The sequence below is a fragment of the Ictalurus furcatus genome, chromosome 2 (assembly GCF_023375685.1).
Source record: "Ictalurus furcatus strain D&B chromosome 2, Billie_1.0, whole genome shotgun sequence".
Taxonomy (NCBI): Eukaryota; Metazoa; Chordata; class Actinopteri; order Siluriformes; family Ictaluridae; genus Ictalurus; species Ictalurus furcatus.
The window spans coordinates 25,754,260-25,826,348 of NC_071256.1; the positions used below are offsets into that span (position 1 = coordinate 25,754,260).

At 37.8% G+C, this 72,089-nt stretch overlaps 3 protein-coding genes across 3 annotated transcripts; 2 read left to right on the forward strand and 1 right to left on the reverse strand.

Moving 5' to 3' along the window:
• Positions 1 to 746: 746 nt before the first annotated feature.
• Positions 747 to 11,463, forward strand: tspan34b (tetraspanin 34b). Its single transcript, XM_053610958.1, has 8 exons — positions 747 to 839; positions 5,187 to 5,263; positions 6,943 to 7,158; positions 9,954 to 10,028; positions 10,121 to 10,228; positions 10,532 to 10,657; positions 11,028 to 11,120; positions 11,295 to 11,463. The coding sequence occupies exons 2-8, from the start codon at positions 5,207 to 5,209 to the stop codon at positions 11,352 to 11,354; spliced, it is 735 nt and encodes a 244-aa protein (XP_053466933.1). The 5' UTR covers positions 747 to 839; positions 5,187 to 5,206; the 3' UTR covers positions 11,355 to 11,463.
• Positions 11,464 to 24,758: 13,295 nt separating this feature from the next.
• zgc:158403 (tetratricopeptide repeat protein 39A) lies at positions 24,759 to 49,512 on the forward strand. The gene is made up of 18 exons (XM_053610971.1): positions 24,759 to 24,988; positions 27,203 to 27,307; positions 31,034 to 31,165; positions 31,741 to 31,799; positions 32,014 to 32,081; positions 32,507 to 32,571; positions 35,237 to 35,336; positions 35,433 to 35,498; positions 36,863 to 36,971; positions 38,688 to 38,755; positions 38,967 to 39,026; positions 39,533 to 39,694; positions 40,029 to 40,120; positions 42,272 to 42,392; positions 42,657 to 42,768; positions 45,057 to 45,171; positions 48,574 to 48,690; positions 48,891 to 49,512. Exons 1-18 carry the CDS (start codon positions 24,954 to 24,956, stop codon positions 49,000 to 49,002), a joined length of 1,698 nt encoding a protein of 565 aa, XP_053466946.1. The 5' UTR covers positions 24,759 to 24,953; the 3' UTR covers positions 49,003 to 49,512.
• A 221-nt stretch (positions 49,513 to 49,733) lies between these two features.
• gadd45gip1 (growth arrest and DNA-damage-inducible, gamma interacting protein 1) lies at positions 49,734 to 57,351 on the reverse strand. Its single transcript, XM_053610982.1, has 2 exons — positions 56,010 to 57,351; positions 49,734 to 51,766 (listed from the first exon to the last, which is right to left on the reverse strand). The coding sequence occupies exons 1-2, from the start codon at positions 56,396 to 56,398 to the stop codon at positions 51,472 to 51,474; spliced, it is 684 nt and encodes a 227-aa protein (XP_053466957.1). The 5' UTR covers positions 56,399 to 57,351; the 3' UTR covers positions 49,734 to 51,471.
• Positions 57,352 to 72,089: the final 14,738 nt, after the last annotated feature.

Here is a 72,089-nt window from a genome sequence, read left to right on the forward strand (position 1 = left end):
CATGCTGATGAGTATCAACAACTCTTTTTCTGAGTTTTAAAGGGTGTACCCTCTCTCTATTTAAATAATGAGCCATGATACACTTCCACAAACATGTTGTGAAGATCAGACTCTGATAGATCCTTGTTCTTTAATTAAAACACATTACTCAAATTTCCCCTTCAAATTAAACTGATAATCCTAGAGGTTCACATTCTTTTGCCACTCACAGATATGTAATATTGGATCATTTTCCTCAATAAATAATTGACTGGGTATAATAATTTTGTATCATTTGTTTAACTGGGTTTTCTTTGTCTACTTTTAGGACTTATGTGAAAATCCGATTATGTTTTAGGTCATATTTATGCAGATACATAGAAAATTCACAAACTTTCAAACATCACTATATAGCCCTTTTAAATAGAATCTCTTTGTAGTTTTTTTCCCCTGTACCTCAACAGTGGTCACATGCCCTGCAGTGACATCATACTGTTTTGCTTTGCTTCCTTTAATAAAATTCTACTGTGTGCCAGTAAACATGAGACATATGATGTGTATACATGCAAACCTGTCTATCGTCATGGCCACCACCGAGATGCACCCCCTCCCTTTTCAGGTGGGACTTTCTCCACAGGGAACACAGAACCGGCACTCCCACTCACTTCTTTCATCTCTTCTCTCCTCCCTCTCTCTGCCAACTGTAAATCTGTTGCAGTTGTGCCAGAATGATAGAGGCAGAAGTATAGCAAAGACTAGCCAGTGATTTGTATTTTCAGCCCTGTTTTCTGTGGACATTCAGAAATTCAAAGCTCCTGTGATTTTACATTCTCTTCAATCTCTTCAAGTCTTCAATAAAGGTAAGATTCTCTTTCTCTCACTCTGTATTGCATGAATTTTCCTGGAGCAAGCTCATTCATTCTTGCACAAAGCTTCTTCGCTGGACTTCAACCACAAACTACTCCAAATAGACATTATGTGGGGTTTTTGTTTCTTTTTTTTTTTTTTTTGACTTTGAAGCATATTTCTACATTTCGCATGAACATTGGACACTGATGTGATTGGACACTACATATATTGGACACTATATACATATATATATATATATATATATATATATATATATATATATATATATATATATATATATATATATATATATATATATATATATATATATACATAAAATGGAGGTGTCTTTATCAAACACTTAAACATTGCCATGTAATTGGCTTAGCGTTTCCATCTCTGGGCTCTCAAGGGTTCTCAATAGGTTTAGCCATCTCCAGGAAACATCCGTCACCAGGTGTGTCCAGAACTTCCAGCTCATTGCTCCTCAGAAAGAAAGAGCAAAAACAATGACAAAAAAGATAGGGGCAACAGCGAAGAAATTTTACAAATGTAATTAAAAAAGAGAGCCTTGTTAGCATGTCTTCTCAGTGGCATTGAATAATGTGTGTTCTATTGCAATTATACATCCAGCTCCTGAATTGTCATTTAAGAGAGGATAGGATGTCCACTGCTGTTGACTTTTATACAAACCAGTTACTCACTAATTTAAATGTTCATGCAAAACTCCAGAGACCATTTACAAAGCAAATCAAATGCTGTTCATGAAGCAAAACTCCCCTCCCCAGCTTCTGGTTTCACAGAGTGGTTTGATATTCAGGCTAGTTACATGTGACTGGGTATTTAATAAATCACTGAAGTAACTCTGAACTGGGTACTTAATAAATCACTGAAGTAAGTAACAAGTGTGATGCCAAAATCGACCATGGGCACTGGTTTCCTGTTTCTATCCCTTGTTAAGGAGACTGATGGGGAAAAAAGACTGTGCAAACTAAAAGCTCCTGAGATTTCAGTGTTGCCCTGATTAGTCTAACACTAGATAAACATTGACATAACCAGAACAAGCCTGTACAAGTCACTCTTTCTTTTCTGAGGGAAAGTACAAATAAATGCATTATTCTGCAACTGACATTTGACCTGTGGCATACACAAATTATGATCAGATATCATCAGTTATGATGGAGAGGGTTGTGACTCAGAGAAGAACATGTTTGAGCTGGTAGCTGATAATAACTGCTGACTATAATGAAGGTGACAACGTTAACGCCTCAAATTCAGAATATTCAACACAAACTGTCGGTGACATTTATTGGAAATGAGATGGGAGTGGAAGCTCTTCATCATAACTTTATCTTTTGATTCGCACGTAATATGTCTTCATGGTTCACCACAATCCCAGCCTGAAAGCAGACAAGCAAATAAAATCCCTGTCTTGTTGAACATAAAGTTTTATCGCCTTTGGTCAAACAGCAAATGTACGTCTACTTAAAGTTGTTGGCTGAAATATTAGAGCATTATGATTCTGATGCGGTTTGTGAATGATTAACCTGATAGAATGTGTAGCTATCATTTCTTTGGTGATAATAATGCTTATGAACACATTAATTGTTTACAAATCAGTACATTGCATTATCACTGCCATTACGTTCTAGAGGCACCTAAATGAAACCGTTTTCAATAAATAAATATGTAGACCTTATTTAATAGAAGGAGCATAAGTAAAAAAAAAACATATCAATTCGTAAAATGATTTTATGGAACACTTAAGTTCCACTTAAAATCAGATTATTAGATTAACAATTGTGGAAAAGGGATGATTAACAGACATTTTAAAGGCTAAATGCACTGGCAGTTTGCGTGCTTTAAATGTATCTGCGGTGTCTGGTAGGCATTTAAATGCAAGGGTTTTTAAAACCACCTCTTTGTATGATGTATGGAAAACCGTGAACGTAAACATCAGACAAGGCAGCATAACCTAACATATTTTAGGGTGAGGCAGAATACTTTGAAAATAATAACATTATATTTAAAAATATATATATATATTATTTACAATTTAGAATACATATACAGAATCTGTTATATTGGCATAAATAAATTTCATTTATTAATTAAAATATTAACTGTGTTGTTTTTGTCTGCCAATTTTACCTTCGAGCACAAGATGTAGCTGAAAAATCCAATTTAGCCAGACCAGATCCTGCTGCCTGAACACAGGCCAAACTGGTAGACTATCTTTTCATTTGTTTGATCAATACATGTTTGAATGTTGGATTTCTAATAGCCTTACTGTTATGTTATTTTCTTTAAAAAAAAAATAAAAATAAATAACTTGTCTATGATTTAGCATTAGTAGCAGTAACTCAGAAACTCTTTCCATCCGACACTAACCTGCTGGCAAAGATGGTCTACCAGTTTGATCAGCTCGGTTACTGTTCTGGTAGCTGGTCAGACTAAACAGTGTACTAGAGTCTAAAAAAATCTAGAGACCCTCTGGAAGTTTATCACCGTCATACACAAATTAATTGCTTAAATGTCTGAAAATTGTCAAGTCAAGTCAAGTGGCTTATATTGTCATTTCAACAATATACAGCTGGTACAGTACACAGTGAAACAAAAAAACATTCCTCCAAGACCATGGTGCTACATAAAACAACACACCAACCACATGAGATGACACAGAACTAAATAAGATCTACACGTTCTATATAAAGTGCACATGCAAACCTGTGCAAATAACACAAGACACTACAGTAACTACTAAAACATGACAATGGGCCCAGTAAGTGACAGCATAACGCCAACCAGTACACAGTTCTAGTGTGAAATTGTCAGATAGTGACACTGGTGACAAGTGGTGCTGGTGGTGGTGGGAGGTGGGGTTAATAAGAAAAAATGTATGGAAATGTAAAGGCTTCATTCATACCTCCCATCGAGGTTATGAGAAGATGGCCTACGGACATCTATAGGCTAAAATGTCCTTTTTTTGCTTTACACCAATCCTGCTCTCTGTCACTTCTTATACTTTAATGAATTGTCACAAAAGATGAACTTTATATATAGAGCTCAAGACTACCTGAAACTTACAAACCATTAATTTGGCCTATAAAGATCTCCATTTTATATTTAGACTGTTAGGTTAGTCGATTTAGAAATACTTCACTATGCAAATTAGTAAACACAGTTACTGAATAAACCTGCATTGTCATCCATGTTGTGAGACACTTATTTCCTTGTTTTCTGACCCTTATTCATGTTAGGGATTTGTTTCTTTGTTTTCTGACATTTATCCATGCGTGCAAACGGATCAGTTTCACAATTCCACAGCTCCAGGGGACAAATAGGGTTAACTGCATTCCTCCTTCTTATAATCCTTGTCAGTGTAATTTACTTTTTAATAAAAATACTGAATGTCCTCTCTTTAACAAATTCCACCAAAAGGTGAACACTGACTACACAAGCTGATCGTCTGAAGTTCCTACCATTGTTACGCCATGTCACTCCTAGTTCCATGACATCATCTTTTTCTTCTTTCCATTTTATGTGTGTAATATCTCAAAGTTCCCACAACAATTACAGTAATTGCTTAAAGGGTTGACAAAGCTCTTTGTGTTGTCAGAAAGGTTCAATTTACATTGATTATGTCCAAGTGTGATAAATAATAATCTTAGTAACTAAATGGTTTACATGTGAACAAACAATTAGAGGCTTTGTCTGAATCTCCTGTAAGGCAAGACCCTAAGAATAAAATGGTTAGTGATTTCTATATGGTTTACCAATTGTAGATATTCGCTGTAGATATTCGCAAATTAAAGCTGCCATTGTCCAGTTACTAACAGACTTATAATGAAACTGCTAACTTGGTAACTGAGGATATTTTTTTATATTTAAGTGTATTTGGCTTAAAGAAATTGATTTATCAACTTAAAAATTTTGAGGTAATTAGTTTCCTCAAATTTTTGAGTTAAATGATCTATCCGGTTTTACAGTGTAGATACTGAACAGGAAGATCAAATTAGTGGTGTATGTTTGGCAGAGAAGGATTCTCTGATGTTAATTCAGTTAATTATGACAGTAATCTATAACAGTTGTTTCTTTCTTCAGTGCTCTTTGGAGATTCTTAAAACCAAGAACCTCATCCTATTTAATAATACAGTAAACACATAGACTAAACAGTAGGATATGTGCTGCATTGACAAATTTCCCACTATCAGTGTAAATTCTTCATGAAAGAGATCTTTTTTTTTAACCTTAAGTCTTGTATTATATTAGGAAAACTGTGACCAATAGAACACACTTGGCCTTGAGTGCTGACTTGATTTTAAATTCATTCATGTCTTTATGTATGTCTGTTTCAGGTATATCAGACACTGTGAAGATGGGCTGCTTTGGATTTTTGAAAACAATGATGTTTTTTTTCAATGGCATTATCTTTGTAAGTACGATGGAATTCTAAATAACAGCAGGATGTTTTTGAGTAGCTTTGTGAAGGTTCTGTTCTAGTGAACAAAACAGGTATTGTATTTTGTCTCGCTTGCAGATCCTGTTGGAGAAAAGCGTCTGCCAAATGCACTTAAATGTATAGTCAGATTTTGAAACTCAGAATCCAACCAAATATAGCTCCCCTTCATTTTCTCTCCAAAGCCCAGCCCCTTAAAACACACCCACTCAATGCCTAGACCAGAATGCCTGAGTGCTAGCACAGGAGCGGCGCTTTCTGAATTGACAAGTCACATGATTGATAGGCAGGTGATTGACTGACTATTGATTGACGCCCACTTGTTCTGATTGGATGCTGGTTGTCCACCTCATTTGTTTGTTTTTTTCCATCATTTACAGCAGGGGTTTCCAAAGTCACATTTAGTCATAAGATTTAGACATGGCTACAGACAAAAAGTGCAAAGTTAACCATTCTCATCATAACATTCATCCAACGAAACGGGAAGGGGATGATGTTATTTTAATAACAAATGATGCATGTCTGTTGTTAACATGGAATGATTATGACCTCTAATTTTTGTACTTACACAGACAATCCCTTGTACCTTAAAGGTGATATTGAACTGAATTTACAAATCCATTTTTCATGCCACAGAAATGGAATTTCCACCTGTTTTGGGGTGCCAAGTGGACACTCAGGGCTTTAAGAATTTGTAGTTTTTAATAAGTATTACTTTTTTTCTGCTAGAAAGGGTTATAGCTTTAAATATCCCCATTTTGGTTTAACTATGTGAGGGTTTTTGCGCTTAGAAATGCATCACTGCACAAATTAGTAACCAAACTAACTGAATTAACCTGCACTGTCATCAGTGCTGTGAGATTTGTTTCCTTGTTTTCTGACCTTTATTCATGAATGCAAATGGATCAGTCTCTCAGTTCCACATCTCAGTGTACAGACAAGGTTAATGACATTCATTCTTATTATTATTCTCATGATGGTTGTCAACGAACATATTTCACTAAAAGGAAATGCAAAAAAAGTGTCTTAAATGCACCTCATTTAACAATCTTTTAATAAAGTTGTGTGTTGTAGGCCAAACCTGAAAAAAACAAAATAAAAACAGAATTATAAAACTGTTTGTATCTCTGATTTTCTTCATACAAATGTGTTTTTGATTAATGCCAATGACCTGTAAATTACTAATTAAAGTAATTAAAGTGTGTTCACAGCTAATTGACAGTTTGTACCTCCATGACACCTGGAGCGCACAAAACTCTTTAAAAAAAAAAAAAAAAAAAAAAAAAAAAAAAAGTTCACAGAGAACTGAAAATGGCAATGAAACTATAATCATATTATTAGGTCTCCATCTATGGAAATTTACCCAAACTCATGGGCTCTCATTGGAGATCAACGATTTTCAGAACTAACCGGTTTTTCATGAATACCAAAGCTGCTGTTTGAATTCTCTTGAGAACAATATATGCATAATCTTATCTATCATTATCAGTAAGGTCCATTGTCTGGAGGCCACAAATAGTGTATAATGCAGAAATAAAGAGCCACATGATATATCAAGTAGTTGTGTGCATTTTAATAAAAGGAGAAATCTGATCTAGTGCCCTTGTTTCATGTACTCTTGCGTCTGTGTCTAATTCTGTTTCCCTTCTCCACAGCTGGCTGGAGCAGGTATCTTGGCTGTAGGTATATGGGTAAAGGTAGACAGTAACTCGATCATATCCATTCTACAAGGCCTGTCTGGGGCACCGCCTGAGCTGAGGCAGGTTCTGAATGTAGGCTACCTACTGATTGCTGTGGGCAGCGTGCTGCTGCTGCTTGGCTTTCTGGGCTGCTGTGGCGCTGTTCGTGAGAGCAGGTGCATGCTGCTTACGGTAGGTCTGCTGCCTTGGCTACAGTGTTCAACACAAAGATGAAAGTATGGATATTGTATTATAATCCTAAAGACATGTTCCCAATCTCAGTTCTAAAGTGAATTGAATGACTATAAATTATTAAACTGTTCATTATGGCTTCTTCTTAGTATGAATGAGAACTTTCATAAAACTACTGTCTTAGAAAAAAGGTTACCTCTAGCACTATTAAAAGCTCATCTGTTTGTCCGTCTTGTGGGGGAACACTTAAGCTCTGTGTAGTGTCGTACCACAGGGTATTTCCCTATCATGGAGGAACTAGGAAGTTGAGATCCAACTATCCAAAAAAACTTTGAGGAACACTTTTTTTTCCTAGGAGTGTAGTTATATTATTACTAGGTAATTGCACTAATACAGCACTATCAATAGTGTACTTAATGGTTGGGGTCAAGTTTTATTCTGTGTTTGCTTATCTTCAAGCTTGAAACTACATGATACTGTTTACATTCAGTCACATATCCAGACATGCATTACTCATTAAAGAAAGTACTCTTTTAACATGTAATGGCATTCAGAGAGCCTACTTTTCAACTGAGTACAGTGTGACTCATTCTCTACAGATGATATCACCTTTACCACAGACATTACATCCTGTTCACACAGACTTTAATCCTTACCAATGCTTATCTTTGTTCCTGTAAGAGGATTAAACAGTGACGGAAAGTATTACAAAGAATAATAATAGTGAATTAACAGTACAATAACAATTTTATATGATTTTAGAAGCACACACACACACTCATCCAAAACTTAAAGTTCACGCCATGGTTATAAAAATACAACACATACTTAACTGAGTAAAAGTATTGCTAATGTGGTAATAATTCACTAAAGTTAAAAAGCAAAAAAGTCATCAAAAAGAATATTACTCAAGTAAAAAGTAAATAATTGTCTGGTGAAAATTTACTTGAGTAATAACTTTACAAATTACTTGTTCATGTGTACAATTGACACAACTAATCTGAAAATGATCTATTTTCTATTTTGTTCTTATGTTAACTAACCACATGAGCTAAGCAGACAAAACATCTACGTAAAAAAGGGGGATATATTCAGAACTCTGTATTTTTAATGTGTTTTAAAGACATTTTGCAAAATGGTGGCCTCGGTCAAATGTTAATGCCATTTGGGGGGCCTTGCCCTGGAAAAGTTTGGGAACCCCTGAACTAACTTAGCAAAATGCTGCTGGAGACTCAGTAGCATGCTAGGTTTGTTAGCTCACTAGTTAACTAGTTTGTTAATTCATACATGTTTATATCTACTTAGTTAGCTACAGTGTGTGAATTATACATTGATGTGACATCACCAGTGTTAAATGAAATCTGAGTGCAAAAAAGGCCTGTTATTTATATTAATTTAAACATTAAGTTTGTATTTCTTACCAACTTAAACTATACACGGATAAAACAGACATTCGTGAGTCGTGACTAAAGGGTTACGTCTTACACAATGGTATTGTATTGGTATCGAAGAATTTAGAAAAGAACAGCAAAAAGAATATGTTTAAAAATGCCACTGTTTTTCTATGATGCACCATCTCAGTATGTCAAAATTAGTGATTAGTTATTCCTAACCATTTTACCACTGCATGGATGATCATGAGATAATCGCACACATGGCGTACTGTTACTATAGTAAAGGACGTAACTTCCACGCACGAGCATAGGCACCAGTTAAAATACATGCTGTGAGTACCATATATGGTCTAACTGACATTTTTGTGGTTGTATATTATTTGTTCAAATTCAGAGCCGACAATAGTTAAACTTCATTTTAATTATTTGACCATAAACATTTCAACTGTGCCGAAAGTTTATGATTGAGATACAACTATATTTAGATTTCGACATTTATTTTACAAGAAAAAGTGTTTTTCAAATACTTATGGTATCTCCCGTGCTATCTCCATTGCATTCGGCTGATTGAGTTCATGATTGTGTGCTATTTCCCGCATTTAGCCTAATGCATGGGGTTTTACACCCATTTTAGGGGTGGCCAAATTTATATTGACATTTTCTTTTCAGATAGAGTGAACACTGCATACTATCTTTCGCTATTAAAGCTTAGTAGTATGTGAAAATGTTAAGACCCCCCTACATCTAGTTTTGACGTATACCACCCCACCCCAAGTAATTCAGAGCGGTAATACTGTAAAGCTTCCAAAGATCTCTTCCAAGATCAGCTTACCTGCACATCTTTCCAGTTGGATGTTGAGCTATAAAATGTCAATAGTTCCAAGGTATTTGGCTCACATAAATTGCAGATCCTTAGTACCATGTTTCCTCTCATTTAAAACTGAAGATACCTGAGAAATTGGGCCAGGGAGGCTCATGTGTCTGCACTGTCTCAGACATTGCTGTTACTGAATAAGCATTTGGCACCTTTCAGCAGGAAAGGCTTTATTTTGATTGGGTCTCAAAATGTAATTATTTAAAAGAATTATATTAGTACTGCACCAGAGGGTTGCCCAAGAATAATGAAGCTCAAGCTGAGCTAACCCACTAGAGATATATTCCTGGAGGGGGCGATTTTCTCAGTTGTGGTCACAGAGGTTCAGATCACACTCTAGGCACATCTTTGCCCCATGAGCCACACAGAGATCACATAAAATATAATTGTACACACCAGTCTGCTGGATACTTTATAACCGGGGGGTGTATATGTGTTAAACAGTTGTAGAATTGGGCTGAGGTACACTGCCCTCACTTTGCGTTGCATTCTAACAATTTTTTTCTGCCTGGCCTTTTTCTCCTCAGTTCTTTGTCATTATCCTGATAGTCTTCATTGCTGAGGTTGCTGGAGCAATTGTGATTTTGGTCTTCAAGGGACTGGTAAGTAACACAAGCAGCATTTATGCATGCAGAAACCTGTTTTAGACAACCTGTTGCTTAATGATGTCTGCTGCACATTCTTTCTCTCTCAGATACAAACTATGATAAGTCAACTGGGAGTCACTGTAGTGAACAGTATTCAAAAAGAATACGGCTCTAATACAGATGTCACGGGTCTGTGGAACACCACTATGGACTTGGTTGGTAAACTTTGTCATTAATTGCAGACAATCTGGATACCATTTTTTGACTGCATTTCCTGTGTTGATAAGAATTAAAGACACATTTTCAGTAAACAAAGCCTTGCTTGATATATTTACATTCCAGTAATAGTTCAGTCAGTAATCAGTAGGTCAGTAATCTCTGTAATTAAAGGTTTGCTTTCTAGGATATAAAGTCCTGATGTAAAAAAAAATTAAATTAAAAATTAAAAACCTATTTAAATGCTAATATTTATGTCTTGTGTTTGTTTTTCACTCCTCTCTGTCTGTGTCCTCTTGTAGTTCAAGTGCTGTGGATTCAACAACTATTCAGATTTCACAGGTTCCCCTTTCGTCCAAAGCACCAATCTGTATCCATACCAGTGCTGTCAGCTTCAACCCTGTAAATACAGCAATGCTACAGTTGCGGTAAAGCCTGCTGATTTTTCTTTATTTCGGTTGGTAGAGACACGCTATTCTAGCAATCTGTTCGAGACATCTAGCTGCCAAAGTAACTGACATTGATGCAAGTACTGCAAGACTCAATTTCCACAAAGTGAACAATAACCACAGGGACTAGTTAGCTAGAGGAAGTGTGTGTTGTTATTTGTTTTTCTTTTTCCCGTATTTTCAAAGTTTATATCTGCATATTAACTCATCTTCATTTATTTAACTAAAAACACTAAATATTTCACAAAATTGTTACAAATCCTTTTGCTAGAATGTGAAAATGACTAATACCCCATTCTTTTTTTATTATTATTATTCATGATTATATGATTTTCTTTTTCTTTCACAGAATATTAATGGATGTTACCCTGCATTGGTAAAACTTTTTGACTCGAATACAGTTATCATCATAGCTGTGGCCTTGGGAATCGCAGCGCTTGAGGTAATTTAGCCACTCCCCTGTCTTTAAACTCCGCCTAGTACTAAATAATACAAAATCATAAGAATTCTTGTATCAATAATCAGAGTTAGAGTAAAGATAGAGCTATGTGTTATAGCATTTTGCCATTTTCCCAAAAATAATGGTTCTCCTTTTTGTTTTTTGTTTTACTATTAGCTCTTCGCCATGGTTGTCTCCATGACCTTGTATTGCAAAATAAAATCTACAGAAGCCTGAAACCTGACAAAAAGAACATCTCAACGTCTGAAAGTTACAAATGCATATTTACTGAAAACCATTTTAATTGAATTGATTTTTAGGATTTTTTAAAAATTTAATTGTGTTATTTAAAAAAAAAAAAATATATATATATATATATATATATATATATATATATATATATATATATATATATATATATATACATATACATATATATGAACACTTGAAATGTGCACAATAGAATGTTCATATTCTATAAACATTAATTCTGTTGATTAATGTTTAATTTTATTGTTGATTCAGAAAGGTATACCCACTTTGTATTAAAGACAACATAAAAATGAAAAATGCCCCTTTAGCCAATTTTGCAGTTAACGTATCTGCAATGAATATTATAGGAATTATATTTTGTGATAATTATATGTTTCTTAAAAATGCACCTTTACAAACATAGTTCTGTGCAAATAAAAAGCAAATAAAAGAACTAATCTATAAATATTTCAAATTAAGTGAATATTTGTAGCATGCCAATATAGAATGTACAGTATATCTTATGTCAATATGAAATTTCAAAGATGTTTATTTACTTGTTTATATGTGTTCATATGTACTTTTTTATTGAATTGCCTTTAAGATAAAAAACAACAACAGTCAATAAGTGCAGTAATACATACATTATAAAAATTATTCAATAATTTGTTAGTAAAAATAATGTCTTTTTTTAACCCTTAAAGTTAGAGCTTATTATCCTGTTGTTTATCTTAAAGTATATTATTCAGTATCTCCTGTGAATTATTCAGTACCTACTGTGAAAAACTAAATAGGAAATGTACTGTATGTACTTATTTACACAATAATACTGTTGCATTAATTTATTTCTTACAAAACTATTCAATCATTAAATCACTTGAATCAATTAAACAACCTTTTTCTGTTCCTTTTTTTAGGGGGAGGGGTTCATTTAGTGGGGGGAGTACTAACCTCTCCTCAGTCTCCACTCTTTTCTTTAGTCATCTCTACCTTTCTTTTTTCTCCTCTCCTCCTTCTCCTTCACCCACCGCCTTTTCTCTAGTGTTATATTCTCTTCACATCTTTCATCTCCACCTGAGTATCATGATAACATAGCGGCCATTTCATTTCACAGATGATCACTAACTTATTACGTGATCTAAGTTATATAGAGTTGCTCAAAATACACTGTATGGCCAAAAGTATATGGACACCCATATGTGGGCCTTCCCCAAACTGTTGCCACAAAGTTTGAAGTACACAATTGTCTAGAATGTCTTTCTATCCAGTAGCATTAAGAATTCCCCTTTACATTTATTCAGTTAGCAGATGCTTTTATCCAAAGCGACTTACAAATGAAGAAATACAGTATGTCAAGCGGAGAACAATACAAGTAGTGCTACCATGCAAGATGTGGAGAGTAGAGTAAGTTTTTTTTTTAGTTGTTTGTTTGTTTGTTTGTTTGTTTGTTTTTTAATAATGTGGGGTTGGCATTTTAGGGGTTAGTTAAGTGGGTCCCTTTAGTGGAACTAAGGAACCCAAACCTTTTCTAGCATGACAGTGCCCCTGTGCACAAAGCGAACTGCATGAAGACATGGTGCCAAGGTTAGAGTTGAAGAATTTGAGTGGTCCTTGCCAGAGCCCTGACCTCAACCCCACTGAACACTTTTGGGATGAACTGAAACACTGATTGTGTTCTGGGCCTTCTCACCCAACATCACTACCTGATCTTACCTGACACAAATTCCCACAGCTACATCCAAAATCTAGTGGAAAGCCATCCCAGAAGAATGGTGGTTATTATAACAGCAAAGGAGGACTAAATCTGGAATGGGATGTTCAACAAGCACTTATGGGTATGATTAGTCTGGTGTCCACAAACTTTTGGTAAAACAGTGTAAGTACCCGCTTGCAAAAATTAAAGTCAATCAAATAAATGTTGTTCATTTGATCAGGATTACATCATTCAAGAGGCACCAAACACTGAGTGGTCAGCTATATTATCTATACTGATCAGTGTCAAGTTTCGCAAAAGCATCGCAGCACAATGTTCATCATTAAATTTTAGAACGAGCATCACATTGAACACGCAGTTTCCCAGTTAAGTTGATCTTAATTTTGTGATGTATTTGGGAAACTGATCCTAGTTCATTTCAACACCATACAATAGATAACACCTAAACACCAACTAGACAAGTCAGCATGAAACTAATATAAATAATTATGCTATGATTGAATTATGTGATGATTACAGCCAAACTGAATTGTTGATTTATTTCATCAGAATAGTATATTTCTTCTGCATGTCTTGCTGAATTTGCATGAATGTAACCAAAAAAACTCAACTTAAAGTTTTAGTAACTGCACAGGCTTTATTGAAACAGATAATCACTGCACCGTTATTAGTTCCTCAATTTTTAGGTAGCATTAAGCAGGCAAAGTTAACTAACTAGCTTTAACCTAGCTTGAGCCCCCAATGAGCTCTATAAACTACCCCTCAACAATAAATTTGATAAGAAACAAATTCTGTATCACTGCAACTGACTAGTTAAATGTTACATATTTGGCTGAAAAACTTCAAAATATCCATCTTTCTAGTCTGATCTTCCATCTCTCTCCACTTCTGTTACTCAGACTCTGTCCTCTGAATGTAGGTGAGTGGTGATTGCTTTAATGACTTCCTGCTGATAATCATAACTAGGGTTGTAAGGGTGATGATGTGCATAATGGGAATGTGCAATTCATCTCATGGGAATCAGCATTCTATTAATTATTCATCTAATGATGTTGCACTTTTTGAACACCAGAGGTCCCAATCTGCACAACCCAGAGAGGTAAAATATTTAGAGATACGCTGTCCCTAACAGCCCTAGATCACAACGACCAACACACATTATAGGTTATACAGTTACATAACCACATTAAAACAGTTCAGAAATTTTCAGTACCTTTCAAATGACACCAGCCCAATCTACGGGCCCAAGAATGCTGTCACGGAACTCTGGCATTTTAGCCGACTTTGGAACTCTATTTCCAGATAATATGGCACCTCAGATGCAGCTGTAGAACTCATTATGTTTCAATTCATCATTTCCCTGGGTCAGAGACTTTTTGGGAGAATTTATATATACAGTGGTGTCTAAAAGTCTGAGACCACTAGTAAAAATACTTCTGTTTAGTATTCTTTTTCAATTTAACACAAAGGTTTTCATCACAAATGATACTGTCAGCAATAACTTGGGTCAAAAGTAGAATCTTAGAAATATTTAAGCACAAAACAATGACTGATGGGTGTATGTTTCAGGTTTTTACTCTTATGCTTGCTGGACAGCTTGATGAGAGGATGGATATGGATGAGGATGAGTAGCATAGTGACCAAAAAAGGCTTTGGTCTGTTTTCCAGTAATTCTTCAATAAGGCTACAAATAGCACTTGACTTTCAAAGATAGGGTTAGATTAATTTAATCTTAGTTTAGTTATTTTTATGTTTGTAAAAACCTATAGCACATATAGATCCATTTTCCTTCCAATAAAACATGTAATGCAAATTCATTCAACTTGTGCTGCCACCTCCTGGCAGAATTACAGCATGTAGTATAGCATATAGCACATAATATCATGTGGAAAGAGTTATCATTTACCATAAACTTTAAATATGATATGTGTGATTCCGTTTTGTATGGGGAAAAAGTAAAGGTGGCAAAATACAATTGTTTTTGCTAGAGCTCTCATTACATGTGTACTCATTTTGCCAGGAGAAAGTTTAAAGATACTTGAACGATTCCTCTCCCTATAAAACTTAACTGAGTCAAATTTAATATGCATCCAATTTCACAACACTGATGTGCACACACTAAAACTAATCTGAATTTAGTTTATGCAGAGTTTATTGTTATGTGTATACAACACTGTAACAAATTGGGTTCAGCCAAAAAATGATAAAACTATGATTCCTGGAATGATATTCTCAAGACACAAACAATTAAAAAATAAAAATACTTTCTGAATAAGGTGTTTACATACTCCAGGATTGGGAATCAGAATATTGTCTTATGTATTATCTGAATAGGGCAATCAGATCTGTCTTATCTGGGTCTTTAGCATTCCACAAATGCTGAAAGAACTCAGATCACAGACATTTCTTCTTGTAGCTCAGATGGAGGCTAGAACTGTACATTTAAATGAGGAGATTTTAAAGCCTAAACTCAAAACTTGTTTGTTTCTTCCCACCACAGCCATTGTTCCGGCTCTTCACCTTGGGTTGAGGCTGCTGACATGCACCCTGTCCCAGCCCCCCCACATGTAGACGTAAGCAGCACTCAAGGGTCAGGCTTACGCCATCCTGTCTGTCCAGGTATAAGACCGTATTCATTCTAATTGTAGGACTGTATGTAACAAATCTCAAAACTAAATATTGTGATGTTTTATAGTGAGAAATGTCGTAGTATGATATTTTTAACATATTGGTCACCATTAGGTAAACAAATACTTTAAATCTCTTTTTATGTGTCTGATTTTGTAGATTAATGTCTTTAAATCCTCCTAAAATATTTCTGTCTTTTTTTCACATGCTTTATTATGATTTTAAATCCCTTCATTAAAGATTCCTGCAGAGGGAATAGATTTGTACTATTTATTTGTCTTATTTATTTGTCCTGTTGATTTGGCCTTTTAAGCATAAACCAAACTCTGTTTCTTCTCATCCTGCCACAGCCATATTACGCAAGCTGGGATTTGTCTAGCTCTGGACCGTGGGTTAAGGCTGATGACTTGCAACACCCTGTCCCACCAAGAGCAGCACTTCAGCCCAAGCACTCACAGCCATTTTTTATTCTAATTGTTGGACTGTTTGAGTTCAGAAATTATGTTTTTATGATATTATTGAAAGTGCATTTAATAACATCATTATTTGTCTTTTCTCTCGTACTGTATTGCAATATTACATCTGTTAATTGAACAGTTCTACAGATGGTTAATTGTCCTATTTTGGTCTCTTAAGCATAACCCAAACCCTTTTTATTTATGCCCGTCCTGCCACAGCCATATTACCCAAACTGGGACAATTTTCCTGCTCTGGACCATGGGTTGAGGCTGGTGAATTGCCACACCCTGCTGTCCTGCCCTCTCACATGTACCACCAAGAGAAGAAATTCTCTCCCAGCGCCCAGGGCCAGGCTTATGTCATTCTGCCTGGCCACGTATAACACCATTTGAGTCTTTGCACCCTGTAAGCTGAATAGAAATGTCATAAATAAAACACTCACACTGTCTTACAAAATTATATCACTTTATTATAAAGATTTGCAGAGGGAATGGACCACCTCAAGCAGCAGGGCTGCTGCATATGGCATCCCATCTGGCCAGGTATAGCAAGCGTATTTTGTTGTTAATTCCTACACTACCTACACTATACCACAGTTTATCAGATAGAGCATTTTGCAGGAATGACTGCACTGGCAGTAGACCACTATTACAGCTCTAGGCCTGATGAGGAGCATTTAATGGCATTTGGCAGACACCTGTATTCAGAATGACTTACTGAATTGCAGTGTAATCTCTATCAAAAACACATGGATTTGATTTGTAGAGGTATATGATTTATTAGTTGAGACAGGGCCATGCACTGGAAAAAATTTAGAGCTGCCACAACAAAAAAAGAATCTTAATACCAATTACCACTAGCTTTTTCTTGTTTTCTCAACTTCTGTAAATAATTAGTTATACTGACTGCCATTCTATTGGCAAAACTAAAAGAAATATTTACATAAGAATGATTGTTGTACTACAATGTGCAAGTAGTTTTGAGCAAATATATTTGAGTTGTATTAACATTTGTTTAGTGAATAAATATATCGAGTAGCCATAACATTAAAACCACCTGCTTGATATTGTGTAGGTCCCCCTTGTGCCACCAAAATAATACTGAGCTGTCAAGGCATGGACTCCACAACTCCTCTGAAGGTGTGCTGTGGCATCTGGCATCAAGAGATTAGCAGCAGATCCTTTAAGTCCTCTAAGTTATGAGGTGGGGCCTCCATGGATTGGACTTGTTTGTCCAGCACATCCCTCAGATACTCAATTGAGATTTGAGGAATTTGGAAGTCAATACGTTGAGCACTTTGTCATGTTCCTCAAACCAATGAACAATTTTTGCAGTGTGGCAGGGCGCATTATCCTGCTGAAAGAGGCCACTGCCGTTAGGGAATACTGTTGCCATGAAGGGGTGTACTTGGTCTGCAACAATGTTTAGGTAGGTGGTACATGTCAAAGTAACATCCACATGAATGCCAGAAACCAATATTTCCCAGCAGAACATTGCCCAGAGCATCAGACTTCCTCCTCCATGTGCTTTCTTCCCATAGTGCATCCTGGTGCCATCTCTTCCCTAGGTAAGCAACACACACATACCTGGCTGTCTACATAATGTAAAAGAAAACATTATTCATCAGACCAGGCCACCTTCTTTCATTGCTCCATGGTCCAGTTCTTATGCTATTATTTGTATAGCGCTTTTAACAATGGACATTGTCCCAAAGGAGCTTTACAGAAATATATAAATTCCAGAATATAGATTTTTAAATGTACGAATTTGTTCCTAATGAGCAAGCCAGAGGTGACTGTAGCAAGGAAAAACTCCCTGAGACGATATGAGAAAGAAACCATGAGAGGAACCAGACTCAAAAGGAAACCCATCCTCATCTGGGTGACACCGGATAATATAACTATAAATAATTATCCCTTCTATAAATGTGCTAATACTACATGGTCAAATAGTGCAGTTGTGTAACCAGGAAAATTCATTACAGTTTTTACATGAAGTCTGTTTTGTTGAACTTCTCCACTGTTCACTGATGGAGACTTATGTGCAAAACCATTTGTGGTAATTGCAGTGCTAAGGCTATAATAGCAATTGTAGTCCTAGTCATCATAGCATAACTGTTCATATGAATTGAGGTCCAAAGCCATCTTATGATTTTTAAGTGGTACCATCCTCAACCATCTCAATGATCTTTAGGCTGCACCACGTGGGGTCATCCTCAGCGGCAATATGTAACTTCCTAACTTCCAACTGATGAGAACTCCAACCAGAAGTAGGGTATCAGGATGGATCAGGCAGGTCTGGAAAGCAGAAGAGGTCAGGATCACTGGTATCTCAGGAGCATCATGTGTAGCTTGACACAAAGAGAGAGGGAGAAAGAGGGAAAGAGAGGGAGAGATTATTAGGTATGCTTATTGTCCCATAATGGTTAAGGACTTTGCACTTTGCGTGAGTGAAAACAGGGACTCCGGCAAGACTAGCTATGAGAGCATAACTAAAAGGGAGAGCCAGAAGGTAACACAGACATGAGGGCTCCCTGGGACATAAGGTGGCCAGCCACTCCACCATCAACAAACCTGGGTGTTTTGTTTGGTGTTTGTTTATGCATTTACTGGAACATCCAGACAGTAAGGCATTACAGTAATCCAGCCTAGAGGTGATGAAAGCATGAACTGTTTTTTCTGCATCGTGTAGTGACATTACATTTCTTATAATTCTGATATGAAAGAAAGCTATCCTAGTAATATTATCTACATGATCTTCAAATGAAAGACTGGGGTCAATAATCACACCAAGGTCTTTTACTGCTTCACATGCCGAAACAGAAAGGCCATCCAGATTTACTATGTAATCAGAAAGCTTACTTCTAGCTATTGTAGGCGTTTTCGGTGGTGGTGGTGGTCTGTTGCTATGCAACCGCAAATGCAGCAAACTCCGATGCCCAGTGTGTTCTGATGTGGTTCTATCATATCCAGCATTAAGTTTTTCAGCAGTTTGTCCTACAGTAGTTCTTCTGTGGGATTGGACCAGACAGGCTAGCCTTCACTCTCCATGTGCATCAGTAAGACTTGGGCCCCCATGACCCTGTCGCTGTTTGTCATTCCTTGAACCAGTTTTGGTAGGTACTAACCACTGCATACCAGGAACACCCCACAAGGTGTGCCATTTTGGAAATACTCTGATACAATTCTCTAGCGATAACAATTGGGCCCTTGTTAAAGTTGCTCAGATCCTTACTTACACTTGCCAATTTTTCCTGCATCCAACACATAAACTTATATATAATATTACATATATATATATATATATATATATATATATATATATATATATATATATATATAAAATATGGGGGGAGTTAGTATTGAACGTGTCAAAAACGAAAACATTTTCAGCTATTCACATGAAATTTTCACCAGACTTTGGTATTAACTCAAGAAATCTGCAAATATAAAGAAATTCAAACATTAAAGTCCATAAATAAAGTTATGTGTAATAAAGCGGAATGACACAGGAAAAAAGTATTGAACACGTTAACTGAAATTTATTTAATACTTAGTGGAGAAGCCTTTGTTTGTAATGACAGCTTCAAGACGCTTCCTGTATGAAGAAATTAATCGGCAGCAGAATCTTCTCAAGAATCTCCCGGTAGAGGGCTCCATTCATCGTTCCTTCAATTATATGAAGTCTGCCAGTACCATGTGATGGAAAAGCAGCCCAACACCATGATGCTTCCACCTCCAAACTTCCTTGTTGGTATAATCTTTTAAGGGTGATGTGCAGTGCTATTTCTTCTCCAAACATGGTGTGTGTATGACAGCTAAAAAGTAAAATTTTGCTCTCGTCTGACCAGACTACATTCTCCCAGTATTTCATAGGCTTGTCCAAATGAGTTGTGGCAAACTTTAAACGAGCTTCGACATGCCTTTTCTTTAGTAATGGAGTTTTGCAGGGTGAGCGTGAGCAGTGGAGTGCTTTGCCTATTGTTTTCTCTGTGACGATGGTACCTGCTGCCTCCAAGTGTTTCTGGAGCGCTTTCCGAGTGGTCCTTGGCTCTTGGGCTACTGTTTTGACTGTTCTTCTGACTCCCTGGTCAGAAATCTTCCGAGGAGCTCCTGTGCGTGGACAGTTGATGACGGAGTGATGTTGTGTCCATTTGCAGATAATGGCCCCAATGGCGCTTACTGGAAGATTCAGAAGTTTTGAAATACGTCTGTATCCGATTCCATCAATATATTTCGCAACAATAAGGTTGCGAAGGTCTTGGGAGAGCTCTTTGCTTTTACCAATCATGAGATGTTTCTTGTGTGACACCTTGGTAATGAAAAGTCTTTTCATAGACCATCAATTTACTAACCCAGCTGATATTAATTTGCACAGATAGGAGGTATAATTACTTACGGATTTCAGCTGGTTCCTTGCCTTATGTTGCCTTGGAGAACTGCTTTTCTTAGGTTTTTCAATACTTTTTTTCCTGTGTCATTCCACTTAATTACACATAACTTTATTTATGGACTTCAATGTTGTGAATTCTTTATATTTGAGGATTTCTTGAGTTAATACTGATGTCTGGTGAAAATTTCATGTGAATAGTGAATAACCTCATTGGAAATATATTTACTGAAAAAAATGTTGACGCATTCAATACTAATTTCCCCCACTGTGTGTGTATTTATTTATTTATTTATTTACTTACTTATTTATTTATAGAGGTGTTAGAGTGTTCCTGAGCAAGGTAACTTATCACTATGCAGACTTATTATTAGGCTGATTATTTTATTATTGCATGAATACTTAAGCTAAGGGTGACACATAGTTCGTACCATTCACGAACTGTGAACATATAAATCTCTAGGAACTGCATGTATTCTCTGGGTCAGAGGCTCAAATTGATAAGGCTCCTCAATGACTGTTTGCTTATTCTGTTCATTAGTGTTATCACACCAGTGGGAGTCTGGTGGAGAGAAGTGTGCCACTTCAAATGATCTCTGATGTGTTGCTATCTCCGCTTGTCCTTCCATTTAACTTTATTTTTTGGCATAAAGCTTTATTTGTGTAATTGCTAATGCTGACATCCCCTCCCTCTCCCCTGCCCCATTATTCATTTCACACACTTATGATTCACACACTAAAATTCATTGTTCAAATCTGAGGATGAGGACTACCCAAACTCAAGGGTTTAATTATTCTTTGAAGCTACTGGATGTAAAATTTGGCTGTTAAAATTCCTCTCTGGTAGAAAAATGCTATCAGTAATGTACTCTCAACAGAATATTTTCAGACATGGCTTTTGTTTCATGCATTAATCTGACACTGTAATTTCTTGTATCTTCTAAGAAATGCTGATGACTGCCCTGTGCTTATCCCAGGACTTCTATTCACAATATGCTCATAGTGAAAATCTTGTTAACATACTTAGTACTGTTTGCCTTTACTTTTCTACAACTGTACAATGCAATAATTTACAATCTCCCAGTCGGGCCTAATCCAGAAGAAGATTTTGAGTCTGGTTCTTCTCAAGGTTTTTTTCTCACCTCATAAGGGAGGTTTGATTGTTACTGTCATTAGGGATCTAAATCTACGTTTTGATATTTAAGTGATATTTAAAGCAGAAAGCCGATTTATGTTTGTGTACATTGTTAAATGTGCTGTATAAATAAAATGTAATTTAATTTAACTGAATTATATTTCTATACTACGGGTGTAACGATGCGTCGTGATGCAAAAAATGTGATGATGTGCGTTGTGGAATGTGCGATTCACACCATATCAGCATTCTATTAATTATGCATCTAATGCAATTGCACTGTTTGAACACCAGATGTCTCAATCTGTGTAACCCATAGAGTTAAAATACACTCTCTGAACGCTGTATTAGGAACAATATACAAATACTGGCTCCTCCCTTTGCTCTCAAAACAGCATAAATTGTTCTTCGTTTGTATCAGCTAGATGTTGGAAACATTTCTTTGAGATTCTGGTCCGTGTTGACATGACTGCATCACGCAAAGCCTGCAGATTTTTCATGTGTACTTTCATGCTGCAAATCTCCCATTCTACCACATCCCAAAGGATTTAGATCCAGTGACTGTGAAGGCCACTGAAGAACACTGAACTCATTGTCATGTTCATGAAACCAGTCTGAGACGACTTTTACTTTGAGACATGGTGCATTATCGTGGTGGAAGTAGCCATTAGAAGATGGGTAAATTGTGGCCATGAAGGGATTTACATGGTCAGCAACAGTACTCAATTAGGCTGTGGCATTCAAGAAATAATTGATTGGTATTAATGGGCCCAAAGTGTGCCAAGAAAACATTCCCTACAATATTACACCACCTCCAACCAGCCAGGACTGTTGACACAAGGCAGGTTGGGTCCATGGATTCATGCTGTTGGTGCCAAATTCTGACCCTACCATCTGTGTGCCTCAGTAGAAACCAAGATTCATCAGACCAGGTTTTTATCAGAAGTGGAACCTGACATTGTTTTGTGCTATTGTTGCTATTGCTGGTCACATGATCTCATTCTTATATGGAGAGCCAGCACTATTACCGGGAATCATCTGCATTTGTAAAGTGCCCAATATTTCTGGATCACATGAGCAACATGCATTATAGGTTATATGGTTACAGAACCACATTATAACCCTTAAAAAGAGCTCTTCGGTAGCTTTCAAACAACACCAGCACCAGTGAAATATACAGTGCCTGAGAAAGAGACTGAGGAAGCTGTCATTTTAGCTGTCTTTGGAGCTGTATTTCCTGGTAAAATGACACCTCAGACACTGCTATGGAGCTCATTATGTTTCAATCAGTCAGTTTCCCAGGGTCACAGACTTTGTTAATCAGTTTTTTGGGAGAATTTATAAATGTCTTTATTTATCTTTAAGTTATGATGTAGTACATTTTGTTTACAATATTAAAACTAGTAATTCCACCCAAGCTTAGTTTGGAGTCTTTTTTAGTCATCATTTTTCTACATTCAACTTTTTCTCAAAATATTCTGAGAATTGAAGCGAATCATGACTGGAGTGTATCATTACACCCCTATTATATACTGATGCTGATGTTAGTGTCCTAGTTGCCTAACTTCAGCTAACTTGTTAGAACACAGTGTGGAGAACCAAACTCTGTTCTGTGTGTATTTTACTTGATTGTTATATTTTGTCATTCAATCTGATTTGAGTTCTCCAACCATGCTTTTAACTGTCATTAGCCATCTAGAGGCTTAGACATACTGACTTGATGCATCTACTAAAGCTACTGGAAACTGTACATGAGCAGCTCTCACTGTGCATTACTAATATAGGCTTGGCAGGGTGACTCACAGCAGCTCAGTCACATTATGTTTTAGAGCAGGAACATTCAACTAAAATTTGTAGAGCCATCACCTTTTAATGTTTAACCCTTAATGACTAGTTTGTCACTATAAGTAAGACAATGCAAAGTGGTCATGGTTTTAGTGATGTGTAATGCTACCACTTTTGACTAGCACCACAGACTCTGAAAAGATGAGACACGTTTGAAATTTGATCTAGGGAAACGCATACTTCTTTGTCATTGTTTTCATCATCAACTTTTCTTTAAGCAAACCACGTTGCCAGGTCACTAATCAGACCAAAAAGGGTCAATAAAATGACAGTTTAGCCCTGTAGTTAGTCCCTGGTCTGATGAACTGTATTCAGCAAAATAATTCAAATAAATGCATGTGATTAAATAAAATACAATATAGGATCTACTACCGCTACAAACATTGGGCCGATTCACGTTTAGAAAACTAGTCACTGAACTCAACTAAAACATGTCAAGGAGTGATAAATGACAAAGGTGCAGAGGTTGAAAGAAGTCATAAGGGAACTGAGAGGAACTGTATGTTTGCTTTTGGGGATGATTTTTTCAGCTCTCTAACACATTTTAATATCACGCTAGACTTGGCCAGAATGAAGCTGTTAGAGTGAATAATGAATATTCCTGTAGAGCCATGGTTCTCAATGTGCTGTCCCAGAAACACAGGGATGATTTTTTTCTTCTTATTTTATTACAGTGGTGGAAATAACCACCCACCACTGAAACGGTATAATGCCTATACATAGTACATAATATACAAACTGTAATAATATATGTGAAATAAATAAACAAAAGGGTCCCTATAGCAAGGGAAATGGAAAGAGTGTTATTCATAGAAACCCAGAAGGAGTGAGAGAGTGATACAGGTAGATAGATGGAAAGAGTGTTATTCATAGAAAACCAGAAGGAGTGAGAGAGTGATACAGGTAGATAGATGGAAAGAGTGTTGTTCATAGAAAACCAGACAGAGTGAGAGAGTGATACAGGTAGATAGATGGAAAGAGTGTTGTTCATAGAAAACTAGAAGGAGTGAGAGAGTGATACAGGTAGATAGATTGAAGGAAATATTTCCCCCCCAAAAAAGGAAAGCAGCTGGCTTTATCAAGCCAACACATCTAGACTAGGTGGTGGTGATGTTGTCGACAATTCTTGCAGTCGTGGCATAACGCCAGAGCAGCGTTGACGAGGAGGAGCTAAGAAGCGGTGGTGTTCCCGGAGCTACAGCCCGCAGGAACAGCCTCTTTCACCCGAGTGAACACCGCTCCTGCTCAAGTCCTCAGGATTCCTCAACTCAATGCGACTCACTGCTTCTCCGCACGAATTGTCGGCTCTGTTCTCCGAAGTCATTGGCTGTTTGGAAGCGAACCGAGCCCGGAGCACTTTCTGACAGGTGTTGCGGTTATACCCAGGACTCAGAGGAGACTCGGAACTGAAATCATGTCCAGCGGGAAAGATGCACCTGTTAGCGCAAAGTAAGTAGCAGCAGCTGCTCTTGGGTTACACGCTCACGCGCTGCTGTTGTGAGAAAGCGATAATGGCTCAGTATGGTCAGCCTCTGGCGGCTTTTTTAATTAGCGCTCTTCTTCAGTGAGGTGATAATTATATTAAAGTAGTGGCTTTAATGCTTTCTACTGCTAAAACAACAACAACAACAAAAAAAAAGCATGATGCGACGCTTAACATTGGCAGCGTAGCAGCTCAGTGCCATTACAGCAGCCATGGAGGTGTTAGCGACTGTTTAAGTGTTGAGTTCTGTTTTGGCTGATTCAGTTAGTTTGTGGTGAGTTTTGCAGTTTGTTCAGAATTTCCTTTCCTACTTGGGTCGGTTTTCTCTCTCTCTCTCTCTCTCTCTCTCTCTCTCTCTCTCTCTCTCACACACACTCACACATACACTCAGTCCCCTTCCTCTTGACTCTTCCTTCCTCGTTGTGTAATTGCTTTTTGTGAGTGCGTGAGAGAAAGAGTGAGAGTCGACTCTTATGTGCCACTCAAGAGAAGTTCAGTGTATCGCCAATATTGTTATTTTTATTATTATTATTAGGGGGCAAGTACCTGATGTGCGTAGGCACCCTATTGTTTAATTGTTGTTGTTATTGTTGTTGTTATTATTATTATTATTATTATTAATAGTAGCAGCAGCAGCAGTAGTAGTAGTAGTAGTAGATGTAGTATTTTTCCCTATATAAGGGTCAAAGATTTGAACCTGAATAAGGCGGTACATGTACACAAATGTAATCTTAGTATACATAAATATACCAAATATATACACTTATTACGGACACGTGTACACCTGCTCATTCGTCTAATTATCCACTCAGCCTATCATGTGGCAGCAGCGCAATGTGTAAACTCATGCAGATACAGGTCAAAAGTTTCAGTTAATGTTCACATCAAACATCAGGATGGGGAAAATGTCATCTCGGTGACTTTGACCGTGGCATGGTTGTTGGTGCCAGATGGGCTGATTTGAGCATATCAGAACCGACCAGTTGAAGACTGCAGTTAAAACATTATTACCTGGTCTTTTTTGAGTCTTCAGCTAAGTTACAGTGAAGCCTCCGATTCCTGTTCTGCTGTTGTAGTTCACGTGTCTCAAGGGTCAACATTTTGTGTGTTCTGAGATGCTTTTCTGCTTACCACAATTGTAAAGTGTGTATATTTGAGTTACCGCAGCCTTCCTGTGAGCTCGAACCAGCCTGGCCATTTTCTTCTGCCCTCTCTCATCATAAAGGTGTTTCTACACACACAACTGCTGCTCACTGGATGTTTTTGTTTTGTTTTGTTTTGTTTTAATTTTCGCACCATCCTATGTAAACTCTGGACACTGTTGTGTGTGTGAAGAACACAGGAGATAGGCAGTTTCTCAAATGCTCAAACCAGCCTGTCTGGGACCAACAACCATGACCTGGTCAAAGATCACATTTATTTCCCCATTGTGATATTTGATGTGAACAGCATAGTGGGTGAAAACATCCGACCTGTATCTGCAAGTTCTAAATGACAACACAAAAAGTAAAAAAGGAAATATTGTCTTAATAATAATAATAATATTAATAATAAATAATAATAATATCACTTTTGACCCATAAGCACCTGAAAAGTAATTGCTGTAGGATACTTACTCAGTGCACATACGTGTGTTTGTTTTGCATGGTGTTTCACAAAGCTCTACATCTGACAAAATTCCCAGCACTTTCCAGCAACTGTCAGTGTGCATGTGTTTTGTAGAAATGGTGATATAGCCCAGGAAGGCAATTTCACCATGCTGAACCTATGATGAGATTGCTATTGGTCCCTTAGAGCAAGTGTACCTTTTTTATATATATATATATATATATATGATTGTACTGGCCTGATATTAGGTATAATCGCACTGGATCCTCTTACACATTAAATAAATCTTTGCTCTCTACAACTATTAGTGTTTTATTGAACCTCTTACACTAATCACCACCATTTGAATTTCTCCTATTACACTGGGGGCTTTTTATAGCCCCAGGTATACTGTGTCATAAGGCATCATTTATAATTAATAAAGGGCATGTTTCAAAGCGGAAGACATTGCTTATAAATTTGTTATCATCATCTTATGCTCAATGTTTTCATCAGGTGGCAAACCTTAATTCTGTCAAGAACTAAATTATTTGATCATTTGGTGCTGTTTTTATGTGCTTATCTCAACTCAGCTCCACACAGACGTCCTTAAAGGCATGTCTTGAAGAGTGTATGGAGGCCTTGGATCTGTTCCTCAACAACCACTTCAGCGAGAGTCTAGACAAACTGCAGCCAAGGTGAGAGCAAGTAGTTCTGCCTGCCTTCTTTCCAGTTCTGTCATTCTCACATGCACATGATAGTCCAGTTGATCTTGATACAAGAACCCATTGTGATCATGTCAATAGTGAAAGGGAGTTAGAGAAAAGTGTTCAAGTTTTGGATACAGTGGGAGTAAAGTGTGTTTAATCTTTTAAATGCTATATGCCATAATCTGTATGGATTAGGATTAAACGTGACATGGATTTCTGCTGAAACATTTCACTGTCTGTTTGATTATGTGTGTCATGCCAACTCCCTTGACCAGGATGTGAGGTGTTTGTCTTTGGGTGTGATCCTAGGTACACACAACTGCATTGAATAGAGTCTGCCTTGATCAGGAAGTGAGGAATGCTTCAATTCCATCCAGTTTGTATATTGATCTTGTGTTACGGCCCAGTCTAGGTTAGGTCGCACAGAGTAACCAGCTCGGGATTCAATGGAATTGACCTTTTAAAAATGAAGGAGACAGGAATAACACCACAAACAGGGTTGTTCAAAAGTTGTGGTATATTGTAACACACAGTTATATACATACAACTATACAAAGAACCAAACACCAAACGTAACTTCAGGGTGGGCCAAGGCCAAAATAATAAACAAAAGAATTCTATTGTTAGGTAGCTAGCTTACCTTAAAGGAAAACAACAAAGAAAATACAAATACTTCCCTAACTACCTAAGCCAAAAACAGAGACAAAAGGACCCCCTCCCAAAAGAAATCGCAGCCACACCCCTACTGCCGGTAAACCAAGTGCAAAATATATACAGTGGTGAAGAGTATACACGCAAACAGATACAGGGACAACCAAACACAATGTCAAAACCAGAACAGGAGTCAGAATACAGAATTTGATAGCCACAAGGGCAAGCAACACAAACCAAATACTCTCCTAACAGCAAATCACACATAACCACCTCCAACATCCCACGCTATTCTCACACCTCTTCCTCTTTAAATATGGTCGTCAATCAGTGATGTCATCCTGTGAGGCGGGAACAAGGCAGGCTAGGGCAGGCTGGAAACTCTGGGAGGGGGTTTGGACCTGCACACAAAATATGGCACAGCACGCAAAAAAAAAAACTTCCCATCCCAAAGATAGCGGGTTGTAACACTTGCTTATCAGCCACTGATTTGTGCAGGGAAAAATAGTTTTAACAGATGCATATAACTACTTCTCTTGAATAAATCCTGATTCAGATATAACTGGAGATGGCAGTGGGTTAGGCCACCTTTTCTTATTAAATTTCTAAATTTCTCTGCAAAAAAAATATTTGTGCATTTCAGTTTTTCTTTTTCTAAATGCAACGTGTGCTAAAGCAAAAGTTGTTATAAAACTTGCCTGGGACTATTTTACTGTTCTACACTAATCTGAATATTGTCAGATGTGCAATCACTTTCCACTGCAGCTGAGTATTTGAAGTTCAGCATGTACGCCCTGGAAAGTTGAGTATATACAGTCCAACTGGGTTCATTTTAGACAAACTATGCAGGGTCTCGTAGATTTCAAGACTAGAAAAAGACTGTGTGTACATGACTATGGCAGGATTAGGACCTAAAGGCTTAAACTGACAAGGATTGTGAGAAGCTGAAACCACTATTGCAAGCTTGCATACACTCTGCTCTCCTTGGGATGGTGGGCCTCGGGATGATGAGAACTTGTGGGCCTTTGGATGGTGGGAGCTTGTGGGCCTCGGGATGGTGGGAGCTGGTGGGCCTCGGGATGATGAGAACTTGTGGGCCTTTGGATGGTGGGAGCTGGTGGGCCTTTGGATGGTGGGAGCTCGTGGGCCTTTGGATGGTGGGAGCTCGTGGGCCTTTGGATGGTGGGAGCTGGTGGGCCTCGGGATGATGAGAACTTGTGGGCCTTTGGATGGTGGGAGCTGGTGGGCCTCGGGATGATGAGAACTTGTGGGCCTTTGGATGGTTAAAAAACGGTGTCCTAGCAAGGAGGTGTGATTCAGGTTAAGCAATTAAAAAGCAATTCTACCAAATAGTAACAAAGTAAGTGTATATAAACCTTTGACCCTCTGAAAATCTCATATAGTAAATAAAAGCTGAAATAAATACAGTGGTGCCTGAAAGTTTGTGAACCCTTTTGAATTCTCTACATTTCTGCATACATATGACCTAAAACATCAGATTTTCACACAAGTCCTAAAAGTAGATAAAGAGAACCCAATTAAACAAATGAAACAAAAATGTTATACTTGGTTATTTATTTATTGATAAATGATTTAATATTGCATATCTGTGATTTGCAAATCTGGTGTGATCCCGTTGTGCAGAAACTAAATGTTTCTGGTAACTGTTGATCAGTCCTGCACATCGGCTTGGAGGAATTTTATCCCATTCCTCAGTACAGAACAGCTTCAACTCTGGGATGTTGGTGGGTTTCGTCATATGAACTGCTTGCTTCAGGTCCTTTCACAAAATTTCTATTGGATTAAGGTCAGGACTTTGACTTGGCCATTCCAAAACACTTTTTGGTAGAATGACTTGTGTACTTAGGGTCGTTATCTTACTGCAAGCCCCACTTTCTCTTGTGATTTAGTTTATGAACAGATGTCCTGAAACTTTCCTTTAGAATTCGGTGATATTCAGAATTCACTGTTCCATCAATGATGGTGAGCTGTCCTGGCCCAGATGCAGCAAAATAGGCCCAATCCATGATACTATGACCACCACGTTTCACAGATGGGATAAGGTTCTAGTGTTGGAATGCAGTGTTTTCCTTCCTCCAAACATAACTTATCATGTAAACCAAAAATTTCTATTTTGGTCTCATCCATCCACAAAACATTTTTTGCCTTCTGGCTTGTCTGTGTGATCTTTGAACTGCAGATGGACAGCAATGTTCTTTTCGGAGAGTTCTTCTCAGTGTTCTCCTGACGGTGGACATGAACATTAACATTAGTCTCACATTAACATAATGTGAGAGAGGCCTTTAGTTGCTTGGTAGTTACCCTGGGTTCTATTGTGACCTTGCAGACTGTTACAAATCTTGCTTTTGGAGTAATCTTTGTTGGTTGACACTCCTGCTGAGGGTTACAGTGGCCTTGAATTTCCTCCATCTGTATACAGTCTGTCTGACTGTGGATTGGTGGAGCCCAAACTCTTTAGAGATGGTTTTGTAACCTTTTCCAGCCTGATGCGCACAAACAACGTCTCAGAAATCTCCATTATTCGTGCCATGATGCACGGCCACAAACGTGTTATGAAAATCAGACTCTAATAGATCCCTGTTCTTTAAATATAACAGGGCACTCTCTTACACCTGATTGATCCAATATTACAGATCGGTGAGTGGCAAAAGTATGTGAACCTCTAGTATTAGCAGTTCATTTGAAGGTGAAATTAGAGTCAAGTCTTTTCAATCAATGGGATGGCATTCTCCTCAATAAATAAATGACCAAGTATAAAATTTTGTTTACTTTTAGGACATGTGTGAAAATCTGATGATGTTTTAGGTTATATTTGTGCAGAAATATGGAAAATTCTAAAGGGTTCACAAACTTCCAAGCACCACAGTATGTCTCTTGGCTATTATTTTGAAATGACCTCATATGGAAATAAAGTAGATACCCTAATGTATGTAAACTTTGGCCTGAACTGTATATAACAGTAAGCAGTGTGGGACTAGGTTTGTTTAAGCTGGGTGTGGTTGTATGGGTTTATCTATAATACTATGTGATGTCATTTTGCAGATGTAAAGAGAGTATGTATCACGCTCTGATCTACGCTACAGTATTAGAGATGCAGGCTATGATGACCTTCCAACATGATGACATTGTCAACGCAGGAAACACAATGAAGAGTGCTCAAGAAGTTTGCCAGAGGTATACACTATTCTAAAATATGGAGTGTGTTGTCAAACTTTCATGTGTTGGCAGTTTCAAAAGCCCTTGATGTTCTGACCTGTAGGAAAACGGGTACAGTTTCATGAACTGAAATAGAACTGTTATTGGGTAGCAGTAGTGATTTGCCTGTGTTTGCATGTGGATAAAGCACAGCCCTGTCTCAATAGCTTTAAAATGGTCGACAGCTGATTATATCTGATAATTCCCAGCCTGCTATAATGAATGTTGCCCTGTGGTCATGTAGAGGCTCTTGATTAGAGTAGGGTCTGTGTTCTTCCAACAGATTCAGCTTCAGGAGAAAATGATATTCGTTCTGATCCAGTTTATTATATATGTTGCATGGTAAAATGATTTCAAAGCCTCTAAACAAGAGTGAGGATGATCCAGGATCAGATTTTTTTTCTGTCTCATACTGGGGTGTAATTATATGGCCACTGCTCCTTCATGAATCATTTTTCATGTCATTAAATACAAGCATGGGTCTATGTTAACATTTGTACATTACATCTAGAAATAATGATCAGTGTGAATGTCTGTGTTTGTGCCCCCTACAGGTTTCGTAAGAGGTCTGGCAGTCTGGCAGCCAGAGCAGCAGGAGATGTGCTGTCTGAAGGTAAGAAATATAAGCCTCTTTACATTTGTGAAAGTGTTTGGAAAATTGCACAAAAAAAGACTATAATAATACCCTGTTTAGTTGCACCTTTGATGCTGCATATTGTATGTGTGAAAAATCCTACATGTCTTTTACATTACAAGGAAAATGCTTTTGTAAGATACTTTCTACAATGCTTAAAGACAGTGTACTTTTTGTGCACGTGTGTTTAAAGAGGAGCTCCATGCTGAGGCGTGTTATGCCGAATGCTTGCTGCAAAGAGCTGCTCTCACATTTTTACAGGTTGGTAGAGAGATTTCAGGCAGTAACCTCCTTGTACACACAAGCAGCCACATAACTAACACACACACACGCAGTTCCACTGAAAACTACACCTACACTCATTCACCCACACATTCGCTGTCAAGCAACCTAATTGTAATTCATAAAAAGTACACCATAAACATTCTGCTCCTAGATTTTGGGTTTTATCTATATGTGCATTGTTTTTTTTTTTGATTATATTAAAGGTTCAGAAAACTGCCTTCCACACACATACCTACTAGTAAATCTTCTAGGATTTCCACTAATTATCAGTTTACAGGATGAACTGGTGATGCACATGCCCCAACCAGTCAGGCCTTTTTCTTTCTTTCTCAGGGTGATTTGTTTCATCATTGTCTGTCCTTTTTCCTCTAACTTTTCTGCTGTAATCCTTTTGCTGACAGGATGAGAACATGGTGAGTTTCATTAAAGGAGGAATCAAAGTACGCAATAGCTACCTCATATACAAGTAAGTAAGCTTTGTTTGCTTTTGACCTAATTATCATTAAAGAAATACTCCAGAGTTTTTCAGTCTAATCTTTGTCAGCCACATCTGCAGAACATGTGCAGTCAATTTTGGCACACTGGATTTTAGACAGGAATTTCATTTCGACACATTGACTTAAAACTCACATATAGCAGGGGTGGACAAATAAGTAGCCCAGGCACCTGGGATGAGCAGATTTCAGATCTTGGCTATTTAGTTTGTTCATAGTTGCATGCTGGAAAAGTAGGTTCAACAACCAGAGAAAGAAAGAAAAATCACACTGCTCATTGACTAACAAAACAGAAGTTTTTCATTTGGTGTGTATGTATCAAATTAATGCTCCACATGGTGTGCTGTCCCCTCTGAATGTTTTGAAGACCAATATTTTTGTTTGTGCTATGCAGTGAAGACATTTGGGTTTGAGATCAAAAGATGAACATTTGACAATAATTTCAGCTTTCATTTCCTGATGTTTACATCTAGATGTGTTAAACAACTTTTAGAAAATGGCACCTTTGCTGGCAGACCACCCAATTTTTAGGTGAGCAAAAGTATTGGAACAGATAGTCTCAAAGTAAATAACACTTAATTTTTTGTTGTATATCTCTTGCTTGCAAATAACTGCATCAATCTGGCGGCCCACTGACATCACCAAACTGTTGCATTCTTCTTTTGTGATGCTTTTCCAGGCTTGTGCTACAGCTGTTTTCAGTTGTTGTTTGTTTCAGGGTGTTTCTCCCTTAAGTCTTGTTTTCACTGAGGTAAAATGCATGCTCAATTGGGTTAAGGTCTGGTGATCAACTTGGCCAGTCTAAAACCTTCCACTTTTTTCCCCCCATGATGGTACTTTGTTGAGTTGGCAGTGTGTTTTGGGTTATTGTCTTGCTGCATGATGTTCCTCCCAATTAGATTAGATGCATTTCTCTGGCAGGCAGAATGTTTCAGTAGACTCCTGAGTTCATTCTGCTGCTACCATCATGAGTTTCATCATCAATAAATGTCAGTGAGACCGTTCCTGAAGCAGTCATGCAAGCCCAAGGCATGACCCTATCTCCACCATACCTGACAGATGAGCTTGTATGCTTTGGATCATTAGCAGATCCTTTCTTTCTTCACACTCTGGCCTTTCCATAACTTTGGTAGAGGTTAATCTTGGTTCCAGAACTTTTGTGGCTCATCTCTGTATTTCTTTGTGAATTCCAATCAGGCTTTCTGGTTCTTAATGCCGATGAGTGGTTTACATCTTGTCGTATGGCCTCTTTATTTCTGCTGTCGAAGTCTTCTTCAAACAGTGCATTGTGATGCCTTCACTCCTGTCCTGTGGAGGTCACAGACTGTTATTTTTGGGTTTTTCTTCACAGATCTCACAATGTTTCTCTCATCATATGCTCTTGTTTTCCTTGGCCGACCTGTTCCATGTCTTGTTGTTAGTACACCAGTAGTTTCTGTTTCAGGACATGTTTCAGGACCTGTTTCTGTTTCAGGACATTCCAAATTGTTGTTTTGGCTATGCCCAATGCTTGTGCAATGACTCAGATTGATTTTTTTTCCCTCTTTTCTCAGCTTCAAAAGTGGCTTGTTTTTCTCCCATAGACTACTCTCTGGTCTTTGTTGGTTTATCCTTTATGTTAGTCTATCCCTCAGTCTTCACAGGTGAAGCCCAGGGCTCAAACCAGGAATAGACATTCAGAGCTATTAATTGTTTAAACAATCAATCTAACAGGGTACACCTGGGCAATAAACACTTGTTGTTCACATGTTCTAATATTTTTGATCATTTGAAAAATGGGTGGGTTGAAACAAAAGGTGCCATGTTCTAAGTTGTTTAACACATATCGGTGTAAATATCAGGAAATGAAAGCTGAAAATCTGATCTATCGTCTAATATTCATCTTTTGATCTCAAACCCAAATCTCTTCAGTGTAAAGCAAAAAGAATAGGATTGGCCTTGCTGTTCCAGTAGCTTGGGGGGGGGGGGCAGACAGGTGACTTTATAAAGCAACTCCAAGTTGTAACTGTGCTTCCAAATCCCACCTCCTGGTGCACTAAATACATTGACCAACGTGAGATCTAGTTGACAGTAGAATTTTTATTAAGCGGATTAATTAGAACGCACAAATATCAGTTGATCTGATCTGATATATTGTTAGAGCAATACAGTAAGAAGTAATTTGCACCATCATCAGAAAACCACAAAATCTGGCGGCCCATATCTGACCGAACAGGAGCTCAATTTATAAATTTGTTATTTTTGTTGTATAGCGAAACATGTCAATTTTTGTTTATGGCATAGATGAAGGTTGGAAAACATGGAAGTATTCCTTAGAACCTTAAGATGTTCAATGTTTTCATTAGGGATGAATAAAATATGGCAAAGGGGGAAAGTAATATAATCTTACAAATCAATATATTGGTGAATGTGAGTTTTGTTTAAGGAAATGTAGGCAGAGGAACAGGTATTTAATTTCGGTAAAGAGGTTCACTTGTACATAAGGATTTGTCATTACTCTTATTGATGCATGGAAAACTGCTTAGAGTTTAAACATATCTATATCCTTCTATGAATTCCCATTCAGAAAAGCTTAAAGCACACTGATCAATCATAATTTCCTGAAACTGCACTATCGTGCTGTTGTTCCACCCACAGGGAGCTCCACTCCTTTATTGAGTCACATAGCTCCTTCAAAGGGCCAAATCACAAGCACCTGGAGGGAGGGGTGGCATTTGGAATCGGTGCGTTCAACTTGGTATGTTCCACAAGTCGCTTACTACTCTTCATAAATGATTACATGATGTACTATGTAAAACTGATTTTCTCAGTGGTTTGTCACTCATTATTTCAGACACTTTCCTTGTTCCCTGCGCGGATTCTCAAGGTTTTGGAGTTTGCTGGATTTTCTGGGGATAAGGTAACAAATTTATTTGTGTTAGTTTCTTCAAACGTGTGAATGAATAAAATAATACACACTCACCATCCACTTTATAAGGAACACCTGTATACCTGCACATTCATGCAGTTATCTAATCACAATGCATTAAATCATACCGATGCAGGTCATGAGCTTCAGTTAATGTTCAGTCAAACATCAGAATGATTGTGATTTCTGTGATTTTAACCGTGGCATGGTTGTTAGTACCAGATGGGCTGGTTTGAGTATTTCAGAAACTGCTGACCTCCTAGCATTTTTACACACAATAGTCTCTAGACTTTACACCGAATGGTGTGAAAAACAAAAAAACATCCTGTGAGTCGAGGGTCTGCATGCAAAAACACCTTGTTGATGCGAGAGATCAGAGGAGAATGACTAGACTATTCTAAGCTGGCAGGGAGGATATAGTAACTCAAATAAGCACTCTTTACAAATGTGGGGAGCAGAAATGCATTTCAGAATGCACAACACATCAAAGCTTGAAGACAGAAGCACAAGTCCACATCATGTTTTATTCCTGCCAGCCAAGAACAAGAATCTGAGGCTATCATGGGAAGAGTCACCCAAACTGGACAGTTGAAGACCAGTTGACCTTATTTATTTATTTATTTATTTTTTCTCCCCTAATCTTCAACTGTCTGTACCCATGATACGAGTGGAACCTGCTGTGGTCTTCTGCTGTTGTAGCCCATCCACCTCAAGGTTCAATGTTTTGTGCATGCTGAGATGCTTTTCTGCTCATTACGGTTGTAAAGAGTAATCATTTGAGTTACTATATCCTTCCTGGCAGCTTGAACCAACCTGGCCATTTTCCAAGACCTCTCTTTCAGCAAGATCAGCAAGGTGTTTCCACCCATAGAACTCCGTGTTCTCAGCTCAGCTCAGCTCACTCAGTGTTTTTGTGTTTTTTGCCCCATTCTGTATAAACTCTAGAGACGTGTGTTTGTGTGTGTGTGTGAAATACCCAGGAGATCAGCAGTGAATGAAATACTCATCCATGCCTCGATAATAAACGTGAAAACTATATTGTTTTTGCATCATTCATGTTTAATTGGGTTCCCTTTGTTTAGTTTTAGGATTTAGATGAAGATCTGATCAAATTTCAGGTCAAATTTAAGCGGACACACAGAGAATTGTAAAGGGTACACAAACTTTTTAGCAGCCGTGTGTATGTATGTATGTATGTATGTATGTATGTGTGTGTATATATATATATATATATATATATATATATATATATATATATATATATATATATATATATATATATATATATAAGATGATCTTTTACACTTGTTTTTCTAAGGTGTCATGCTGCCTTTTGTGTGTGTGTGTGTGTGTAGGAATATGGGCTTTCCAAGCTGTATGAAGGGGCCACCTCCCATAACCTGCGTTCAATGCTGTGTGCCCTGCTGCTGCTCTGCTACTACACCTTCCTCTCATTTATTTTAGGTAACAGCACTGCTTTTTTCCTGTACCTGCTACCAAAAGTACCCAAATTTTTCATTCAAGTAAAAGCCCAATTACTCATAACCTGGTAATATTTGAAATGCAGCATCAAATTCTTCACTCAAGTTAAACTCTAAAAGTGTGAACTCTAGGGTTAGGTTAAAGGGCTAAATGGACTAAAAGTACAAGAATCAAAAAAGAAAGACATCTGCCTGAGATCACACTGATTTCTGTTACTGAAGATCTAGAAATGCCCCTTTCACCATGGTATGTGGGAAAACATTAGTGAAGGCTAATTAACAACAGCTTTATTCCTAATGTCTCAAATGTTCGCTAGATGACCTAGTTAAATGCAAAGTGTACATAGCACCAGTGATTAGAGTTGATTGAGATGATCAGTCTCATTTTTTCTGTCACATCTGGTAAAGTTTAGATTTGTTCAACTCCTTGAAGCTGTCTTATGACTTACAAATATATGATGTAGCGCAGATATTTTCTTTTGAAATGTAAGTTAAATTAAGTTAAATTGTATTAAATGAAAGAATTAAGGAATAAAAATAATATTCATATAAATGATTAAGTAAGTTAAATGTATTAGGTGAAAGAAAAGTAAAGAACAGAAGTAAGTACAGTAACAGTACAGTAGCTTGTTAATTCCCACCTTTGCTCGCTACACAAGAATGCATTGTGGTTGCACATGCTAAGTGTATTCACAGTAGTGTGTGTTTTCCTTGTGAAATAACAATAATTACATGTCAAATGGTTTTCTGTGCACTACGTACTTAAAATATACACTGTATATTTTTATGTAGGCCCTGTATTTTTTGTTAGTCTGTAAAGCATTAACATTTTACACTAAATTAAAAAAAAATGACCGATTTCATCTGAACAAATAAACAAACCAAAATAAAACGTCCCAGAATATCTGGTCTAAACTTTTTCTTCCTAATGCACTTAGAAGGTAAACTACTGTTGTGTGGTGTTATGCTGTTTGACAATATAATATCTATATTGTGATAAATGAGGTCACGATACACTTTTGTAAAATGTTCTAATTAAAATAATTTCAATAATTAAAATCATTTAAGTAAAGTGTGTGTGTATATATGTGTGTATATATGTGTGTGTGTGTGTGTGTGTGTGTGTGTGTGTATATATATATATATATATATATATATATATATATATATATATATATATATATATATAAAAATAATAACAATCATATTTTTCCTCATTTCTAGTTCATGTTTTTATATCCAAGTACAAGTCATGGTTGTCAAAATGGTAGAAATATGTTCAAGTATCATGATATGATTTTATTTTATTTTTTGTCATATCGCCCACCCCTACTGTTGTGGTACATTATCTTCATATTAATGGTATACATTTTTTGACTATTAACCAAAATGTAGAGCACCGCAAGAAAAATCAGGTCCTCAAAAATCATGGTAGGTGTTCCTTGGGAACGCGTAGTAACAGTGCACATTTTCATCAAATTTAGAGGGGTCCTACTTAGTTATGGTCTTGGAGCATATAGATATAGCAGCTGCAAACATGTCCGCTGTACTATAAGATGGTAACATTACAATCATGAGACTGAGTGGGAAAATAATCCTTACGTTGAAGGGCAATTTCTAACATGTGCTGAGGTGACTGAGAAGCAATGGTTGTCCAGTGAATTGCGCATAGGAATGTTTTGGGGGCTTTTCTGTGCAGGGACAGGCGAGGGAGATGTGGCTGATGCTGAGAAGCTGCTAAAGCCATTTCGGCTACGATATCCACATGTAGGTCTCTCTCTCTCTCTCTCTCTCTCTTTCTCTTGCTGTCTCTATTTCGCTCTTTCTCTCTCTCTTTCTTTCTCTCGCTGATTCTCTTTCGCTCTCTCTTTCTCTCTCTTTCTACTGATATGTAACTGGCTTTTTAAATATTTGAGCGACATGTTGTTTTAGCTGTACCTTTTGAAACTCTCCTCTTCCCTCTGCCTCTCTTCTCCAGGGGGCGATTTTTCTTTTCTTTGCGGGCAGAGTGGAGGAAATAAAAGGCAACATTGATGAGGTGAGTGAATTGAGGATGGCTGCGTGTAGGGAATACGTTATTAAAATTCCGTGTCGGGAAATGATTTCCGCAGCAATTTCATGCTAATCAGAGCCCCTCTGTTCTCTGTGTTGCAGAGCTTGTATATTTCCGTGCTTGTTTGGCATACTCGCAAAAACAACAAACCAAATGGGCATGTCTCATGTACTTTTAAGTATAAACATATTTGAGGATAAAATAAGACGCATAGTACTTGCGCCCTGTGATAACATCCTCTTATTTGAAATAATGATTAGCCAGGCTCATTTAAAAACGATAGCAACACTTGCTGGAAAGTCCACCCCTAACCAAGGACAAAACACAAACTTGATCGATCTGTTTAAAGCTTTTCAGCAGTGTAAAGAAACCACTAATAACTATGCTATGTTAAGATTCTCACTTGAATGTCAAGGCGAGTGGACTGAGGCTTCTAGGGTTCTTAATTTTATTACAAAACTTCGCATCACTGAGTTTTTGTCCGTATCCAGGCAGTATTGCTGTTTGAGGATGGTTGCAAAGCACAGCAGGCCTGGAAGCAGTTTCACCACATGTGCTACTGGGAACTGATGTGGTGCTTCACTTACAAGAGGCACTGGAAGATGGCCTACTTCTACGCCGACCTGCTCAGCCAGGAAAGCCGCTGGTCCAAGGTCAGTCAGCACGTCTGTCTAATGTTGCAGATACGATTCTACGGTTTGATTGCTATTTCCAAGACATGCTGACTGAAGAGCAGAGTTAAGTGATTTAAGTGACGCGTGTCCATGAGCGGCCATCTGTTCAATCAACAGTTCTTTTGAGGTTATTTCCATTCCAAAAGTGGGAATGCTAGTTGAAGTTGAACACAATTTATTTAAAAAGCTCAATGAGACGGTGTATTGTCTCACTTTGGCATAGTATTTCCTGCTTGCTCCATGTCTCTCTATGTTTCTCTCTCTCTCTCTTTTTCTTTCTTTCTTTCTTTCTTTCTTTCTTTCTTTCTTTCAGGCTATGTATGTGTACATGAAGGCTGCTTGTCTCAGTATGCTGCCAGAAGGGGCAGCTCGGCCATTTGGCGAGAACGAGATTGAGCTCTTCAGGTAAACACACTTGCATTTACTGTTTAAGAGTTACAAAGGCATCCAGGTTTTTGTGCCTTCCTTTTTCTAACCTTGGGCCTCATTTATCAAACTGGATACAAACACATGTGTGCATAAATCATTTGTAGGAAAATTTACAAAAGAAATGTGGTTTTATTGAAAAATCCTGTTAATTCAGAAAAACTTTCATATCCTACTAGAACTCCTGAGTTTGTGTAAATTTATGTATAAGGAGACTCACTAACGTGAAACATTGATTGATCAGCTTTATATTGTTGCCATATAGTATCATATAGTCTAAAATAACACAAAATGTATGAGATTTCAATTACTGCATTTTCCAGACTATAAGTTAGAGTTTTTTGCCACCTACAAAGCATCTAAAAGTTATATCTTCTAGAAAGGATTTACAGTTGTAAAAAGTATGTGGGTGGATTTACTCACTCAAAATGCATAGAAAAAATTAGAGCCAAACCTGTTTTGGGTGAAGTATCTTTTTAATTCTTTCCTTTGAATTTTTAACTCTTTCTCTTAAAACATAAAAAATAGGGTGCAATTGTAAAATGTCTGAAATTACAACAATTTGTCTTACTTTGAATGTGAAAAAAACGTAATTATATACTGTTCGAGAAGCCTAGTGTCTTTTGATTTTATTTATTTATTTTTTTTTTGCTGTGTAGGCCTGTTTCAATTCAGGAATGCACACAGCACACAACATGCATTATTGCATGTTGTTGCCATATGGCAACAATTACATTTTACCATTTAACACAATGCTCAAAATTGTTTAAATTACAAACAATAAATGTTAATTTTTCTCTGGTAGTGTTTAATTTTTTTTCCTTTAAGTAGTTTTGCCTAAATATTGAAAATTAATCACATTTTGAGAGCCCTCTGATGATGACCATGCCATGTGATTGCAGAAAAGGAAGTGCAAACAGCACTTCCTGGTCATGTGACATGGCATTTTATTTTTTGTTTTGTCAAAGTTTAAGCCCTATTTTTCCAGTTACATAGGAAAATATTAGTTTCCATATAAGGTTAAGTACTTTATTTATTTCAATTACACACAGGAGGGGGCGCACTGTGGCTTAGTGGTTAGCACTTTCGCTTCACATCTCCAGGGTTGGGGGTTCGATTCCTGTCACGACCCTGTGTGTGTGGAGATTGCGTGTTCTCCGGGCACTCCAGTTTTCTCCCCAGTCCAAAGACATGCATGGTAGGCTGATTCACATGTCCAAAGTGTCCGTAGTGTATGAATGGGTGTGTGAACGTGTATGTGAATGTGCCTTGTGATGGATTGGCACCCCGTCCAGGGTGTACGCCACCTTGTGCCTCCTGGGATAGGATCCAGGTTCCCCGCAACACAGTAGGATAAGCGGTGTAGAAACTGGATGGGTGGATGTACACAGGAAGATGGGCTACAATGGCTGGTGTACAAGGCATGTTTTTTGTTGTTGTTTTGTATTTGTTTTTTTGTTTTTTGGGGGGGTTTTTTGCCACAGCATCCGGTAATTCTGTGCTGGCACTGAGTGACTGATTTCAATCTGCAATGAGCTGTATGCTCCCTAGTGTGCTGTGCCTTCATTGGCTTTTTCCCGAATACATCAGGTTTCCTTATGACACATGCCCTCCTGCTTTTCCGACACGGTGCACTGGTGTTCAAAAAACCAAAGCGCAAAACAGTGTGAGAGACATCTAGCCGTAGCCGATAGTCATCAAGTCACTTAAAACTATTAAATATAGCAGTTTTCCTGTGTGATGTCTGGTATCCATGATCTCTTTTTTTTTTTTTTTTTTTTTTAAATGTCAGACCATTTTCTTTTCACATTTCTTTAATTTGTCTCCAGATTTTGGCCTTTTCAGTTGCTGTTACATGGCTAAATAATGTAAATGAACTGTGCTGTGAACGTGTTTTGCATTGGAAGAGTAATGGGCATTTATCAACATGTGTATGAGGAAAATCAGCATTACTGAAACTTTTGTAAATGTGGCAGGAATTGTTTGGCTTACACGAATACACATGCATATTGAAAAAGTAAGCCTACAAAGTGCTGTTTTATACAAAATAACATTGTTCTGTAATACTCGGTTTGCATAACAGCGTTCTCTCTCTCTCTCTCTCTCTCTCTCTCTCTGTCTCACTTTCAGGCAGGTCCCAACCTTCAAACAGAAGATAGCAGGGAAGTCTCCTCCTACAGAGAAGTTTGCGATCCGCAAAGCCCGACGCTACAGAGCCAGCACCCCCATACCGCTCCGAGTTCCTGTGCTTGTAAGGCACCACGCATCCTCTGAATGAACACATCTTCTAATATTCTTAGATATAACCTTATTAATTTCACATCGTTTCCTCAATTCCTGGAAAATTCTAAGTCAGCAAAAGATAATTGCTTACACATATATACACACACACACACACAGAGGCACATTCTGCATCTGTGACGCACTGTCTCTGTGACACACTTCCTCCAGCCTAAAGTTAGAAATGGCGTTTACAGTGAGTAAATATGGTGACTGATTATGCTGCCTGTTCCAGGAGATGATGTACATGTGGAATGGCTTCTCCATGATAAGCAAGCAGCCGGAGCTCACAGCAGGCATACTGGAAACTCTGCTGGAGGCAGAGCAAACCCTGCAGGCTGCTCCCGGTACTGCACGCCACACTACACGATGTGTTTCATTATTGCCATGTTTTAGCAGTTATTTGAACAGCACCTTTACAATAGCTTTTGAGTTTTCACGTTTACATAACCCGGCTGATATCATTTATAGAAGTCTTGGTAGTATTCCAAAGCAAGGTGGTGATCTGTAATAAGCTAGTAGAACAGCTTCAGTGCATCTTAGTACAGGTTCTACATGTCTCTGGAACTATATGTTCTCTTAATTAGCCTTTTAATTAAGGTGATAGAGATCACTGTCTAACACAATAATTCAAAATCTCCCACAGGTGTTTAAATGTTTTGAGATATGGTGACTGCAAAGACCATACACACACGCATATCTATATCTATATATCTATATACACACAGTCACTGTCCACTTTATTAGGAACATCTGTACACCTGCACATTCATACAGTTATCTAATCAGACAATCATACAGTTATCTAATCATGCTGCCTCAGTGCAATACATAAAATCACACAGATACAGGTCAGGAGCTTCAGGTAATGTTTACATAAAACATCAGAATGTGATCACTGTGACTTTAACCGTGGCACGGTTGTTGGTGCCATATGGGCTGGTTTGAGTATTTCAGAAACTGCTAATCTACTGGGATTTTCACACACAACAGTCTCTAGAGTTTACACAGAATGGTGTGAAAAACAAAAAACACTGAGTGAGTGACAGTTCTGTGTGTGGAAATCACCTTGTCTTATACAAGATAGCCTCAGATTCTTGTTCTTGGCTGACAGGAGTAGAACCTAATGTGGTCTTCTGTTGTTGTAGCTCATCCACCTCAAGGGTCGAGGTGTTGTCCATTCTGAGATGCTTTTCTGCTCACCACGTTTGTATAGAGTGCTGATTTGAGTTACTATAGACTTCCTGTCAGTTCAGAGCAGTTTGGGCATTCTCATCAGATCTCTCTAATCAACCAGGTGTTTCAGCCTGAAGACCCTCCGCTGAAAAGATGTTTTTTTGTTTTTCGCACTATTCTGTGTAAACTCGAGATTGTTGGATCCAGGAGATCAGCAGTTTAATAAAGTCACCGACTGTGATGTGAACATTAACTGAAGCTCTTGAGCTGTATCTGCATGAGTTTATGCATTGTGCTGATTAGGTAACTTCATGAATGTGCAAGTGTACCTAATACCTAGGTGTTCCTAATAAAGTAGACAGTGTGTATATATTTCAGTAAGATTGTTTGTCATACTCCATGCTCCATTGTATTATGAAAGTGTTCTGAGAGAGACTTGGCTGAACCAGATCAGTTTTTTTTTTTCCCCAAGACAATAAAAAAACCTGTAATTCTTGTGATTTGATTAGTGTAGTTAAACTGATATTAGTATGTCTGGTAAACTGTCATTTATTTAGGTGCTACAGAATTTTAGCGACATCCACACTGTACGTAACCACAGTTTTGTTTACTCTACAATATGCAGTTATGGATTAAAAAAAAAAAAACTTTTTAAAAAGCATTTCTGAAAAGTCAAAAAATATTAAATGAGAATTTTTAACCAAGATTAAAGGTAAATGTTAAACTTCTGTTTATAAGTGTGACAAAACGGAACAATACAGCCCATGGATTGTTCACAGATCCTGGCATTATGTATGAAAACATATCAAACAGGAAGCAATGGCACAGATGTGCCAAGTACAGTTGGAATCAAAATTATTCAAATATATTTAAATATATCAAAATGTCATGCTGTCTGTGAGGAAGCTGAAGCTTGCGCATCATTGGACCTTCCAACAGACCTAAGCATACCTCAAATTCCACCAAGGCTTGGTTGCAGAAGAAGTCCTGGAGGATTCTACAGGGCCATCACAGTCACCTGACTTGAACCTCATAGAAAATCTCTGGTGGGATTTGAAGAAGGCGGTTGCAGCACGCAAACCCAAGAATATTACTGAACTGGAGGCAATTGCTCATGAGGAATGGGCTAAGATTCCTCAGGAACGCTACCAGAAACTATGCATCTCATTTGCAGCAGGGTATAACAGCAAAGGGGTGCTCTACTAAGTAATAAAGATGCTTGCCATGAAGGGGTTGAATAATTTTAGACTGGAGGAGTCATTATAAGTTGCATTTTCAGTTGAATTTGGGGAAATCACTTGAAGCATTCGTTGTGTTGAATTATTTCAATTGCTTTTGTTTGAGTTGTTCATTGCAAACAGCTGAAAGTCTGTACATTTTGACAATAAACCTCATTTGCAATGGGGGTTGAATAATTTTGAATGCAACTGTAAATGTGATCTGTCTGTGTGTCCTGAAGAGAATGACTACACTGTGGATGACAGCTGCCTGATTTTGCTGCTGAAGGGACTGTGTCTGAAGAACCAAAACCGACTGCACGCTGCTGAAGATTGTTTTAACAAAGTTTACAGCAGGCCAGTGCTACTTTCCACTTACAGTCCACATATACACATAGCCAATCAACAGTAGTGTTCGTACATATAGTGAAAAACTTCGACTCAAAAGACTTACCCTGGATTAACACGGTTCTGCAAAAAACATCTTGGGATGAGATAGAAGATGGCATAATGTAAAAAACTTGCCATTTCTAACAGTTTTTTTTTTTTTACCCCAGCCTATTCAGAATATGTGATTACTGTATATACTGGATGACTGTTACATTATGAGGAATATGTACAGGTGCACAGGTCATGCAATTGTCCAATAAGCCAATTGTGTGGCAGAAGCGCAACACATAACAACATGTACAGTATCTCACAAAAGTGAGTATACCCTTCACATTTTTGTAAATATTGGATTATATCTTTTCATGTGACAACACTGAAGAAATGACACTTTGCTACAATGTAAAGTAGTGGGTGTACAGCTTGTGTAACAGTGTAAATTTGCTGTCCCCTCAAAATAACTCAACATACAGCCATTAATGTCTAAACCGCTGGCAACAAAAGTGAGTACTCCCCTAAGTGAAAATGTCCAAATTGGGCCCAATTCTCCATTTTCCCTCCCCGGTGTCATGTGACTTGCTAGTGTTACAAGGTCTCAGGTGTGAATGGGGAGCAGATGTGTTAAATTTGGTGTCATCGCTCTCACACTCCCTCATACTGGTCACTGGAAGTTCAACATGGCACTTCATGGCAAAGAACTCTCTGAGGATCTCGAAAAAGAATTGTTGCTCTACATAAAGATGGCCTAGGCTATAAGACGATTGCCAAGACCCTGACACTGAGCTGCAGCACGGTGGCCAAGACCATACAGCGGTTTAACAGGACAGGTTCCACTCAGAACAGGCCTCGCCATGGTCCACCAAAGAAGTTGAGTGCATGTGCTCAGAGTCATATCCATAGGCTGTGTTTGGGAAATAGACGTACGAGTGCTGCCAGCATTGCTGCAGAGGTTGAAGGGGTGGGGGGTCAGCCTATCAGTGCTCAGACCATACGCCGCACACTGCATCAAATTGGTCTGCATGGTTGTCGTCCCAGAAGGAAGCCTCTTCTAAAGATGATGCACAAGAAAGCCTGCAAATAGTTTGCTGAAGACAAGCAGACTAAGAACATGGATTACTGGAACCATGTCCTGTGGTCTGATGAGACCAAGATAAAATTATTTGGTTCAGATGGTGTCAAGCGTGTGTGGCGGCAACCAGGTGAGGAGTACAAAGACAAGTGTGTCTTGCCTACAGTTAAGCATGGTGGTGGGAGTGTCATAGTCTGGGGCTGCATGAGTGCTGCCGGCACTGGGGAGCTACAGTTCGTTGAGGGAACCATGAATGCCAGCATGTACTGTGACATACTGAAGCAGAGCATGATCCCCTCCCTTCGGAGACTGGGCCGCAGGGTAGTATTCCAGCATGATAATGACCCCAAACACAACTCCAAGACGACCACTGCCTTGCTAAAGAAGCTGAGGGTGAAGGTGATGGACTAAACCCTATTGAGCATCTCTGGGGCATCCTCAAATGGAAGGTGGAGGAGCACAAGGTCTCTAACATCCACCAGCTCTGTGATGTCGTCATGGAGGAGTGGAAGAGGACTCCAGTGGCAAACTGTGAAGCTCTGGTGAACTCCATGCCCAAGAGGGTTAGGACAGTGCTGGAAAATAATGGTGGCCATACAAAATATTGACACTTTGGACCCAATTGGACATTTTCACTTAGGGGCGTACTCACTTTTGTTGCCAGCGGTTTAGACATTAATGGCTGTGTGCTGAGTTATTTTGAGGGGACAGCATATTTACACTGTTATACAAGCTGTACACTCACTACATTGTAGCAAAGTGTCATTTCTTCAGTGTTGTCACATTAAAAGATGTAATGAAATATTTACAAAAATTTGAGGGGTGTACTCACTTTTGTGAGATACTGTAGATCCAGGTCCAGAGCTTCAGTTAATGAAGGAAAAAATCTCAGTGACTTTGACAATGTCATGATTGCTAGTGCCAGACAGAGAAGATTGAAGATCATAGCCTAAATTAATAACTAAATCATCAATCAAAGCTGTCCAGTTTCGGTGAGCCTATGTCCACTGTAGCCTCAGTTTCCTGTTCTTGGCTGACAGGAGTGGACCCTAATGTGGTCTTCTGCTGATGTAGCCCCAGGGTTCCATGTGTTTTGCACCCTGGGATGCTTTTCTGCTCACCATGGCTATAAAGGGTGGCTATTTGAGTCACCGTAGCCTTCCTGTCAGCTTGATCCAGTCTGCCCATTCTCTTTAGAGTTCATCACCAAAGCCTTGTGCTCACAGAACTGCCTCTCATTGTATGTTTTTATTTATTTATTTATACTTTTCTCACCATTCTGTGTAAACTCTAGAGGCAGTTGTGAAACCCGTAGGAGATAAGCAGTTTCTGAAATATTCAAACCAGCCCACCTGGCACAATTAAACATGGCACAAGGTCACTGAGCTCACATTTTTCCCCACATTCTTCCCCACATTCTGATATTTAAAGTGAAACTCTAGACTGTACGTGACCTGTATGATTTGATGCATTGCGCTGCTGTCTGATTGGATGATTTGATTTGATAAATGTATGAATTTGCACATGTACAGACTTTCATAATGAATTGAACAGTAAATGGAGACACTAAGCACATTATTGCATTTCAGTAAATAATGTGGCAGTCATCAAAAACAGTGTTTCATTTATTTAAGTGTATGTGTATTAGTGGCTAATCACAAGTCTTTGTCCAATCCGGTTGTCATTTTGAAAAATGATGTTATATATGTGTTGCATTTAAGTATAACATGAATGTAGAAATTAGGGATGCAACAACTAATCGATACTTTATTCTGTAATTAATTAATTAATTAACATGTTGCTGTGTTCAGATGAGTGAATGTGTGTGTTACTGCAGAATATTCAACCTCTTACCAGTTAACACTTAGTTTGAGCTTTTGTTTTTCTTTTTTGTTAGCATTTTTAATATAGTGATTTAGCTCCTGATTTAAAGCTTCTGGACAATCAGTTTTGTTTAGTTTTTTGTTTTTCAAAATATAATGTTAATATTTTTTCAAAAATCCTTTACACAATGTATAGCATAGCCCACATGGATACATTTAATAAATTTTTCATAGCCTTCAATTTGCACAATGTTTGAAGGACAACACTGGGTAGAATGTGAAAGCATGTTTTGTTTTTTTGTTTTTTAATGCAGAAAATAAAAACTGGACTTTTAATCCAACTAATCGATTAATCAAAGAAATAATCAACAGAACAATCCATTATCAAAATAATCGTTAGTTGCAGCCCTAGTAGAGAAGCCTGTTAATGTGGTGGTATGTTAAAAGGCAGATTAATAATGTGTGTATTATGGGGTACAGTGAGAAGAAGCTGAAGTATGACCACTACCTGATTCCTAACACCCTGCTGGAGCTGGGCCTGCTCTACACTGATACAGGAAGGAGGGATCAAGCCATCAGACTCCTGCAGAAAGCCAAGTTAGTAGAGGCGAGGCTGAAGCCAAAACGCCTTTTTGTTTGTTTTTAGTAGTCTTTCCACTGTTGTGTTAATTCATTATAATAAAATTTAAATGCAAATCAATGTTAAGTGATGCACTGGTTACATGTCTTTACCTAGACTATAAATATTTCTTTAAAATGGAAACTCCTTTATTGTCAATTTCTTCCTTTCCTCTCAGAAATAACTACAAAGAATACTCAATGGAGTCCCGCACTCAGTTCAGGATCCACGCAGCTCTGTCTAAACTGAAGGCCGACGTGAGTGACCAGGACGAGATCACAGCCCTGTAACTACTACAGGCTGAAGTGGCATGATGAGGACTGACTCTTTTAGTGAACTACGATACCAAAGAGACACGGTCATCCTCACTCTCTAATTCCATCCAGTGGAAGGTTAAATATAAAGGACCCAACTCACACAATCTTGTGGACATCTTAGGAACACTTAAAACACTTAATTCGTAGCCAATTTACATGATATGTGTATTTGAGGATAAATAGGTTGGATATAAGTAATAGACAGTTTATTTGTGGGTGAGATTTCCAAATATTTCCACATGAAAAGAGTATTATATAGTAATAAAGCTACCTTGAGCTACAGCAGCACTTTTGGGAAGGAAATATTTCTCAGGATTTCCCCATTCTTTTTGATTTGTTGAAGATGATTAGGTATGCCATCTGTGGTACACTATGAAAGCATTGAAAGGTGGAGTTTTTCTCTAGGAAATGAGATGAAGCAGTTATTCTTCAGTTACAAAAACACAATGTACAATCTTCCAAGTTAAAGATATACTAATTAAAGGATCACAACTAAATATAGAGTACGACTGTTCTCGACTAAAAGGTGATCAGTATATTCCAGGAAGGACTAAATTTGGTCTGAAAGTCAAAGTTACACAGCTAATTTTTTTTAATGGATTTCTATGTAAAAGCCAAGATGTAGTGGCTACACATTTCTAAGATGGGTCTTCTCAGAGTTTAAGCTGAAAGTATATTTTGTAAAACTGACAGTGTTGCACCAACATTTTGTGGAGCCACTTTTTGAAAGCAGCATAAGCTTCACAAAATAAATATATTATAAAGTCCAAGACTTGCTTTTTATATCATCAGTTATCAAAAATGAATATACATTTGGTTAATATCTGTATCCTAGACATATTTAAATACCCAGTCCACACACTTTTTTGCATATGCAGTTCATTTCAGTACTGACGTGTGAACTGAAAATGGCCACCTACTAACAATGAACACCTGATAATTTAATTTGTACGCTTAATCTGTACCACTTAATTTGTATGGGTCTCTGTTTTATGCATTATAATCACTATAATGCTTTGTCAGTGACGCATTTTGACTTCCATTCAATTAACATATATGAAAAACTTGACAAACTTTTCATAACTGATGAGATAAAAATACATGGTGTCCCAGAAGTCTCCATACATGGGGGTCTGTGTGTGCCTTCATCAGTGGATGTCAGTGGACGTCCACTTCTCATTTGGTCTGCAACACTTCCAGTCTTTTTGAATTTGTTAATAAGTTTGGAAAACAGTATCATGTGTGCCATGTTTCCTGGTCAAGTCCATCACAACCTTGTGACAGTTTCCTGCTCCAGCCATGAGAATAATTTCAATACGTTCTTCATCTTTCAAAGGAATTTTTAAAGCCTATCTGAAAAAACTATACAAGTATAAAAATGTTAATTTATCTTATGTTTGGAGACTTTTGGGACATTGTAGTTTTTGTGGCTGTGGGAATGGTTGTATGTCAGTCTAAAACTGTGCACCACCATCTGCCATATGCCATGTACACAATATTCTGATTATGGAATGTGATAATACTCTAACAAAGTTAGTCTTCACACTTGTGTATTTTTTGTCATATCATAAATTTATTAGTTTTTTCTTTAATATGGCATTGATTTAAAAATAAATCTTAGCAATTTGGGGTACTCAGTAAATCATATCTGAAGGCAGTTTTATGCCTTTTGTTTTTTATGGACTGTAGCTGTTTGTTTAAATGTTTACAGCAATTACTTAGTCATTATGTAAATACACTAGTTTCAGTCACTGGGACACTGGCTGAATCATACATAATGTGGCTTGAACATGGGTTCAATATGATTTGTGTTTTCTGAAGTAAAAATACACAGTGATCAAAAGCTGCTGAAAGTGATTGAGGGATAAAAGAAAGAAGAATAATTAAGACAAGGAAAAAGACTTGTATAAAGGGATTGAGGAAAGGACGAAATGAGAAAAGATAGAAAGTTGACACTGAGAGAAAGTGAGTAAGAGGAACAATTAAAAAAAAAGGAAAAAGAGAAAGAAAAGGACAGTGGGAGAAAGAAAGAAAGGGAAAAAAAACAATGAGAGAAATCATTAGAGGAAAAGCATTATAATGTGAGAGAGACAAAAGAAAGGAGGATGAGAAAGTATTAATGAGTAGTAAGTGAGAGAGAAGACAGGCATACACTGTGCACCGGCACCGCGTGCGAGTTTAAAACAGAGCTGTAATTGGTCAGCTGTAAAGACTCAGATGGCACAATTTAATCTGGATTATTCCATCAATGTATTACAGTGGGATAATCTCAAAGCAACACTGTAAATAGTGTAAATGCAACTTACTGCAAATAATAATCAGTCTTCACATTTTAATGGGGGGGTGAACCTGACGATTTTTCCAAAACGCATAACGATGGTCGAACATGTTACTATATCATCAGTATATACAACAGTCTGTGTATTCACTCAGCCAGAGTCTCTATGAGGCTTCAGCAGCAGGTGAAGAAGGAGTCAGCCCCTGTTCCTCTTCTCTCTTTCGACGTTTCAGGAGCTTCCTCTTCTTCTTCTCCTCCTTTTCAATCTCTGCGAGCATCTCCTGGAACTTGGAACTGCGCGGGTCCAGCGCATAGCCGAAACGCTCCCGAGCCTCAGCCAACAGCCGCTCCTTTTTGGCCTTTTCCTCCTTCAGCTTTCTCTTTGCTTCCTGCTTCTCCTTCCTCCAGTCTGCTATCATCTTGGGCATTTTAGCCATGTTTGCAGCAATCAACTTCTCCCTGTAGGGAGGATAAACAAACATGACCAATGAGACCCAAAGCCACAACAGAGACTGACTATTCACCATTAAGTGCTTAAAAGTTTAGCACAAGAAATAAAACCCATCATCAGCACAAAATATTGTTACTCCTTTAACTTCTTTTTCTATTACAACTTGATTTACTTAGGTTTGCATTGAAGCCACAAGGCTAACATAACCAAAAAGTCACTGGGGAAAAATCCAGGTGAGATTTTATATCAATTTGCAGAGTCATATCCTTAGTTATTTTTTCCATCATGAGCAAAACCTTTCAAGATATAACCTAATACACCCCACGGATTTCTTTAGCTAATCAGCTAGCTAATAATCTTAGTACACAGACTCTATGACTAAAAGTAATAATGCTTGCATGGCACCTTATAAGAAATTACTTATACCACACTGCTGCTGAATTCTCAATGGTTAGAAGGTATTGATGTATTTTCTATAGCAGCATGCCTATGACAGTAGTGCCAGCTGTAATACAATCACAGGTTTATATTATTGCACTTGTTAAATTATCATTTCTATAGTAACAACTAATTCACAGGGATTTGTACGGAGGACAGGCCAGGTGAGTTGAAGCTTTTTGTAAGGAGATGGATGTCAGCGCTTCGTTAAAGTCATTAAGTTTTCTGCCACAAGAAAGTTTTCTGGTTTCTCAATACCATGTCAATTAGTACGTTTACATGGACAAGACTCTGATTAAGAAACCATGTAAATAGCGATTATTGATTACCTTAATCCAGCTAAAGTCATACTCGAAGTAAACACAAATCGAATTAAGACATGTACACACCTTAATCATACTATTAACGTCGTGTGAGAGTTTTCACCGCATTTTGCAACAGGACATGTACACACACGGCAGTGCTCAGCCGGTTGACGGCAAACAACAGAGCACGGCTGCGTCCAAAATCGAGTACTTACCTACTGTATAGTAGGGGGAAATACATGCAAGTATGTGGTTTTGGACGAGCTGTATGTTCGTGTGAAATTCTGGAGGGAACGTCAGACGGCGTGGCGCGGTGATGTAATCACGTGTGCCGTTAATCGATCTATGTTCTATAACGTAAAAACGGGAACATGAAACGAGTATTCTAAAAGCGACTCATGTAAACACCTAACAATATTGTCTTATTCAGAATAAGGTCAATAATTAGATTATTGCTGTCCATGTAAACGTAGTCATTGTGGTGGTGGTGTTTTGTTTTTACTTCAAGAACGAAAAAGAGAGCTTGGTGAGGGAACAACTGTTTATTGCTTAAATAAACATTAAATGTAACTGGAAATGATTAAAACCATGATGCACTATTGAGCAATACATAAATAGTTGTAATCCTTGGCAAATCGCTGAGGTACAAGAGGGAAAAAACCCTCAACTTCATGTCAGGCCATATCACACCACCCCATCATGCATTATTAGCCTACTACAGTTCAAGTTTTATTTGTCAAATACAAGTCTATACACAATGTATTCAATGTAGTGAAATGCTTAGCTGCAATTTCCAGAGCTGTGTTACAAACAATGACAACAACCACCAGTCATGGGAGCTTGGCTAAAAACAAGATCCAAACACACACGCACAATATAAACACAATATATTGTACATAGACAGGGGTTTTCAAAGTTGGGGACGCCATGGAGCGCCTAGGGGGCCTCAACAATTTGGTGTGCCCATCCCTCCCACTAGTATGTTTTCTCTTTCTCACTCTCAGACAACCACACACACACACACAATCAATCCCTAATGTAATGTAATGTAAAGATGTAAGAATTATTAATTTTAAAAAAAGGGGATATATTCGGAATTCTGTATTTTTAATGTAGTTTTAATGACATCTTGCAAAAGGGGGGCCTCGCCCTGGAAAAGTTTGGGAACCCCTGACATAGACTACACAGAAGACTATGCAAGCATAGGAAGGTCCTATATGTGCACAGAGGAACTGGAGTGCAGGAGTCCATGGTGAGCTGTGGTAATGATGTACAGATAGTCATGTACCAGGAGACATGATTCTGGAGGTGTGTGTAATACAATATAAGACATAAGATGCATTAAGGGGCAACAGCACACAGCGGTAGGTATGGTGCAGCATGTTTCAGGTGTGTGCAGGTTAATTGTGTGGATTGTCCCAAGAGAGAGATAGATAGTCAGAGCGTGCAGCATGTGCAAGTTTATCAGCACATCCTGTCATGTTTTATTTCTTACATAGCAGCCAAAACAGCTCAACAACCTTGAACCTATTCTGTGGCATCGCAATCTGCTCTGGATGCAATGCTTCTTTTTAAAGAGCTACTAAGGAAGTTACTGTTTGGAATGTGAATTTAGTGGTATGTTAAGAAATGTAACCCCAAACGCCCACAGAAAATGTAAATCTGCCATATGACAGGGAGCACCTATTTAAAATTCAACCAGCAAGGATACTATAATTCATCATAAATAGATAGACTTATTAAAAAAAAAAAAAAAAAAAAAAAAAAAAGTAACCCAACTGAATTTTTGGGGGCTAAAGGCTCGAGCCCTCTATCCTTTATTGAGGGCTGGGGGGTGTACAGTGGCTTAGTACGTTCGCCTCACACCGCCAAGATTGGGGGTTCGATTCCCGCCTCTCCCCTGTATATGGAGTTTGCATGTTCTCCCCGTGCTGCAAGGGTTTCCCCCTAGTACTCCAGTTTCCTCCCCAGTCCAAAGACATGCATGGTACGTTGGTATGTCCAAAGTGTCCATAGTGTATGCATGGATGTGTATATGATTGTGCCCTGCCCAGAGTGTCCCCCGCCGTGTGCCTATGCTCCCTGGGATAAGCGGTATGGAAGATGGATGGATGGGTGGGCAATTATATAAAAAATAATTATAATGACATCCTTTTGTTTAAAAATAAAAAGTTAAATTATTTTGGGTGATTTCAACAGTTTTAGTTTGCCAGGGTGAACACACCAATCATGTTGAAAGTATGACAAATATACACCATGAGACATGTAGTGTATGTTTGCTTCATCAGTAGCCTTCAGCTCTGTTCTGGATGGAGTTCATTTATTGGCCAGAAAAATTTAAACAAAAGCCTGAAAAAGAAGAGGAAGAAGAACCCTAGCAAGATGCACTGTCTATAAATAATTCAAAACACAGTTTTCCTAAGGTATTTTTTTTAATAATCATATGATTATTATATGCCTTGAAAGACTGCATCTATAATTTCCACCTGGGACACCCATGTCATGTTATGGCTTTTACAAAACGTGTGGATTCTGTGTATTTATGGAGACTTGAGACTCAACACACCAAACTATTAACACTAACTGATATATTTCATTTGGCCTCTGTGTTAAATAAAAGTCATACATATTCATGTGTGTACAACAACCATGTACCGCCATATAAATTAAGCTAAAGTTAATTAACCAAGAGCAACAGCATGGAGGACACATCGTGTGGCCATGTAGCCGTAAATCCCCGTATACACGCGCAACACGGTTTCTACTAGTGATGGGAAGTTCGGTTCACTTTACTGACTCGGATCTTTGAATCTCGCTCAGCAAAATGAACGAATCTTTTTGCGAGTCATTAAGTTCATTTCAGCAGAACATAATTAAAATGTTACATGTTAAATTCTCCAACACATCTAGTACTTAATAAACTATAAAATAAACTATAGGATAATGCAGCCAAGGCCAAATTATGATAAACAAATGATAATTAATAGTTTAGCATTAGGTCTTCAGGCGATGCAGTCTGTTAGTTCACCTCACCTCCAGATCCGAGTCCTTCTTTCTTTTGTCATGTCTGTTCCTCAGAAACAGAAATTACTAATTCATCTCTTGAGTCTCCAGGTGCGAGGCGTTCGTTCATCAGGTGACCGCCCCATAAGCTGAATGAAGTGGGGCTGTGACATGAACAACGAACGACTCGGACCCGAAGACTCGAGAGGTGAAGTAATCATTTCTATTTCCGGTATTGCATGGTGCACTGCCTTAAGGGGCGGTCAAGTGATGAACGAACGACTCGGACCGGAAGACTCGAGCAGTGAACTAATCATTTCTGTTTCCTGTACAGAACCTTTGGGAATGTTGCTGTGCATGCGCGGTAAAAATAAATAAATAAATAAATAATTATGAACGAATCACTTTCTGAGACAACTTCTTGTTACCGAGTCATATTAAAGATTCGTTCAAAATGAATGAATCGTTCATGAACGACACATCACTGGCCAAGCAGCTAGATTACCTCGCCAGCCGTTTATCCGCTCTCTCCTTCTCCTTCGCCGCGATGTTTTTCAGCATTTCTTCAAGCGGTGGGTGCCACTGCTTCTCTAACTGGATCAGTTCCTCGAGCTGGGAGGCAGTGGGCCACAGTTTAACCGGATCCACACCGGAGGCAAAACCATAACGTGCAAAAAGCTTGCGCTCATATTTCTCAGTCTTCTGCCACACCGGGGTCTTCTCACTGTTCCTGTCCGGAATGTAAGGCTCCTTTAAATTCAGCCTGAGATGTTTCGGGTTATAACCAGCTATCAACTGTACGACATTGTTCCCAGAAACAACAGGGAGAAAAGATTTTAAACTAGAAAAGCCTAAAAGCGCAACTCCCCTCCTGCTCAGCAAGGAGGCCGCCATGTTTGACTGCGTCCTTCAAAGCGCGTCTCATACTAGCGCACTACAGTATCACGTGTCAAACTAGTGTGCTATGTCTGGTTGGTTGGGGACGTACTTTTCTAGCCATACTGTTTAGTATGGTAGTACGCGGTGAGAGATGTAGAGCGCCCTCTGTCGCCTGGAGTCTGTTAATGCTGGCACCGCGAGTTCATCTAACTGTATACATAATAATGATGACCAAAAAAGAGGAAGAAACAGGGCTATGAAATTGTCTCTGAAATATGTTAGAGTTATAAAGGCACAGTGAGGGCATGTTATTAGAGAATATTTACTACACACACATTTTTTTTTCATTGTTAGTATCTTAGCATAACATATTTGACCATTTTTGGTGCTTACAGTAGTAATAATAGAAAAATCTTTTAAACCTAACCCACTAATGTGGTGTTGCTTAAAATAAATGTCTTCTTTATTTTGTCCAAAGGGTATGCAAGCTACTGTACTGAGCTGTAAAGGTAGGTAGGTAGATTGATAGATGTCTGCCATTATACTGCACTCCTACTGTAACTCCTACCAGATGAAGTAATTTCTCTTAACTTGTGAGGTGGTTCAATTCTGAATACTGAGTGCTGATTATTTTATAAAGCCTTCCTCCCATATTTGATTTAATTTTGAACATTCTGTAAGGAAGTGCAGTTCTGCTTCCCTTTTTTTTTTTTTTTTATTACATTGCTGGCATTTTTTTAAACAGCCAGGATTTCGTGGTGTGCTGTACTTGATTTCACTGTTGGTTCTCAGTGTTCTAGCTATTACAGATGCTGTAATTTTGCATTATTGTTGCAGCTGTGGTATAATTTGGATTTGTCTTTTGGTGGCTTCTTGTTGTTTGTTTGGTTTTTATTTTTGTTTGTTTTGAGCAGATTTAGCTTGGTAGGATTATTCTAACATGTTAATGATACATTTCATAACCCCAATTTTTAATCCATAAGGGCATTAAACACTTCAATACTTCATGGTTGCTGATTATTTATCTATCAGTACTATGATGTGACTACATTTAGGGAGCTATTGTAAACTATTCATATTCACTATAACATTCATACTGTCAATATATTAATTATACCATGTCTGAATAAAGTCTAAATCGAACCTGTAGAAATTCCTGTGACTGTGTTTCCATAGTCACAGCCAGAATATGGCTTACTTTCTCAATTTCCTTCTTTTAATGTAAAGATGTTGCTTTCTGTGGGCAGATGAGCTGTACTATAAGCACTGCAGCAGAGAAGGGAAGGGCCTCTTTAACACCTACTTTAAATTTTTCGGAATGCTTTATAGAGGAATTAACACTCGGAGAGAGACAAAAAGGCCTTTTGTTTTAACCCCTGCATCCCTCCCTCTTTAACCACCCCTCCCCTCTTCCGCCTCTCTTCTTTTATTTTTGATTTCTTTAGAAGAAGGAGAAGATAGGAACAAATGTGCAGCTTTTGGAGTGCGGCTCTTGGAGAGACAGATGTCAGGGCTTTTGTGGCATGGGGAGAGAGGAGAGATCTCACTCGTCATTAAACATGTAACGTTCCCATGGCGGGGAAAGAGGAGGAGGTGAGGGTGGGCATGACATGGGGTTTAATTTTGGCACAAGAGATCCCATGCCAACTGAGGAGTGTTAAAGAGATGTGCTGTCTGGGTAATGACCTGCTTCTGCTTGAGTTATCTGAAGATACCAAGAAAAGGTTAGAAAAAGATACTCATTTATAACAGGCTGCACAGATACAGAGTCATTCAAATACCATTTAAGGCATAATGAGGGGTCTTTGGTAGGATATTATTAACACTTTAATATTATTAGCTCATGTCAAGCACTGATGTGCTTTTGGTCGTCAATCAGTAGATAGATAGATAGATAGATAGATGGATAGATGGATAGATGGATGGATGGATGGATGAAGCATATAAATAATATTTAAACTGATGAACCCCAGCATCGTCCTCTGGCAAGACAGCCTGGTAGTCATTCAGGCCCTCAGTCGGCTTCCTGTGAAGAGGAGATGTCGGATTATACAAGCTGTGGACTGACTTTCACTGTGTCAGAACTCCTTAGTGTATACCATCAGAGGCCATCCATATGGCCCTGTGATTAAAAATTTACATGCCTCCACATTTGTTTATACACTCATGAGTAATTTATGGAAAAAGTTGTGATGGGATGGTCATATTCTGCCTCACTGCACTCTTCCCCAGCCATGGTGCACTGTGTGCTTATGAACAAAGGAAATTCTTCTAATTGATCACCAATCTAATATTTTACTTTAGTCGAAAACACATAACTGATCAAAGCACGTAAGCAGGAAATATGCCAAAGAATGTGGAAATGGCTGAAGCAAATGATTGGAAAGCTTTAAATCTAAAATAGTATATAACACAATAGTATATAGCACTAACCCTCTCTGATACTGTGGTATAGCATGGACCCCAAATGGAGACGCTGAAGAACCTTTAAGACTTTTCTCTATGAGCGCACAATTATTGGAACCTCAAAGATAAATAAATAAAATGCACACATAAATAAATAATAACTAAGATTGCACATAGCTCTCAAGTGTTGTTAATAAACAAAGAGAAGATAAGCTCTTGAGTTGGCATCATTAGAAGAACTTGGCTACAAAAAACCTTGTTCAGTGGGCAGATATACAAGTTTAATATACGAATGCTAATAATAGACATTTTCTGAGCAACAGTGGGCCATAAAAAAGCAACAAATAACCCATAATGCATGCTACATTCACCAGCTTTATGCAGCTTTACTAGGTGCTGAAGCAGCAACTAAAGGTGGTCCAGATTTGAATTCAGCTGGAAGAATCATATACGTGTGACATAAGCTTAAACTGTGCAGAACTTGAGATCCTACAAGTGTTTTTTTCCAATAATCAACACTATAACTGTTCTGAAGTGTCAGTTGAAAAATAAATAGTTTGTGGTTTCAAAATTTCAGGCTGATGTGTTACAGGTGTTCCATGCGCCTGTCTGCTCTGATTAGGAAGTCACTATATAGATATAGCTCTTGTGGATGGCTATTTTTAGCACACACCACCACCACTACTAAATGTTAAAATTGGAGTCAGCCCAAAGGTTCTTCACAGACAGAAATGATGTTCTCCAGGACCGTGAAATTCAGCAGGGAGCAGTGAAGTGCTTTATAGTAATGGATGTAACACATGGTGGTGAAGTTAGTGGTTTGTTTCTGTCACTACAGGAGACAGAGGAGATACAGAGAAAGATGGAAAAATGTCGATTTTTAGTAAGGACCAGAATGGCTTTGCTTCGCTGCTAAAACAGTTAATTGTGGCTTGAGATATAGAGTCCAATGGCCACCATTTCATTTACTGCTCCCTGTGGAAGCGATGGAAGTGATATGATTTAACCAAATTAACAAAAACATATACACTTTGTTTTCACTTCAGCTCAGGCAACTGAAAAATACTGATCATACAACATTTAGGCCAATAAATTAGTACTTTATTTATGGAGTGGATGAGCTGGATGTTGTTGGCTAGAGCTTCTGGCATCCATTTTGGTACTGAGAGCCATTTAAAACACGATTCAAAGGGAAAGCAAGAGTATGCCATTAGCAAGAGCAAGAGAGTTGTACATAGTTTAGTTTTTTTGATGGTCACGGACTTACTAAAAGCAGAATACACAGAAATAAATATATAAATGAATAAACATAGCTGTTAGCCAGATTTACCTAGTTAATGTTCAGAATAAAATACTGCTGTTACAGGAGTTGTGTTTTGTTAGGAATAATGACTGATGATGGCAGATACTGGTTGAAATATCTCATTTAATGTTCAACCATGATTTGTGAATATTTGTAACAATCATTCAAAAACTTACTTAAGTTTGAATTGGCAGGTTTTATATCACTCGTTTTAACAAATGATGACAATTTGGTGATTGTCATCATTTGATAAAATGGGTGATATAAAAATGCATCATATTTATAATGATCTGTTAGTAAGTTTATAGGGTGACCGACAATATTTTTGCCATTGCTCATTCAAGATTTAATATTCTCCCTTTACAATATAGCTCATCACTTTATTAAGAAATTAAATTCTTTGGGAGGTGATTCAGAATAGGTACAAATAGGATGATGCAGAAACAGTGATGATGCAGAGACCCAAGATGTCCTCTTGACCTTAACTCTGAATATTACAGATGTCACACTTGATAAAGTAAAAGTAAACAACATATCCATATAACAAAGTCTTTTGGCCTAAGTCTGGGATTCTGGATCCATGGGAAGTAAAAGGAAAGGGATAAAAAGGTATTATTTTTCATCCTTCAGGCATCAGTGCAAAAAAAAAAAAACATATGTTGAGACAACAAATCTCTGGTGGTTCTACAGTTTAAGCTGAAGAAAGAAAGGAATGGGCTCGCACTGCAAATTCTGTCCAAAGTTCATGGCTTTGACGTTTAAGCCACTGTGCTCACACTGTCATCAAATGAATTACTTACAGTTATTACACATCTCAAAGGAAGACCCGTCACTGCTAATAGCCAGAAATATTCTTGCGACTGCACTCTATGCCAACAAAACATAATCAATCCTGCTGTGCATTGGTTTCACTATTTGCTTCATCGTCAGCACTCCCCGAAGCCATAGAATTTAAAAGCACTTACTCACACTGTCTTCTCAAGAATGGCTCAAAAGTTCCCCTTGGGCATGGGGAACCACAGCCAGTCTTGCCCTAACTCTTTAATGAGATGATGAATGGAAACCAAGAGAGTGAAGGAGGCCCTAGGCTTCAAGGGTGGCTAATTTAAGCAGAGATTTATCAAAATGCTGGGCCTAGTGAGGACTGATCTGAAAGAGGGTACCCACCAGTCTCCATTAAGATGGATGGGGTAATTACTGCCAATGTGCCTCTCTCTCGAATGACCATATTCTGCTATGTGTGAATTCTTTATGCCTTAGACTACATTCAGGAAGGCATAATGAGCCATTGGGTAAGAAGTTTACTTAAATTGATATTCACCTCGAAGGAAGTGTGAGCTAGACACTGAAACATCTACTTTAATGTCCAATAATCTGTGCAGTGTTAATATCATGATGTTCCTTTGCTTCCTCCTCCTTTGAGAGCAAATTTTGTACCATGTCCCGTCTGTGTGTGTCCACATTAATGAGTAGTTTGACATTTCGCTAACTTGCCTCCTGCGTTCTGTCTGCTTCGCCCTTCATCGCTTGTGCGTCCAGCCACTGGGAATTTGGCAGGCATTGTCAGCCAATCGGATGCAGCTCTGTTCACTGAAAACAACTGCATTGCCAAAGGCATTTAATACTGTTAATGGTCAATAAGTGAATTCAAATGTCACCAGTGTCTGGGTCTATGCCCTCTAGAGGTCTAGAAATCAGTCCATGACCCTTTAATCTTTCCCTTTATGACTATCTCTTTAATTCATAAGCATAGCTCTAATAAAATACATAATTAGATTTCAAATGTCTATCGGTGTGTATTAGTCTCTCTTATGCAACAGACCATATACCCACCATTTTGTTTCAACAAGAATGCAGATGTAGGAGATGATTTCTATAGAGCCTAGAGATGTCTTAGAGCTGAGTCATCACCCAAACGCACGCACACACACCATGCCCACTATAGCCCACTCTGTCAGCTCCATTGTGGAGGGTATTATGGAGATGGGAACTGGCAGAGGGGTGCAGGTGGCACCAGGCTGGCGCAGACGCCTTCCCACCGCTCCCCGTGCCTGTGCCACAGCCATCTGTCATCAGGCCGAACATCTGCAAACCCAAGGTGCCCTTGTCGCCCACTGTTACTCTGAGCCGCTTGGCGTTTCTATTGGAAGGCCGCTCGGGCAAAGGCTCCACCAGTAAAGTGTTGGGTCTTTCACATCTCCAATTCACCTCGTGGCTGAACACTAATCCATATACTCTAGTGGCACAAGGGGTCTTCGGAATCACTGTGTTGGCAAAAGCTTCCTTTTGTGCTGATCTGAAACCACTTTTCTTTTTTATCATATTTTATTTGTGGTCTTTAGGAGATTACCTGTACCAGCTTCCTTCTTTTTTTATGTATTATCCTCTTTCAGTGGTAGGTGATAAGAAGCAGGTCCTACACCTGCACTAATATTCAAATTTCCTAAGACAAAGTGGCATTCACAAGCTTTAGGTCTTCTCTGGCGTTGCTATGGTTCCTGTGCCGTTTCCAGATTTTTTTTCACTCCTCTCCTACATCTCACTACAGACAGATGGCCACCCCCCACCCTTCCCTTCATCAGTTCTCTTTGAGTCATTTCGAATGAAGCGAATTACTGAATATTGAGTGTGCAGTATGTTCAGGTAACGTCCACGAGATTCAAGGCGACATATCCCAGTGAGGCCTTGATGATTCTCCCTGTGTCCTCTACACGCTGTGCACTATATATTTTTCACCAACAACACAGTTACATAAAAAAGTGTACCTTTACATGTACAAGCATTAGTGTTTAAGACAAATGGTAATGAACAGTTAAAATATTGAAATATTTGTTTCTTCTTAGCAGTAAAAATGTGAAGAATTTAGAAAACAAAGAAAATAATAGGCAATTTATTTTATCATCTCACCAAATAATTACAATTGTAGGATTAAAAATGTTAAATAACTACACTGTAAACATTGTTATGTAAATGTTACAGTAGATTACTGGCAAGCTACTGTAAAAATGACAAACTACAACTTAAAAATTAAAACAAAAACAAAATAAAATCAACATAGTAAACAGCATAACATAATAAAGACAGGATTCTCAATTACATTTCCAGGAACACCATCCCACGCAACATACTGAAGATGTGTTTCCTCAATTAGTTGACATTAGCCTATACATGGCTTTTCAGTAATATGCACAAAAGAGGTACTCAACCCTGTATAATATTTCACTCTAGTTAATGCCATCACTTGTAAAATCAAATCAAGCAAGAAAAGAAAATTAATCCCATGATCCTTCATGAAGTTTTGCTGGAAACGACAAAAACCTCCCAGAATGCATCAAATTAATACTGCAATTTATTGTATATTTCTAAATAGATGTTATTATTGTAACGTTTTGCTGTTGAAGTGACTTGGAACAAGTAGCATGTAACAGAAGAAAGCTAGATGGATGCAACAGCAGTGTATTCTGCTTGTCTAGCTATTCTGTGCTTTATATTGAATTTATTTATTACTTTTTCACTTTTGTATTATTTCTATAATAATATAATATCATTTCTGTAATATTTTGAAAATGAAAACTAATAAAAAGGCAGCGGGTGCACAATACTTTGGCTTTAGGATCCTGCCAGCCTACTAGTAGACACTTTTTGCTTATTTAATAAAAGATACATTTCACATGCAGATCTAAAATTGAAAGTATAATTCTTTCTTTGAATCATTTAAATGTTACATTAAATAAATAACCCTTTCAAATTATGCAATTTCATTTTACTGTAACCATTGACAATTATATATTTATATACACTCTGTGGTTTTGTCCTGTGTATAAACCCCTTGCATTATGTAGCCTACTTCAGTGATAAATGTTGCAGTTCTAGAATAATACAAAAAGTTTATGTAAATAGGCTGATTGCAGCAGGCCTTGGCAGCTCTGGCACATTATATCAAGTATGATTCTTGCGCAAATGTAATCATTGCAATCGGTTTATATATGATTGCATTAGAGCAAGGAGCATGTTTAATTTAATGTGTACAGGTTTCCTGCACAGTGTGTGCATAACCATTTGAACACAAAGCACTCTTTTGTTTTCTGCTGTACTGTGAGATTATTTAGCAGTAGTATCATAAGATCAGGTTTAGTGTTGAGTAAACCCTCTAGGAAGTTTGATCACATGAAATCAATAGCTATTCAACAAAGAGGTACTGGACAGGACACAGGAATGGAATTAACTCAACTAATGCAATGCTTCCATTGCTGATTATCCCCTACAGCCTCCATACAAGTCCAATTGGAGAGCTGGGATTTTTCTGTGAAGGAATATGGATACGCACACTTGGCTTATAGGTTACCAGGGATAACTACATGATACCACAGTAAATAAATAGTATGTAAATAATAGAGGGTATGTACTAATTAAACATGTAATATTAATACAACACAAAGACCACTATTTAGTGCTACTTCTTGACATAAACTGCTCAGTGAAAATTAAGCAAAATAATCTAGATATTCTGGTTATATCTATGGAACAGTCAAAATCTCTTTACTTCTTTATCAATAGCAAATGTTCATATGACACTTTGATACCTCTGAATTGTAAGCTTCTATCTCTCACTTTTTTGAATTGAATATATTTTACACCAAAATATTACTTAGAAATATATAATAAAGACAAATACTGAGGGCAAAAAAAACTTAATGGCTTAAAATTTTAAAAGCATGAAAACACATTTGTTAGAAAGAACCTTCCAAGCTCTCAATTTTGCAAATACCAAATATAATATTTTGTACATAAATACCACAGTTTTGTTTATTGCCTTTTTTATAACACCAAATAGTTGTCATGAACAGGACTTAAATGAACCACTTTATAGGAAACATTGTTATGTTCACAGCCTGAAAAGATGGCTGTTGTGAATCTAAAAGTAAAGCAAATAATTCTGTGAAACGGCTGAACATTTTCAAAGGCCACCTAGAGCTAGATGAGCTGTGCCAATATGGCCTGGAGAACAATTTGTCTTTAAAAGAAGCACCTGCGAATCCATACTCTTTTCCTTGGCACTCTTTCGAAAGTCCTGCTGGTCACTTGTAATTTAGATACTAGACCAATGGTCTATGCCAGGGGGCCCAGCTTCTGTCTAGGGGTCCAGAGCTGCGTCCTAAATCACGTACAACATACAGCGTGCTTATTTGGATTGACTGAACATATTTTTCTGTTGAATTAAAGTTAGTGTGGAATTTTTCAAACATACTACAAATGTCACAGCTAGTCACCGTCACGGCCCCTACATTTTTGTACAACACGTTTATTTGTTTTATTACTCAATGATTCTGCTGTTCAAAAAATATCTTTACACGGGGAAATGTCCGAACGTATATTCACACTGTAGGCCTGATTAGTGATTACTGGTCACACACTTCACATTTGGACTGGATATATTATGGCATATGTAGCCTTTTCATCTAATACTTGATATCAAAATTATGTTTTCAAATTCTACAGTACTACCTTATCATAGTATTAAGAGTACATTACAACAGATGCAATTTGAGACACATCACTGCACAGTTTTGTGATTTCCATGCTAAAAATTTACCTTCAATTCATTACTGCATTATTACCATGGTTCTCAAAGTGGGATATGTGTGGCAGAGGTCTGTATTTTATTATTTATTTATTTTTTTATGAAATAGTCATCACCCATTGATCATTATAAAGGTTTTTAGAGTTATTACTAACTAATTGTAGGTCTTGTTGTAAGCCTAATTAACTGGACATTTGAGTAATCCAACCCTTATTATGTAAAAACAAGTATAAATTATGTCAACTTAAATCTAACTGAAAAGTGCTGTATATACAACTTTTTATTTTTCATTGGAACAGGGAACAGGGAATTCACAAATAAAAATCTCTAATGGTGCAAATAAATAAAATGAAGGAGTACATTTGCCTAAAGTACTTAATACCTTGATTATGTTCAGAAATAATATGCAGAAATATATATATATATATATATATATATATATATATATATAATTATTATTTTTATTTTCATTTTTTTATTCATTTACAATGGAAGGAGTCCCTGACTAACTATTTAGCCCCCTATAGCAGCTTAATTTAAAAAAAAACAAAAAAAAAAAACAAAGAAGAAGAAGAAAAAAAGCCTAGAAACAAAGACGTCCTGCTCTTGATATAGCTCACCAACTCACATCACAGTTGCTGGTTGTACAAGCTGATAGAGCAGGTTCAGTCAACTCACTGTCAGTGCATAAAGGACTGAGTTGCCTTGCTCAAGCCATTGTGCCCAGTGACCAATCACTGAGCACCATTGTTCCTCACAACCAATCACTGATCACTGATTTCCCAACAACCAATCACTGAGCACAGATTTTCCCAACAACCAATCACTAATCACCAATGTTCCTAACAAGCAGTCACTGATCACCAATATTCCCAGCAGCCAATCACTGACCACCATTGATCCTAACAACCAATCACTGATCACTACTGTTCCCAACAACCAATCGCTGATCACCTTTGTCTGACCACTTCTTAGTTCTGTTTTAAATTCTCTTCATAGCTATATTTACAAATAATAAAAGTGAATTATTCCATTCATAACCATTTGATCATGTCTATTTCCCAGCCAATTATCACAACTGCTTCCTTTTTTCTCTGCATTCTCAATAGAAATCATAATATTTTGTAAATATGTAAATAATTGGTTTGACTGTATTTTATACCTAAATATATAAATAGTTTGTACTGCTATGACCAAATACTTTGTGGAAAATAATCCCAAAATACGTGTTATATTTTCATATTACCTATTTTATACTGAATATAACCAATTTTATAATGTTGGTCATAATGTGACTCGAGAAGTGACTCTGGATTGCTGCCTACGTGTTAAGGGCAACTTGACGAGAAAAACAAGTTCATTGTTTATATACAGTATGTTATATAATTTTATATTCTGGAGTGTCTTCAGGAAATCTTCCTTCATCAGCGACAATCAACTCATATGCAAAGTAGCATATGACGTCATTCGGTGACTTTTCTAGCTCGTTTTGGAGTGTGCAACATTAGTTACTTTCCCCTGAAAAGACTTGCAAACACCGCACCAGGTTTAGTGACTGATTGACCATGGAACTCGCAGTCTTGACCTATTGTGCCAAGCGCAGAAAATAAACCACAGGCACTTTAGCGATAGTATTTTCCTCATTCCCCAAAACACTTTTTGTCACCTTTCGGTTCTCTTTTTCCTTCCCCGCTTCGTGAGCTCACCTTTGGTGTGAATGAGCTCATTAACGAACAGCATGCTTCTGCTAAACGAGAGCCTCGGGCCGCCATAATGAGGGCTAATAAAGGCAGGCGCCGTGTGCGAAATGAGCCCTGTCACCTCGCGTTAACCAAGTTTGCATATAACACCGGTTCGTCTGAGCGAAAACACACTCGAAAGCTTGCCCGGAAAACGGTTATTTTGATGAAAAATATTTTTGACTTCAGGCTCGGAGTTGAACTCATACTTTTGGCATTCGCAGCTCAGGCTGAAATTCCCAAAAGGAGGAACCAGTGCAGAAGGTTTTTAGTCGTACTGTGTTTAAATGTGATTGGTGTTCACTTCGGCCGGTGTGAAGTTGTGGGCCAAGCACAAAGCACTAGGTATGGAACATAAAGCCGGAATCTTGTCTTGTTTTTCCTGTGTTTGGGCTGCACTCCCGCGGCTCCGTGCAGAGCTCTGGCTGCAGCACGGCCCATATAACACTTCCATAGGTGATTTATGGAGCTGCTTTTCCCTCGGATGGGAGGCAGCTTCTCAGTTCATTCTAGGACAGCAGTAACAGACTCACTCAGCAAATTCATGCTAGTTTATTAAAGCTGTCTCTACCTTTAAAAACACACCCAGGTAGCCTATTTATTTGTAGGTACTAGTACCTTTTTTTTACCCCCTCATGTAACGTACTCGGCATTTGCAGTCTACGTACACTCAGCCGCACTTTAACTCCCTTTCACTATTGTATTTCATCTCAACTTCAGCCAGGTGCCTTAAACGTGAGAGCTCGCGCTGCTTTCCGATTGGTGGAGAGCCGGCAGGAGATGAGATGTGATTGGCTGTGAAGGCGGTGACGGTGTTTACAGGCCTAGGAGTGCGTGAGGAGGAGGAGGGGGAAACTCAAAGCAGATGGTTGTGCTGGCACCTGTCTTGCTCCGAAATCTGTTTGGAGCTGTGTTCCACATGTATAAAAATGGGCGAGACCTTCTTGTGCCAAGACAAAAAAAAAAAAAAAAAAAAAAAAAAAAACATCTCAGGTTTAACCCGCTAAAATCTCTCTATTCCTCAGTCGAGGCTCATTATGATTGGGCCTTACATGGTGTGGGATTATTTAAAACATGCTTCTCTGTGTTTCTGTGTGTCTTCACACCCATAGGAGCAGATTGGCTTTAGCGTTATTGACAGATTTAATGTGAACTGATAGGCTATAGGCGCCTATGCACACAATCACAAACCAGTTGTGTGTGTGTGTATGTGTGTGATTTCTGGCCTTCTAGCTATATTTTGTCCTTCCCTTTGATCCTCTGAGTTTTGCATACAGTCCTTTATGAGCTTCCCCACACTCATGATGTAAACGTGTCTCGTGTGTTATTATTCACAATCCCAAAACTAAGCATAACATTTCACAGTCCAGACACAAATCCCCCAAAACCACACTGGGGTTTCCCTTATTTTAAGCAGAATGTGATACCTCTCTCGCGTGAAATAACCCATAATCTATCATAATAGCTGAACGCTTCTTTAAATAATGTTTTAAAGTGCTAAAGCTGAGACTGCAGGCCTCGTTTCTTTCTTTTTTTTTGGCGGATCAAGGTCATGTGTATAGTCTGGTTTAGCCCACAATTACGAACCATGAGTTAAGAAATCAAATTCTAAAAATGTTTCCGATTATCTTTTATTTACGTTTTATATTTACAGAGAACGTGGCGTCCACTGTTAAACGACCTTTACTGCCCATGGACAGCCAGCAGAGGGCGTGAGAGTATTCACTTCCTATTAAAGGTAGCAATTCACACCTGAGACTGTCCCGGTATATTGACCTATAGTGCATGTAGCCTATCATGTGGCAGATAAACCCATAATTGAATTTCTTCACAGAAACAGAAACCTCATATGTAACAATTGACTATTTGTGGGAACACCAAATTGCTTTCACGAATAGTAGCCTAACATGGTTAACTTCTTAGCAATCTCAAAATGTGTACTTTCTTTGCTATAACGTCAGGTGAAAAGGGGGCGTGGTCTTAGACTAAACCCGTATACCAACAGTATGCATGGAAACATCTAGCCATTATTTTCCTAACTCTTAGGCAAACCTAGATAGGACAAATTATGTTATGATTATGCTTATTTTAGGCTCGCGTATTGTAACCCAATTACTTTAAGCGTTAAGGAAATATTTATATCAGTTTGCTGCGAGCTGAAAATGAAACATTAGGTGCAGAAATAGGCTATGCATTTAAACGACTACAAACCACAAGTATGTAAAACAGGCTGTAAATCATTTCTATAAATATTTTACTTAAACTTACTTAATTTCTTGTTTTTAAACTTTCTTTTCAAAATTCAGTCAGCAACTTCAAACTCCATATTTGATTCTATTTCAGAAGGTGTATTGCTTTATGCAATAGAATTTGTCTTTGGTTTATTTCAAGACCACCAGAGGTAAAGAAATAAAACATATATATATATATATATATATATATATATATATATATATATATATATATATATATATATATATATATGTGTATATATATATATATATATATATATATATATATATATATTATCATAAATCAACCAACTTTCCCTTTGAGCCTTTAAGCCCTTCTTGAACGGACTGCTTTAGCACACATGGTTTCTCAATGCTGTAATGTTGGCATGTGAAGACGCCATTTGAAGTCTTTTATATTTTTGTTCTTCATCAATTTACATTTAATGTTCTTCAAAATTAAGAAAATAAATATGTAAGAATTATGGCACAATGGATATTTGTAGTATATTGTAGCGTGTTGTAGTGAAAATGTATATTGCTAGATAAGTTTAAATATAACAGGTTGAAGTATTGTTTATTACAATTTGCTGGATTTTTGTATATGTTACTTTATCATTTTTAAAGACATGTGATAATTGTATTGCCACAGCAGTTTAATTTTAATGAGGTCTGAGTACAGCTTTTTGATTGATGCTAGTCTACTTTTACCCCCTTAGTATGGTTATTTTTCATAGGCTCTCTGTGAAACATCGGCTGATATACTACTACTACTACTACTAATAATAATAATAATAATAATAATAATTATTATTATTATTATTATTATTATTATTATTATTATTATTATTATTATTGCAGCATACTTTTACAATGCACTAGCAAAAAATCCATCAATATATTTTTTTCTAGCACAATTACTTTAGCTAATTTCCTCATATATACAGCATAAGGCTTATTTTTCAAGATCAGAAATTAAAGATAAAAAAAAACTGCAGCAGAATTTAGTTATATATTTCTCAGACTTATTTGTGTAAGTGTTAACAGCAAAGCAATCACATGAGTTTAATGACAGGCCTCTGCAGCATTGCAGGTGAGAGGGCAGACTGTGACATTTTTGCAGAAGACCGATAGACTACAGGATGACAGGCCAATAGACAGGCAGATGAAAAATTTGCTTGGGAAAGAAAGAATGAGAAGAGTGAGATTATGTGTATGAAAACCAGACTGGCATCACCAGGTGCCCTTTAGTATTTAGAGGATGCTGGCATGGCATTTGGGCGTTTAGTGTGGCACTCACACACACCAACCCCCAACAATGATTTGTTTTATGAGGTGCCCACTGATGCCATGGTAACCTTCTTGTCCTGGGCAAAAAAAAAAAAAAAAAAAAAAAGCAGTTGCGTGCCAAAAAAATGCCTGGCAACTTTTTTTTATTAACCCATTCACGTTGCCCAGAAACCTTTGAAACTTAATAAGCAGTGGGTACACAGAATAGGCCAGGAGAGAGTTTTTGAGGCAGTCTAAGAAAGAAAACAAAGTGGACAATTGCAGTGTATCATGTTTCAGTGTACAAATTTAGTTTAGTTTTGAATAAGCAGAGACTCAGTGGATTCTACAGCAGTGATGGAGCAATTCAAAGAACATTTTACACAGAAGTGTGTAGCAGCTAGTCTGGTCACCATCTATCACCTCTATCACTGTCAGTTATGATTCATAAACTTGGTGCTGCTTGTCACCCTTCTATTGAATCTATACCTTGAATTCAAGAGTTTTGAATATTCAGGCCATACCATAAGTACAACTTTAGCATGCACATGTGAGCAGGTATAAAATATGTGTTTACACATGCACACACTTCAACTTCTCCATCTACTGATTTCCATTTTACTAAGGGTCATCTAGATATTAGGACACTTCCCACTGTTAAGGGCCTTCTTGAGTGCCAGCTCTGAACACATCTGAGATGTGTGTTAGACGTGAAGTTCACAAAGGGATCACGTCTAGCACATTTTATTTCACTGAAATGAAGTGCCACTGCCAGCATTGCACCCTAACTAGGCTTATAATTACCCCTCATGTGACATTCATATGGTTCCATAATGACCATTAATGACATTCCCATATATTCTGTGGAAAATCATATCTGATAATAAAGCAAAATAAGTTTAATTTAATCCCAAGCCGGAAAAAAGTATTGTTTTATTGGTTCCTATTGGAAACATTGTCCTTAAAAGTTATGGAAGAAGAAAAAAAAGAGAAAATCTTACAGGTGCATCTGCATCTAAAATGTAGCTTACAGCCCAAGATAATAGTCTGTTATTGGTTTAACTATGACTCTGCTAAGGCACATCAAAGATGGCCTTAAAGGGTTTAACATCCAACATTGTTTCATCTGTTGATTAGTCATGTGTCAAAAATTGATTGTAGAAACAGTTGGCAAGAC

Excerpts from the sequence above, each read along its gene's own strand:
- zgc:158403 (XM_053610971.1), top strand. The coding sequence starts at position 24,954 with ATGTCCAGCGGGAAAGATGCACCTGTTAGCGCAAA. Across the intron at positions 38,756-38,966 it reads TTCGGCTACGATATCCACAT|GGGGCGATTTTTCTTTTCTT; the intron begins GTAGGTCTCTCT and ends TCTCTTCTCCAG. Across the intron at positions 42,769-45,056 it reads AACCCTGCAGGCTGCTCCCG|AGAATGACTACACTGTGGAT; the intron begins GTACTGCACGCC and ends TGTGTCCTGAAG.
- gadd45gip1 (XM_053610982.1), bottom strand. The coding sequence starts at position 56,398 with ATGGCGGCCTCCTTGCTGAGCAGGAGGGGAGTTGCGCTTTTAGGCTTT. Across the intron at positions 51,767-56,009 it reads GCGGATAAACGGCTGGCGAG|GGAGAAGTTGATTGCTGCAA; the intron begins GTAATCTAGCTG and ends TCCTCCCTACAG.
- tspan34b (XM_053610958.1), top strand. The coding sequence starts at position 5,207 with ATGGGCTGCTTTGGATTTTTGAAAACAATGATGTTTTTTTTCAATGGC. Across the intron at positions 7,159-9,953 it reads GCAGGTGCATGCTGCTTACG|TTCTTTGTCATTATCCTGAT; the intron begins GTAGGTCTGCTG and ends TTTTCTCCTCAG. Across the intron at positions 10,229-10,531 it reads GGAACACCACTATGGACTTG|TTCAAGTGCTGTGGATTCAA; the intron begins GTTGGTAAACTT and ends GTCCTCTTGTAG.